The sequence below is a fragment of the Urocitellus parryii genome, chromosome 15 (genome assembly GCF_045843805.1).
Source record: "Urocitellus parryii isolate mUroPar1 chromosome 15, mUroPar1.hap1, whole genome shotgun sequence".
Taxonomy (NCBI): Eukaryota; Metazoa; Chordata; class Mammalia; order Rodentia; family Sciuridae; genus Urocitellus; species Urocitellus parryii.
In genome coordinates, this window is record NC_135545.1 from 11335562 (window position 1) to 11406895 (window position 71334).

The 71334-nt window shown below is 49.8% G+C and overlaps 1 protein-coding gene across 14 annotated transcripts; it reads right to left on the reverse strand.

Moving 5' to 3' along the window:
- Positions 1-243: 243 nt before the first annotated feature.
- Pou2f2 (POU class 2 homeobox 2) lies at positions 244-33624 on the reverse strand. Of its 14 annotated transcripts, none has more exons than XM_026403789.1 (15): positions 33597-33624; positions 25623-25688; positions 25469-25503; positions 25272-25328; positions 21815-21931; positions 7481-7586; positions 7254-7345; positions 4757-4870; positions 4466-4607; positions 4225-4373; positions 3972-4148; positions 2460-2526; positions 1089-1290; positions 886-959; positions 244-578 (listed from the first exon to the last, which is right to left on the reverse strand). In XM_026403789.1, exons 1-15 carry the CDS (start codon positions 33622-33624, stop codon positions 244-246), a joined length of 1761 nt encoding a protein of 586 aa, XP_026259574.1. The 14 variants fall into 14 exon arrangements, with proteins under 14 accessions (XP_026259574.1, XP_077649216.1, XP_077649215.1 ...); XM_077793090.1 differs by having other exon boundaries at positions 4757-4918; XM_077793089.1 differs by having other exon boundaries at positions 21815-21997.
- Positions 33625-71334: the final 37710 nt, after the last annotated feature.

Genomic DNA, 71334 nt, shown 5'->3' on the forward strand with positions numbered 1-71334 from the left:
TTTTATTTGTTTTTCACCTCTGGTTCCTTTGGGGCAGCTGGTTTCTGTTGTGATTATTTTTGGTTTTCTTTTTTGTTGGTTAGTTTCTTCTTTTTTTGGTTGATTGGGTTTTTGGTCTTTCCTCCCTTGTCACTCCTGCTCCAAGGACCCGATGTACCCCCACCACTGGCCTCCTCGCCCTCTTCCCAGGCGGGGGACCAAGGTGGAGGGTCAGAGGAGTGGGAGGGGAAGCATGATGGGCCCTCACTCAGGCTTGGACCCTGCCTCGGGCCCCCCTGGGCCTCCAGGGGTCTGTGCTGCCGCCTCACTACAAGTGGAGGAGGAGGAGGACGAGGATGAAGAGGATGAGGAGGAGAGGCCAGGAGACTTGCTGGAGATGGAGGCTGCCACTGCCGCAGCCGCTGCTGAGACCAGGCCCACGCCTGGCGGGGCGCTGAGCAGGGGCAGCCCGGCGTGGTTCAAGAAGAGTGGCGAAGTTACCAGGCCAGGGCTCCCTGGGGCCGCGCCAGCCGCCCCCAGCACCAGGTTCCCGCTGCCATCAAGGCTGGTAAGGGGCAGGGTTCCACCAGAGGCCAGGGCTGGTGGGGAGAGAGAGAGGCTGGGCTGGAGGCACACCAGGCCAGGGGAGACCTTTGCCTCCCAGTGTCCTACCCCAGTGACCCCATCAGTGCAACCTGTCTGTCTCCCCATTTGTCCCACTGCCCCCATCAGCAACCCTCACACCTTCCCAAAGGCAAGATGGGGATGAAGAGGCGAGCGATGCAGTGAGCAGGGGCAGGATGGCATGGCTGGAGCAAAATGCAGGGGGAGGGGGCTCAAGGCCCTGAGGGACAGGATTAGAGGATGGGACTGGTGACAATGGGAGTGACATGAGGCAGCACGCACCTTGGATAGTGGCCAAAGGGTTGTTGCTCATGAGGGCTGGACTTAGCCCGGAGCTCAACCCCACCATTGTGCTTCTGCAAGAGCAAAGCAGAGGCGTTAGCAGGGGCAGGGAGCTGCGGGAACTGGGGTGCAGCTCCCCACCCTGAAAGCAGCAGCGACCCAGCTTCTCCCCACAGCCTCCCCGCCTGCACCTGCACACTTACCCCGTGCTGGGGTTCAGGCCTGACAAGCCGATAGCCGAGTGGCTGCCTTGAGGACTGGGGTTTGTGCTGTTGGTGGTGGCCGGGGGTGGGGGAGTGACAGAAGGGATGGAATTGAGGGGGGGCACGGGCCCGCCCCCGCCTCCACCCCCTCCAGCTGTCCGACTGGGGTGGAGCGTCCCCACAGCTGAGGATAAGGTAGTAACTGCCAGAGAGAGACAGAGAGATGGGGTCTTCAGCTTCCACTAAGTCCCCCATCAAGGAAGCCGGGATCAACCCCAGCTTGTCATTTCCTCCAGCTCACTCAGCATCTCCTCAGCAGAACAGACTAGACATCCCTGTTCCCTCTTCCCTGAGCCCAGAGTCATCTCCTTGTGCCTCTGCAATGGGAAAGTGGTTCCCAATAACCTTAGTAAGAGCAGCGGCCTCCTACTGAACCTGTGCCAGACAGATGCTGGATCTGCAAACCACACCTGAACCACTTTGACACTGACAAGAAATGGGGCACCCAGGAGACAAAACCCCATTTAGGGACTCCTTCTAGAGGCCACAAAGAGGGCATGAGTATGGGCATGCAGGGCAGGGAGGGACTGAGGGCCAGTATGCTCTGTCTGGGATTAAGTTTCCTGGCTCTGTCATGTCACAGCTGTGCCCTGAGATGAGCGCCTTCACCTCTCCAATGTTCAGTTCCTTCTTCTGGAAAATGGGGATATAATAGAACGTAACTCATAAAATGGGTGTGACAAATCAGTCTATAAGCTTTATAAGGAGCTTAGAATGGTGCCAGGCTCCCACTAACTATTTATAAACCTCTACTTATGATTTCTTAAACTGAGGAAACTAAGGGGGCAATATAGTGTTTGTTTATATTATTATTATTATTATTATTATTACTACTACTATACTACTACAGTTCTGAGGATTGAACTGAGGGCTTCTGTCATGCTAGGCAAGCACTCTACCACTGAGCCACTCCAGTTCCTGCATTCTGGTCTGTGTATATTTATACGCATATCTTAGCCGAGTGGCTGCCTTTCATAATATACATTACAAAAATTGAGGCTCAGAGAGGTAAAGTAACTTCTTGACTTCACATAGCTTATAAATGACAGAGGCCAGGGACAAAAGCTATGTGTGTCACTTTTTAGCCACCTCATGCTTTTCTCACAGGAAATCCTGGAGCAGATTAGAGCCCTGGTGCTCTGGTGGAGGAGGAGGAGGGTCTGCCTTCTATCCTCTGTCCTTCCTACTCCCCCTGACCCCCAACCTCCAGACTCAGCCTGAGGCCCATGGCCACACAGCCACAGGAGAACCTCAGGCTACAGCCTGTGCAGCATCCTCCCACTCCCCTCCCGGCCTTCTGCCCTCCCTGACCTGTTGTGCTCAGACTGCTGGAAGCTTGGGACAATGGTAAAGTCCCTGCGCCCCCTTGGGGTGTGACCTGGGGAGAGAGAAAAAAAGGTATGTTTAGGCCATTGTCTCCCAGAAACCCCCATGATGCTCCCTGTGCATATGACCCCCACTGTCCTCCCCAAGGGATGGGGGGAGAAGGGACTTTGTATACAATGCTACATTTGTATTATGTCACTTGCTTTCCATTATATCTTTCCTCACATTTACCCTAGGTGAGTCTGAGTCACAAGCAGGAAGGAATAATTCTCAACTGAGAGGTCTCCCTGCCTCCCACCTGGCACTCTCTAGTCCGGCTCATGTCCTCCAATGACATGTCCTTCCTATAGTGACTGAACTGAGGAGCAACTGTTCTTTGTGCTCCTGCTGACATTGGTTCTCCCAGAATGAAGATACTTGCCTTTTTAAAAAATTTTTTATGATACTGGGGACTGAATCCAGGGTTACTTTACCCTTTTACCTCCCCAGCCCTTTTAACTTTTTATTTTGAGGGAGGATCTCTCTAAGTTACTGAGGCTGGCTTTGAACTTGTGATCCTTCTGCCTCAGCCTCCCAAGTTGCTTAGATTACCAGCATGTGCTACTGCACCCAGCCACACCTGCCCTCAAAGATAAAATCTTTGTGTCAGTGTTGGGATGTCATATTACTTGATTTCCTGGGATCATCCCTACCTCCAATCTCACCTTTCTATTAGCCCCAGAAGCCTTGCTGAATTTGACCCTGTCCCTCCCCATCTTAATACTCCTTCTTAGCTCCTCACTACTCAAGATCAAATTCAAGTTCCTCGTCATGAACTTGGGGCTCCTGCCTCCAGCCATCCCCACTCGACATTGCAGCTCCACTCAAAACTGCCCAGGAGTTCCTGCAAATAAGCCTGGCACTCCAGCATCTAGGCCTGTGTACACACCACTCCCTTCACCTGCAAGGCCCTTCTCCTCACATGGCCGGCTTTGGCTTATCCTTTATGATTCAGCTCAAAGGGTCCCTCTTCCTTACACACCCCTGGGGCAGGGGGCTCCTCTCTGGAGTAGCACTCCTCTGGAGCCCTTTCCACAAATGGAAATAAAGGAATGGGAAAAGGATGTCCCAGTTGTGTATGATACTGAGTGGGCCTGTGCACAAGCTGTGGTCCTGAGGGTTCCCCCATGGGTATAATGATGTCCCTGCCAGGTAAAAACAAAAACAAAAACAAAAACAACAACAACAAAAGCACCTCTCCCTGTCTCTGTATGGATGTGAGCCTGGTCCATTCCCTGGTCATATATATCCATCCCCATGTTGCTATGTCCCTGTGAGAACTCTGTGTCAGTGTATATCTGTGCTTGGAAACCCTGTGTTCTCCGTATGACTTACTTTCTATGTGACTGTCCCCAGGGGCCTCTGTTCTAGGCCCTGTGGACAACCAGGTAGGTTTGTTTCACACAGGTGCCTACGGGGCTTGTGGCTCCCCTGCCCCCCACAGGGCCCTCAAGGTACCAGATGGGGGCTGTAGCTGGCTGGTTTCCCTGGGCTGGGCAGCATGGGCGCCGCGCTGCAGGGGTTGATGCGTTTCTCCTTCTGGCGTCGGTTGCAGAACCAGACGCGGATTACTTCCTTCTCCATGTGCAGCTGCTCGGCGATCAGCAGGATCTCCTCTGAGGTAGGCTTCTGGTTCTGTGGGCAGAGGGCTCGCTAGCACTGGTCTTCCCTCCTGCCACCCTCTGGGCCGCCAAGGAGGATGGGGCCTCACCGCTAGAAAACTCTTCTCTAAGGCGAAGCGGACATTTGTCTCGATGCTGGTCCTCTTCTTGCGTCTCCGGCCGGGCAGCCCATCAAAACCCATGCTGGGGCTGCTCAGCTGGTTAGGGCTGGGCAGGCTTGAGTCGACAGACATAGTCTCTGTGCCAGGAGGAGACATGGGCTTGAGAGGGCCCTCCCCCCACCACAGCCCGCATCAGGTCCCCAACCCTAGAGCTCCAGCCCAATCTCACCTGCGTCATTGAGCCACTTCTCCAGGAGAGGCTTAAGTTTGCACATGTTCTTAAAGCTCAGGTTGAGGGCCTCAAAGCGGGAAATGGTCGTCTGGCTGAAGTCGTTGCCGTAGAGCTTGCCCATGGCCAGGCCCACATCACCCTGAGCCATGGGGTGAATACGGAGCTGAGGTCAGGGAGAGGTCTTCCAGTACTAAGGTGCCCGTCAATTAGCGGTCTACTCCCCACACCCCCATCAACTGACCACACCCCCACGCTGCACACCTCCCACCCTGCAGGGTGTCCCCAGACCTGTGTGAAGCCCAGCTTGATGCGTCGTTGCTTGAAGGTGCGGGCGAACTGCTCCAGCTCCTCCAGATCACTGGGTTCCTCGGGGTGGGATGGTGGCTCCAAGCATTTGGGGGGCTGCGGGTGTGAGAGGTGCGGGTCGGGCAGCGTGGGGCGGGTCACAGCCTGGTGGGGTGGGCAGGTGGGGTGGGAAGCAGGACGGAGGGCGAGGATGGTGCTCAGCAGTGCCTGCGCGTCCCTGGTCCCTCCCTGCAGTCCAGACTCTTCCTGCACGCTCCCCACCAGTTGCCCCAGGAAGCACCTCAACATTCACTGTCAATCCCGTTAAAGGTTCCACTCTGCTGCCCCTCATGGGTCCTGTCATTGTCTGGAACTCTCTGCACTGCCCCTTAGAATCTGCAATCCCCCAGAAGGAGCAGCCAGCTTCTTTTGCCAAGTGCTTGTTCCCTGGAATGAGGAGGAGGGGAGTGGTACTTCCCTCCTCCTCTCCACCAAGGAATCAAAGGCTGGCTCTGGCTGTGCCACTGAATTGCTGGACAGCTCAGGCTAAGGCTTGTAACTTCCCTGCCCCCCCCTTTCTCCCTCTACAAGGGGGAAAACCATCATTGCTGCTCTGGCTGCTCACTAGGTTTTTGGAAGAATCAGGTTAAAAATAAGTGGGTTTCCAGAACCAAAGAATGTACAACACCAAGAGTGAACCCTGATGTTCAAGCTATGGACTTTGGTAATAATAATGTGTCCATGTAGGTTCACTGACTGTAACACATGCACCACTTGGGTTGAGGATGTTGATAAAGGGGAAGGCTTGCATGTGAAGGACAGCAGGTATATGGGATCTACCTTCCCTGTTCAGTTTTTCTGTGAGTCTAAAACTGCTCTAAAAAATTTAAGTCATAAAAAAATTGTAGATAGGCTGGGTGCAGTGGTGCACACCTGTATTCCCTGCAGCTTGTGAAGTTCAAAGCCAGTCTCAGAAAAACTAAGGTGCTAAGCAACTTAGTGAGACCCTGACTCTAAATAAAACCCAAAATAGGTCTGGGGATGTGGCTCAGTGTTTGAGTGTCCCTGAGTCCAGTCCAGGTACCCCCCCAAATTGTAGATTGCAAATAAAATATAAAAACAAAGACAGGGAGGACAATGAGAGAGATGGGCAAAGAAGCAAGAGTTCTATCTGGAATGCTTCATTGTTCTAAAAATAAAAAGTCTAAAGCAGATGGTAGGAATAGGGATGTCTGTCACCCCTGATGATCCCAAACCCTGAGACCAGCTGTGGTTTGGAAATCCTAAGTTTTTCAGAGTTTGGGAAGTTTATATATAGGGCATGTATTATAGATAAGGTGACACCTCCCAATCAGGCTAAAGGCATTACCTTGTAATCGGACACATTAGCAGTTCTGCAGCAGCAGGAATATTATACCAAGAGACATAGGAAGTCATACACTGCCCCATATCAGGCAGGGCAGCTTTTGCAGCCAAATGAGTCTGGTGCCAATGTTGCAAGAACACCTTGACTTTCAGAGCATTTGAATTTCAGCGCTGTAGCCAAGACCTGTATTGGTCTTTAAACTTTTCAGTCTTTCTGAACTAGTTCGTGTGTGTGTGTGTGTGTGTGTGTGTGTGTGTGTGTTGGGGGGCACTGGGAATTGAACCCAGAGGTTTGAGCAGGCTAAGCATACACTCTTTAACTGAGCTACACCCCCAACCTCTGTATATTTTCTGAAAGGGTTATACAAGAAAAAAAAAAAAGGAAAAAAACTGAACTAATTAAAAGGTGTGAAAGAGTCTCATTAAACTCTAGAACCCAGGCAGCAAACTGAAGGAAAGGGGTCCAGGCAAGAGGACCCTGAGGTGCCCTGGAGAGCTGATACCCTTTCTAAGGGGGGGGGCGACTCACTCACTGCCACCAGGTAATCACATGAATATACAACAGTTTTTCAAGATATTCTGATTTGTGAAGAGAAGCTGGACATTGGTGCTTTCTGGGAATTAAGCTGATGATGGTAAAATAAAACATCTGTGGGCCCCTCTCTCAGGACAGACTCTAAGTCTGGGAAATGAACATGAGTTAGCGCCTAACAGATGCCTTGCTCACAAGCACCCTCCAGTTTCATGCTGGAAAAAAACCAAGGCATTTCTAACAGAAAGCCTTGCAACCTCCTGAAAGTTTGTGTTTGTTAAGATGTACATTTTGAGGGCATGGGGATCATCAGATCTAAATCTTTCTTCAGATTCTCAAAGGAGTCTGTGTGCCTGAAAAGGTTAAGAAGCACTAGTCTAGTTTGACTCCCTTCATTCTCTAGAGGAAGGCACTGATCCAGACAGGAAGCATGCTTTGGGGTCACACAGAAAATCTGCGGCAGATTCCCCTGCTTCTGTCTTGGTTCCTGTGGCTTTGGGGTGGGCAATGAAAATGAGACTCCCCCACACACACCACCTCTGTTCACCCAGCCAAGGGCCCTGCTACTAGCCTGGCCTGGGCACACTCAGAGGACCCTCTCACCTGTGTGGGAAGCCCGGCCCGGGGTTGGGAGGTCAGAAGAGCTCCCTGGGTTTGCTGAGGTAGCTGGAATAGATTTGGCGTCGGTAGCAGGCCTGGAGAGAAATGGGGGATACACAGGGTGAGGGAGGGATGGGGGAGGCGAGGGAATACTGTTGAGGCATCAGGGAAGTGGATTTTTGTTTGTTTGTTTGTTTTGTGAGGGAGCAGGGACAGGAGAGGAAACTTACCTGGCTGACTCTGCTGGGTCTGTGGCAGCAGGAACTGAGCAGGTGGCTGGAGGTGGTGGCCTGGCACAAGCACCAGCTGCTGGAGCTGGAGGAGCTGCTGTATATCCTGGCAGAAAGGTGATGGACAGAAAGACCATCAGCCTGAGTCCTGGCCAGATTCCTCCCTCTCTGTATCACCTCAGTCCCCAAGGGACTAAAACAGGAACAGTGCAATCTGGCACTGGGCAGCAAGGGAGTCCATCAGTCTCTGAACAGCACCCTGAGCTGAGGGCACCCAGAAGCTTCTTTTGCCATGGGGTACCAGAGAGTCCCATATGAGCAGTCTTAGGAGAGCTCGCTCTTTATTTATTTATTCTCCTTCCTAATGAAATATTTGCCTTGCCATACATTCCTGCAGAACAAATAGGTTTGTTTAAAAATGTAAACCAAATGGGCTGGAGTTGTGGCTCAGTGGTAGAGCTCTCGCCGAGCACATAAGGCCCCTGTTCGATCCTACGAAGGCATTGTATCCAACTACAACTAAAAAATAAATATTCTTTAAAAATGTAAATCAAATTAAGTCTTTCTTCTTTTATAAAACACTCCTAAGACAAGTGAATAGATACCCCAATTTGGTTTTAAAATACTTCAGCAAATAGAGGCTTTGTAAATTGGCAAAACCACTTTGGGCAACTCTTTTGCACTATTATGAATTGATAAAAAGATATACTGGAATCTTAATCTCCAGAACCTCAGAGCATAAACTTATTGGAAACAAGGTCTTTGCAGATGATCAAGTTAAAACAAAGTCATTAGAGTGGACTCTAGTCCATTATGACTGATGTCCTGATAAAAGGGCAAATTTGGAAACAGAGGAAAGATGATGTGAAGAAACACAGGGGAAAGATGACCTTCTACAAGCCAAGGACAGACTTCCAGAACAGATGTTTTCTTCACAGCCCTCAAAGGGATCAACATGCCAACACTTTGGTTTTAGACTTCTAGCCCCCCAAACTGGGAGAAAGTAGTTTCTCTTGTCTAAGTCACACAATTTGTGGTTGTTAGAGCAGCCCTAGTAAATTAATCCAGTATCTACTGAAACTGAACCTAACCTGCCTTATGATCCAGCAATTCCTCCCCTGGGTATGAAGCACCATAAATGTGTATGAATGTTCTCCACAAGACGGGCTACAATGTCCATGTAGGCCATTGGAAACAGCCAGAACCTGAAGACAGCCCCAGTGCCTCACAGCAGGGTGGATAAATAATTCAATGGATGCTACAGCAATGAAGATGAGCGTCCAGAGTCTACCTGACATCACACACAATAGCACCAACTTCCTGAGCCTCCTAAGTGAAAGAAGCTAGTTGCAGAAAAGAACACCTGTTGATTCTCCTCGTTTCATTTCCTGTCAGGAGCTTGGGAAGCTTCTGGATGCCAGTTCATGGGCACGCCCACTTTGTAGGTATTCATTGAGCTGTATGTCTATGTACACTTTTCTGTATGTGTTATACCTCAGTGAAGTTTTTCTTTTAAGGGTGTCAGGCAGGGGAAGAAACAGAGGAATAAAATCCAGCCCACCCCACCACCAAAAAAGTGAGGTGTATGGATGAAATTCTACTTGCCAGTAGGACTGACAAAATGTTGGTGTCTGTTAAGCTGGGCGGTGGGCATATGAGGTTCACTGCATCAGCCTCTCTACTTCTATGCTTGGACATTTCCAAAGGAAAAGCAACACCCCCATACACACTGCAATCAAAACTCTTCACCTGGGTAGAAGGCCTTTATATAGGCCTGAGCAGTTCTCCCTCACCTCAACCCCTCCTTCTGTCCTCTCCAGCCACTCAGCCCTATTCTGAGCCAAATTTTTTCCTGTCTCAGGACCATTGCACATTCAGTTCCCTCTATGGGCATGTTCTAATTCTCATACAAACTCTCCTCAGAGATGCCCACAACCCCACCTCCCTTTCTCAATCCCCATTTCACCTCCTTCACAAGCCTCATCAGACTTCAGGGGTGGCTCTTTCTGTCTCCTCATTCATAGTGTGCCGCCCTCACTAGGAGGTCAGTTGCATGAGAGCATGATCTTGACTCTTTCCATCACAACACTGTATCCTTAGCACTAGAATAGCACCCAGCACCCAGTAGGTGTTCCACATATTCATGTTATGGACAAAAACTCATACTTCATCATTTACTTTCCAAATTTTATGTATATATAGCTGAAAGCTATAACATTATTTATGATATTTTTCTCTTCTGGGAAATTTGGGGTGTTGGCATATGCCCCTCAATTCCTTTCAATGCTAAAGACCAATTTAATGTCCCAGGAAATGAACCATTTGAGAAAAATATAAGCAACTCGACAGAAAAGGTTGATTTCTCTAATGAAGAGCAATTACAAATCCACAAGAAAAATACTAATGATCCAGTACTCTAGATCTAGAGCGCCTACCAAAGGAAGTACAGTGAATTCACATCACAAGTAACAAATAGAACTACACTGAGGTGCTCTTTTCATCTCTCAGATCAGCAAAGATGAAAACAGTGCACAAGACACCACAGTGGAAATGTGGGAAAACACTCTTCCCGTGACTGGTGGGGGGGAACTTGGCAATGTCTATAAAAATTGCAAATTACATATCCTCTGACACTGCCATTCCACTGCTAGAACTTTGTCTTTTTTTTTTTTTGAATCTTAATATTTATTTATTTTTTCTTAGTTCTCGGCGGACACAATTTTTGTATGTGGTGCTGAGGATCGAACCCGGGTCGCACGCACGCCAGCGCGCTACTGCTTGAGCCACATCCCCAGCCCCTAGAACTTTGTCTTAAAGACACATTCACGCTTGTGCAAAATGACCTCCATAGAAGGATATTCCCAGCAGCATGCAGTGTTCTAGCAAGAGTAGAAATCAGTTGGTCATGAAGCAATAGAGGGTGGGTGGGTGAATTAGGGTGGAGCTTCACAGTGGACACTATGCAGTCATCAAAAGAAGACTCTTTGTGTCTTGATATAGAAGTCTCCAGAATGTCCTGTCAAGTGGAAATCTCAAGAGGCAAAACAATGGATATGATGTGCGATTATTTGTGTAAAAAGTGTAAATATAGGTATTGATTTGGGTATGCATAGATAATATTTGGAAAACTATACCAGAAACAGGTCATGCTGTAAATCCTTCTGCATTTCTTAGATTTGGAAGATTTACCTTGTCCAAACAAATATTCAGGTGTCCTGCCCCCGCCCACCCAAATAGTGGCGACCAACATCCATGCTTTTCCAACCTTTCATCTTACAACAATTCAAGGCTGTTCCCTATCTCCCTGAAAGGAGAAGCCTCTGCTTTCTCCATTGCCAGCAGAGGAGGAGGTATGCTGATGCTTCCTCCCTCTAGCTGCCAGTCCCCTCAATGTCCAGTGTAAGGGTTTTGAAGTCTTCCACTATATCCTGTGAGACCAAGTCCACTCTGCCTTCCTTCTCCTAACTACTGCAGCCCAATAACATGCCCATGGCCGTCTCCCTTCAGATGTAGATGAACTTCAAAGCAAAAAAAAAATTAAGCTTTACAGCCCTCCATTTACAATAGACCCTTCCAAAGCCCTTGACCTAATATTTCATAATATTGTCTTCTTTTTATTTCAAAGCCCTCCAAACTGTATACTCTTCAGGCCTCAGAAAAGGAGACCCACCCTGCTCTGTGCTGCCCTCTCACAAGACAACAAGTTTGTTGATGTACTTTCTTCCTCTGCTAGACTGAAACTCTAGCAGGAAGAGGCATGTCTTATTTAACTTCTTGTATCCATAACCCTTAAAAGAGCCTCAGAAACCCCCATTATATGCCCACTGGATTGAACCCAATGGAAAAACACTAGAAAGTCTTATTTGATTTTTTTCTGATTTGCTGTGACTCTTAGTATGTTGATTAAAATACTTGGTAACTTGTACCTCTCCCTAGCATGATTCTCAATGAAAACTCCCCTTTCCTGCCAGAAGCCTAAAAGAGGTATCTGTGATTTGCATCCTGAATCAGCAGGAGAGAGGATGGGGAAAGTGAATCCTGGGTTGTAGAGGATCTCATGGTGAGAAATATAGATTTAAAAAATTATCCACACCCATCCAGTTAACCAGACCAAGACTCAGGGGTCATCTGTGGTTCCTACTTTCCCTTTCTCTCTGCTATCCATCCAATCCAGCTCACTTTCTACCAGCTCCCTCTACTTCTTTTTCTCCCCACTGTCACCATCCTGGATGAAGCCACCATACCATTTGCCCCTGACCATCCATTCTTCCAAAGCAGCCAGAGAGAGATCTAATGAAATGTAATTCTGCACATTCATATGTCCTCATTTTTTTAACAGTACTGGGGATTGAACCATCTAGTGCTTTGAATGCTTTACCATTAAGCTACATCCCCAGCCCTTTTTATTTTACTTTATTTGAGATACTGGGGATTAAACTCAGGGGCACTCAACCACTGAGCCACATTTCCAGCCCTATTTTGTATTTTATTTAGAGACAGGGTCTCACTGAGTTGCTTAGCACCTCGCTTTTGCTGAGGCTGGCTTTGAACTTTTGATCTTCCTGCCTCAGCCTCCTAAGCCACTGGGATTACAGATGTGTGCCACTGCATCTGGCTCCTTTTTATTTTTTGAGACAGGGTTTCGTTAACTTACTGAAGGTCTCAATAAATGGCTAAGGCTGGCCTTGAACTTGTGATCCTCTTGCTTCAGCCTCCTGAGTCATTGAGATTACAGGATGTGCCACAATGCCTGGCTTATGCCATGAATTCTTTGACATCTGAAACAAGCTATCACTCCATTCTCAGAATTAAAAACACACAAAATAAAACATGGGATTTCAATTAAATCGATCATATTGAAATATAGTTAAGTATATTTTAAATTGTAATAAGTAATCTGTAGGTTTCTTTACAAGCACATCAAAAAAGAGGATCCTGCAATAGGTCTGATAACTTCTATAATTTCAAAGCAATGATGTGAAAAAAAATATATATATATATACACACACAATACATAAATACACTTTTTTGTGTATGTGTATACTGGGAATTGCACCCAGGGTGCTCTACCACTGAGCTTCATCCCAGCCCTTTTTATTTTTTATTTTGAGACATGATCTTGCTAAGTTGCCAAGGCCAGCCTTTAACTTGTGATCCTCCTGTCATTGCCTCTCAAGTATGTGAGATTACAGGTGTGTGTCCCTGCACCTGGAGAAAACAATATACTGAGAGATATGCAATATCTCTAGAGGGGGATAAGAAAATCTCTGTACATCCTATTGGTAACAGTTCAAGTACTGCTAATACTACTGTGGCCTCTCGTCTGCACTCACAAAAGAAGGAAACACTATGTGTTTTTGGTTAGCAAATGGTAAAAATTGAGGCATATATACTTTTTTCCCATCCAAGTTCATGGACTCTCTGAATGCCATCCACTGACCCTTCCTGGGATGGTCTGTGGACTCCTGGTCCCTGTTCTAAAATATAAACAGAACCACAAACCTTCCTTTATTTTCATCACATTTATAACAGAACCTAATCCCTGCTGCAGCCCTACCTGCCCCAGGCCCCCGTTGACCCCTCCTTTCTCACTTCAAGGCTTCTCAAACCCTGACCTAACTAACGACAGCGACCTCTTTCCTATCACTGAACCCAAGGAGTCCTCACCTCAGGGTCTTTGCTATTCCTCTAGATCTGCACATCTGGCCCTTCCTCATTCAAGGATATATCAAATGCCCCTCTCTGAGAGGCTTTCCCTGCTCTGATAAAGGGTCTTCCTTTTCTTCTGACACTACATCACATTCTCGCCAACATTGCAGTTATCTGCTTCCTATGTATCTCCCCAACTAAAGTGGGCATCAGCTCCATGTGCACAAGCTTGTCTACCTTATCCCCACTTAGAAAGGTGCCTGGGCATGGCATGTCCACCAAATATTTGCTGACTAAAGGACTAAAAGAAAAGATTCTGGGTGAACAGTGAGCAGGGTAAGGACTGGGATTAGCCAGTAGGGGGCCCCATTTCTCCACAATCTAGATTCCACGAGGCTTGCTAAAGCCACTAGGGGGCGTGTTACGTCTGAGACAAATGGTGGAAAAGTTAAGCAGAGAAGCTGTGGTAGGGAGGGCCCTTGGCCAGCATAGTTCCTGATCAACTCCTCTGTCCCCAACTTCTGAGGAAAATTAGCCCAGAGGTTTAGCCCACCCAGCACACCCTACTACAACTGAGAAGGAATGGACCAATTCTTGCTCATCACTATATTCTGATCACCCTCCATTCCTATTGCAAACATGAAACAGGCAATCAACATATTTTCAATAAATGAATGAGAGAAAACCTCAGTACAGATCAGCTATGCTTTGCTGAAGCTAGGATTTTAGCCACAGGCTGAGGACAAAAAGGTGGTTTATATGCTACATGAGTGAATGGGTGGGTGGAGGGATAATTTCTCACTTTCTCATTTGAGCTTGGGAGGGAGAAAGCCATGACAGTGAACTTGAGGAGATGTGGGTCCCAGAGCCAACCAGCTGAAACACAGCCCAGGTGCTGTGCCTCACTCCAGTGCACAGGGCAGACAGCCCACTCCTGTGGCTCTCATCCACCATGACTGGAATAGTGTTGGCCCACATGCCTAATATGGCAAACTATGACCAGTCTAGACACCTCATGCTAAGACACGGGCAACCTTCAGTAAAGTCCAGACTGGAGAACAGGAAGGGGTGGGGTCTGGGAAGCAAGTAAATTATGATTGATGATATTCTAAATGAGGACAGGTGGGAGAACACTGGCCGACAGTTACAAAGTTTCAGTTAGGAGGAATAAATTATGGTATTCTATGGCTCAGCACAGGGTCTATAGATAATGACAGTGTTATTGTACATCCTAAAATCCATAAAAGAGAGGATTTTTTTTTTTAGTTGTAGATCCCAAATACCCTTATTTATTTATTTATTGTTATGTGGTGCTGAGGATTGAACCCTGGTCCTCACATGTGCTAGGCAAGTGATTTACCACGGAGTTACAACACCAGCCCAAGAGAAGATATTTTTAATACAGGGCTGGAGATCAGATCCACAGCCTTAAGTGTGCTAGGCAAGTGCTGGGCTACACACCCAACCCAAACAGCAGATTTTAAATGTTCTTACCACCCAGAAATGGTGCTATTTGGACTGATGAATATGGCAAGTACTCTGATTTGATCATTTCACAATGTATACATGAATCAAAACATCACATTGTATTTCATAAACATTAACAATCATTACTTGTCAATTAAAACTAAAGTTTAGGGTTGGCAGCACAGCTCAGTGGTGGAGCACTTGTCTAGCATACATGAGGTTCCATCCCAGCACAAAAGATAAGTAAAATAAAACAAAATAAATGAGGACAGGCTTCCTGATACTCTGAGAGGCGTGGTAGGATAGCATGAAGGAGTTCCTACACTGGTGGGAGGTTAGGGACGCCCTCCTAAGCGTCCCTTCCAGTTTAGAAATTCAGGGGTTTGAGTCTTGGTCCTCATGACATCTTCTTGGCACATGACCCAGGGAAGCAAAGTTATCTTTGGGGCCTAAACTTCCTTTACTGTCTGGAATGGTGATGCAAATATCCCCAAAAGACTGAGGCTTTGGAATCATTATTACTAGGTCACTTCTCTCTCAGGGCCTCAGTTTTCTTATATACAGAAAGGGGAGAAGAGTGTCTTGTTCTTCACTGGGTTGCTCTGAGGCCTGAGTAATATCATCCAGAGAGCGCTCTGGGAATCGCAACATTCTCCTCAAATATGAACATTGGTGGCCACTACCATCTCATGGCACCCCACTCCACTGTGAGTCCTCAAGGACGCAAACCCTACCTAGCTATTGAATCCATCGCTTCCTGAAAACTGACAATTTCCAGTGCCCACCCAGGCCCTCTGCTGAGCTTTGGTCTCTATCTGTCTGCTTACCTGCTGCTTCCACTTGGGTGACTAAGAGACTCTTCAGACAAACCCCAACACGTCCAGAAGAAACTGCTGACTCCCTACCCAAGTCTTCCAGAATACCCTTTTCCTTCCCTGTCTTCCCCAACTCAGGAACCACCCCATCACCATCCAGTTGCTAGAGCCAAATTCCTAGGCATCATTCCTGACTCTTCCAATCCATAAAAAGCATCGCCTACACCCACCGGGCGCCTGCAAGGACTTCCTACTGGCTCTGTAGTTCTACTTCACCCCTGGCAATCTGTCCTCCCCACAGCCCAAAGCTTTGTAAGATGCCAATCAGGTGGTGTCACCCCCCTGTTAAAAAAAAACAAAAGTCCACAAAGCCTCCCATCATGCCTCAGAGTACTTTTCTAACTTCTTGCACTGGCCCACAAAACCCTGCAAACTCTGGTCCTGTGTTCCTCTCCTCACCTCCTCCACATCCCCCTTGCCCACCCTGCTCCAGCCACGCCTCCTCCTTCTGTGCTTTAAACAAAACAAGCTGTTTCCCAGCTCAGCACCTTTGCGCTTGCTGTTCCCTCTTCCTGAAATGCTCTTCCCCCAGCATTTTTCATGGTTGACTCATTCAGTCCTCTACTCTCAAAGGCCATCTTCTCAGAGAAACCTTTCCTAACCACCCATCAAAAGTGGCTCCTCCCTTTCCGACACAGCCTTGTTTCATTTTCTGCCTTACACTTACTCTGAAACTATCTTGTTGCTGGATTGTTATTTGTTTACTGTCTGTATATGGTCTTCAAGAACAGCCACCTCTGCCCTGTTCTCAGCTGCCCCTCAGGGTGTAAATGGGCCCCTAGCATTCAAAATGTGACCAATAAGTGCCCGCTGAATGAATAAATGACCAGGACTCTTCTTCCAGGTACTCTACCAGGTACTCTAAAGCGGAGGGGGGCATGTAGCCGGGTGTGGTGACACACACCTGAAATCTGAAAGCCCATGACTTGGGAGGCTGGGGCAGTTTAAAGAGGTCCTAAGCAACTTAGCAAGACCCTGTCTCACACACACACACACACACACACACACACACACGGCTGGGAATGTACCTCAGTGGGGATGTCCAGAGTCCAGAGTGAGCTCATCTCTGCACTACATTTCCTAGAGGTTGGTCTCTCCACATGGAACCCAGAAAATCCTGACTGCTGGGTCAGAACACCATGAAACAGAGAACCATTCAACAGGGAGATAAACTTGCATGCACCTTACATGCTGCCTTACACTAAAATTCCAGGATAGACACACAATTGCAGACAATAGTGGGAGAGACTGGCCCAATTCTGGAACCCCAAGGTTCTTAGATGCACTGACCATACACCTCCAGGTCTGGTACCACTATCCCTCTTCAACAACATCTCTTTCCTGTGGGAACTTGTCTCCCCGATGCTCAAGTCATGAGGGCCAGATGGGGCTGATCCTGCCTTCTCCAGGGATTGGGTGACCACTCAAACCTGACCAGTGGATGTGTCGGATCCTTCAGGGCAGGAAGTCTGGAAGTCTGGAAGTGCTGGTGCCACTTTGATTGCCCCAGAATGAAACAAGAAGACAGATCTCTGGAGCTAGGCATGATATTCCAGGGCAGGTGTTTTCAATGATCTGAGTCAAATATTTCCATTTCTTCTTCAGCTACCTTGAGTTGAGCCTTGGCCTATTTGGAGCCCCCTCCCAGCTTATTCTTCGCTGTCACCCTCCCCAGGTCCCTAAGCCTGTCCTACATTCTCACGACTGGCTCTTCCCACTGTGTGGAAGCCCTTCCTCCAACTCATCAACACACTCCTCCCCTCAGTTCAGATACTGCCTCCTCTTGAAAGCCTGCCAGATTCCCTTGGACACATGCACATTCCTTCTCCCACATTCCCACCACATCCTGTGGGTGTCCCTGGGAAACCTTTATTCACTAGGCATTACCAGCCTAAAAGATTTGGGTAACCTTTACTTCCTGTGGTTCTACTAGGAAAATAGGGATTCTACGCCTGCTTCCCTGACACTCACACTTTCCAAATACAGAATAATATTTTAACAGTTAATGATTAATGTAAGTTTTCAATCAGTGCCAACTCCTATCCCAGACATTCTGAAACACTCCCCTGGAGAGATCAAAAAACTGCAGCAAAACGTCCTTCATTGATTCCATAAGCATTCATGTTGCCCCAGATTGAATACCCCTCACTGAACGTTGGTCAAATTATAAAACAATATTATAATCAACCTTTCATCTGTAAGCCAGGAAATTGCAGGGAAGGATCCTGCCAAACTGTCTAACTGGCACTATGGAAGGAGGATTGCGCCTTCATACTTTATATAATTCTGGAGTGACAGAGTTTATAAATGCTTCCCCCTCATCCCCAGTGCTGGGTTTGAACCCAGGGCTTCACACATGCTGGGCAAGTGCTCTACCACTGAGCTACACCCTAGTTCTATGGGTGCTTTTGACTCTCTTTTCTGGGCTTCTTAATATCTGTAAATAAAACTTCTCAATGGTTGATGTGCCTGTTTCACTACATCTTTCCTGAGGAGCAAGGATGACTGGGACTCACTACTAAGTCTTCAGCTTCCTGCTAGGGCCTGACTCTCAGAAGGCCAGGAAATATCTGTGAAATGACTGAAAGAATGGAGCTGAGCAGGCAAGAGAAGTGGAGGATGGGGAGATGGAGGCCCAGGAGCTGGCTGGGAGGGCTGGAGCAGTGGGCAGCTGGGGCAGGCGGAGCTGCCTCTGGGCCCTGCGAGGTGTCGAGCACCCGGACGGTACAGAATAAACTACTGATGGGAAATTGGGGCCACAAGGTAACTCAGCCTATGAGAAAGAATCCCTAGAAAACAAATTTGGTCCAGCTTTGCACAAGCTGAGGACACACACAGAAAGACCAGGGGTGAGGATGCTGGGGAGGTAGAAGTAAGAGGAAAGGGCTTGCAGGGAGAGATTCAAGGAGACCTTAGCAACCAGGGACTGGCTGGACAGCAGGTGGCAGAGGGTTGGCCTGCTGCTGGGCAGTCAGGGGGTTGGGAGTTCCTAGGGGTGCACGAACGCATGGAGTGTTGGCTGCTAATGGGGTGATGGCCTGGCTAGGCCTGCACCAGGTTGCCTGCCTTTCGCCCTCCTCCTTCCTCTAGCCTTTGTCTCTCTGACAGACATTTCCTTAGGCATATTCAGACAGCAGGAGGGAGGGAAATCCACACAGACCTCATGGAGACATGTACTAATGGATGAAGAGTAGCTGTCCAGGTAAAGAAAGGGAACAATTCTAGGTAGAAAGGAGAATGGGAGCAGGGGCTGCCCAGCCCAGTGAGGAGCCCCAAGGGCTTGGCATTGCTAAGTAAAGAGCCCTTGGCCATGTACTATGAGGCAAATGGAACACCTGCTGCTGGTGACCTGGGTGGGAGGGGCCGTGAAGGACATGTCCAAGGAAGACAGCTAAAGGCAGCAGTCAGAGGCCATGTGGTTAGAGCCCTAGGCTCCCAAGGCCCTGGGTTCAATTCCCAGCACCACTGGCTTCCTAACCAGTTCTGCCACTTCTGTTAACTGTGTGACCCGGGGAATGTCATTTTGCCACTGGGAGCTCAGGTGAAGTGAGGCTGCATGAGTTCAGAAGTCACTGCTGGCACAGTGCCTGGTACAAAGGCAGCACCCAGAAGACTAGACCACAGCTATTGTTCTATGGTGAGCCAGGTAGTGGAAGGCTACACAGCAAGAGTCATCGTAGAGCAGTGAGGCCCGGTGGCTCTGAGTTTCCCTGCAGAATCAGGCCCAGGAGCAGCCTATTCTAAAGAAGGCAGGTATCAGTTCAGTGTTCAGGCAAATTCCAGATGGGAGCATCAGTCAGTTAACAGAGGGATGAACTCCATCAAGGGAATAGACTTTGGTGCACACCTGTAATCCCAGCGCCTTGGGAGGCTGAGGCAGGAGGCAAGTTGGAGGCCAGCCTCAGCAACTTAGTGAGACTTTCAGCAACTTAGCGAGACCCTGTCTCAAAATAAAAAAATAAATGAATAAAAGGACTGGGGATTCAGTGTGGTGGGGTGCCCCTGGGTTCAAGCTCCAGTACCAATAAATAAATAAATAAATAAATATATGCATGAGCAAATAAATAAATAAATAAAAATAAAAAGGGAAAAAGCCTTTCAGGGTAGCCAACATCTGCCACCAGGGGGTCCTGAAAAGATGGTGGATGGAGTAAGAGAAACGCTTTGGACCTCTAGGCTAAGGAGGTGAAGCAGGTGTCTTTGTTGCAGGATTTCTCAGGATCTTCCCCCCCTTAATGAGCAGCACAAACTCAAGTGCTGGTGGAAACTACACAGACAGCACAAACGGGTGACGTGGGCAAATGTACTGGAGAGAACGTGTCAGTCTGAAGGGGAATCCGACTAGGCTCCTACTTTGCTCCTTTTGCAGCTGACTATCCTTATGGGAAATTTATTAACCACTGTCAAGTTAGACTGTGTACCCCCCAAAGATAGGGTGAAATCCTAATTTCTGGTACCCCAAATATAGCATTATTTGAAAACAAGGTCTTTGCAGGATTAATCAAGTTAAAATGAGGTCAGAGCCCAGTGCAGTGGTACATGCTTGTAATTCCAGTGACTTGGGAAGCTGAGGCAGGAGGATCATGAGTTCAAAGCCAGCCTCAGCAAATTAGCATGACCTTGACTCAAAATAATAAAATGAAAAAGGCTGGGGATGTGGCTCCGTGGTTAAGCACCCCTGGGTTCAATTCCTAGTAATAATAATATCATTATGGTAGACTCTAGTACAATGACTCTTGTCTTATAAGAAAGAAATTTAGGGCTGGGATATAGCTCAGTTGGTAGAATGCTTGCCTCTCATGCCCAAGGCCCTGGGTTCAATTCCCAGCACCACAAGAAGAAGAAAAAAGAAAGAAAGAAAGAGATTTAGATACAGAGGCAGACACAAAGAGCAGGCCATATGTCAACAGAGGCAGAGTTTGGAGCCATCCATTCTTGGAACACCAAGGATTGCTGGCACCACCAGAAGCTAAAAAAGACAAGGAGCGATTTTCCCCTAGAGACTGCAGAGGGAGCATGGCCCTGCTGATACCTTAACTTTGAACTTATGGTCTGAGATAATACATTTCTGCTGTTTTTAGGAGGGGTTATTGTGTTTTTGTTTTTTTGGTACCAGGGATTGAACCCAGGAGCATCCCCAGCCATTTTTATTTTTTGAGACAGGGTCTTGTAAAATTACTTAGGGCCTCGCTAAGTTGCCCAGGTTGTCCTCAAACTTGTGATCTTCCTGCCCAGCCTCCTGAGTCACTGGGATTATAGGCATGTGTCATCATACCTGGTTTCTATTGTTCGAAGACACCTACTTGATAGCATTTTTTTGTGGCAGCCCTAGGAAACTAATACAACCACTAATTCATGGTTCAGTATATACCCATAAACTCCAGAAGGGGGAGAGAGGAGCTAACATTTCCTAACTCACAGATCATGGACATCCTTTCTGAAAGAACATCTTGGAGGCACTAATTCTGATCTGCTTGTGCCCACACAGGTACCACTCATGGTGATGACTCTGGTTTCCTCACCTGTTCAGTTGAAACTAATGATATCTAGGAGGCTCTGGGCCCTAGGGAGATGCACAGAAAGCATTTAGCTCAGCATACCATCAGGTGAAAGGCTATTACGTGGGATACTCCCCCTTGTGAGCCTCATTTTACCCATCTGTAAGATAGGATAGCAACATCTCCCAAGGCTTCTTAGGATTACTGAAAACTGCCTAGCATATGGCTGGTGGTCAGAAGGCCCCACATGGACCAGTCAGCCCTCCCTGCACACTCACTGCTTCTGCTTGTCCTTTGCTAGAGGGAGTATGGTCCCTGGTGGCCACCCTTACCTGTGCTGTGAGCTGGATGGGTTGGGACAAGGTGAGCTGTGGGGTCCCAGGGGGCTGGCTGGCAGGCTGTGGTGGTGGCAGGTCGCCTCCCCCAGAGGAGGCTGGGGGCTGCGAAGTTGAGGAGGAGGCAGAAGAGGAGGAGGAGGAAGAAGTAGAGGAGGAGGCGGCGGCAGCGGCGGCGGCATTAGCAGCAGCAGCGGCGCTGGACTGCTGTACGGCGGCGGCCAGCAGCTGGGCCTGGGCTTGCTGCAGGAGGAGCTGCTGCTGAGCTGGCATCAGTGCTGTGAGCTACAGGTGGGTGGGCAGCAGGGCGAAGAGGGCAAGGGAGCAGAGAAGGCAGAGAGGGGTTAGAGCCTGAGCCAAGCAGGTGAGGACAAGTCTTCCGAGGGCAGAGGAGGGCAGGAGGCAGGCATGAGAGGCTATGGCCTTGTTGGGGCTCCTCCTCCACGAGTCCTGCAACAGATGGGAGGAGTTGGTCTGTGCCTTCATCCCGGTCCCTCCCCAGTTACTTACCCCAGCTAGCTGGCTGCCCGTCAGCATGAGTTGGGCCTGGGGTAGATGAGGCTGAGCCGGCTGGGGAGGCGGGGGCACTGCGGGAGCTGAGTCACCACTGGGATCTTCAGCCTTGATCTGGGGAGGAGAGAGGCAGGGTCCGGGACCCCAGAATGTTAAGTGGAGGCCAGAGAGAATGCCCACCTGTGGACCAAAGAGAGCGCATATTTGTGGCAATGACAGCCTCAGGCTGGCACAGAAGGAGCTGCTCTGGCCTCGCTCGACTTCCTTATCAATCCAGAAGGGCTAGCTCACCACCTGCATCCAAGCTCCCTATAGGAGAGGCCACCTTCAGAGAGCATCTTTCTCCTCCTGGGAGTCAGTGTCCCCGTTTGGGAAATGGTGCCACTGGGAATCTGTATGGTCAAATTAGTGGGTGTCCAGGGGTAGGAAGGGTAGGAGTCGATATCAGGATGAGATCCTCTTCATCTGCATCAGTTAGAAGAGCATCTCTTAGGGTTGGGCTTGTGGCTCAGTGGCGAAGCACTTGCCTAGCATGTGTAAGGCACTGGGTCCGATCCTCAGCACCACATAAAAATAAATAAATAAAATAAAGGTATTCTGTCCATCTACAACATATATATATATATATATATTTTAATATCTTTATTTTGTTTTTTGTTTATTTTTATGTGGTGCTGAGGATCTAACGCAGTGCCTCACATGTGAGAGGCAAGTGCTCTGCCCCTGAGCCACAACTCCAGGCTAAAGAAAAATATTTAAAAAGAGAAGTGTATCTCTTATTTGTCCAATGGAATAAGACTTGGTTGGAAAGCAGGATCTCAGGGTATTTTAACCTGGGCCACAAACTCAAAGGATTATGAAGACAAACAGCACAAGTGGGTGACACAGGCAGGTGTGGACAGGGTGAGCTGAAGAGTACATGCCCACCAGAAGAGGAGGCCTACCCAGCAACTATTCTGCTCCCATTGGCCAGTCCCATTTCAGAATCTGGAACAGAAACACCACAGGACAAGAAAAACACACCCAGGCTGGTTCTGTGCAGTGGATTAACCAAATATGGCCCAAGGTCTGCCAGGTTCCAGCCTCTGTACCAGAGGTCTATGAATCCCTCCAAACTCCTAACCATGAGATGAATGAATCTTGTACCATGCAGTTAGAACAGACCAGCAGAGAGTTGCCCTGGCCTTCTTCCTCTCCTCAACACAAAGACACATAACAGAGGCTGTTGGTTGAAGGGCTGCTGAGACACGAGAAGGCATGGCTTGATGGTCACACTCTCAAGTCAAGAGCAGACATTAGGGACCATCCTTCAGCCCACCATCCAAGCACTAATTTGCAAAAGGAGATCCAGAGAGGGAAAGCAACTTGTGCAAGGTGAAACAGGCAGATTGGCATGGTGGGAGGGTTGAGGGGGTGGTGATCTTCGGAATGAAGGAAAGACGAACAGAAAGACAAAGGCTCAGGAAAGGCCAAGTGACAGATATCATGTTCCAAATTATAGGACCCAAGTTCAGGAAGTTTTAGAGCTAAGAGAGATGCAGCATGAAACGACACTGAGTATAAGAAGTCAGGGAAATGGAAGATATTAAGGACCTCTGGAAGGCTGGTCTCTTTCTGCTTCTTGATCTGATTGCTACTCCTAGCATCATGGGTGTGCTCAGTTTGTGAAAATTCAGTCGTAAGCCGAGGATCTATGTATATTTTGATGGGCATCATATTTTAATAAGAAGCTTTTAAAAAATAATATTGAATGCTGTAATGAGAAAACCATTCCTTTTGTGTGTGTGTTTTTTCATTCTTTTTGGTTGTCTTAAGAAAGACTCCGATGTGAGGAGGTCTTAAACATCTCTCCAAGGCTGGCCGATTTCTCCTTTTAGCTAATGGAGAACAGGCCTCAGGCTTAGACCCTTCAGCACATAAAGAGACTGTGGGTAAATTTTAATAATCATTGTATTTATTTCCATGGCAAGTGACTCTAGTTTTCCATTCATGAAATTTCCATTTAAAAACCATTTATTCAAGCTGTTGAAAACACAAGGCAGTTCATGAGTTGATGATTGTTGAGGTTGATTGATGAGATCCTGGGGGGTGTTATTTTCATTATACCCTTCTGTCTGTTTTTGTATCTGCTTCACATTTTCCACAGCAAAGTGTTTTTAAACATTGAGACAATTAACAAAATTATTATGTAAATAATTTTACATGGTGGTATGTGGATATGTCTGAAACCATGACAGTAGCATGTGAATCACTGCCGATGGGAAAAGACAGGCCCAGAAGAGTCGGAAAGAGGTTGAGAGGCAAAGGCCAGGACTAGAGAAACAGAGTGAGGGGTGGACAGAACCCAGGCCTGGGAATGGGAGGAAAAACCCTTTCTTCCCTTGGCCTCACTGGCTTTCCTGCGAGAAAGAAAGCTGCTGAGGAGTGAAGGAGACTGCAAAGGTCTAATTGAGCTGATGAGGGAGTGGGAGCAATGGGCAGTCACCCCAGGGATGAGGCAAGGGCCAAGCCTGAGATCAGGAGGCAAGAGTGGAACCTGGTTTGAAGTGCTCAGTACAGAAGAGAAGACACCTGCTCACAAAGCACTTTGTCCTCCCACGGCAACGTGGGAATAGACCAGATGTGGAAGGGACTTCAGGGGTCATCCAATTCTACAGTCCCTAACCCCCCCCCCACACACACACACCATATTGAAGAAGAAGACACTTAGAAGTCCAAAGAGAGGAGTAACTTTCCCCTGGTCACAGAGCAAAGTTGCAGCTGGGTGGGAAACATGTCTTAGCCTCCTATCCTGTTCCTTGGCCACCTCTGCTCAGTGTCAGCAGTCTTGCCCATGTCCTCTCTGACCCCACCTATGGTGCTCTCCTCAGGTCTCTGGACCTGCCTTCTGTGCCCCAGAGCCACCCCGCTCCCCCCCCCACCCCCGCCCAGGCTAGAGAGAGGAGACTTGGGCTGAAGAAAGCCCCTAGAAGCCTAGCAGTGCTCAGTATGGGGCCCCATCTGGATCTGGAACTGGCTGCTTCTGGCTTCCCCATCATCTCTCCTCCTGAATTCCCAGAGCTGTAGAGTCACCGGGACTTCCAACTCCGGCAACCCCAACAGGTACGTGTGTGTGTGTGTGTGTGTGTGTGTGTGTGTGTGTGTGTGTGTGTGTTGGGGGACAGGGGTGGTGCAGGCCCCTTTGGTCAGGGAAGTCGGGATGGGGGTGGGGCCTTGGCTTCCTGTTGTTCATTGCCCTGGGGCTCTGGGGGGGATTTCCCTGGCCACCCCCACCCCCTAGGGAAGGGGAAGGAGCTCTGGTGAGTCACAGGCCTGGGGCGGGAACCCAGGGTGAGAAGGGGCGGGAGAAGCCTTGTCACTGGGTGTTCTCTCAGATATTGGGGCCTATGGCTGACTGTCAAAGACCCTCTCCTAAACACAGTCCCCTTTCCTGGATGTTCTAACAGGTGCTTACCTTGGTGCTGGGGCCAGTTGGAGACACAGAGAACGAGGAGGCCTTATTTTGGGGGTTCTGCAAAGAGAAAGATGGGTCAGGGGGTGGGAATAGTGCGATGAAGCGGCTTCAGGCTCCTGCCCCTTCTGTGGCTGCACAAAGGTCCCTCTACTCCCTCCTCCCTCTGCCCACCTCCCTCTAATCCACTCCCTCCTGACCTGATGGTTAGTGTCTGGTCCATTTCTTTCAGTGTCTGTGAAGAGAGGGAAAGGATGTGCTGTCTTCAGCCACCCCCACCACACCTGTCCCTTCTGTGGTCTTCCCATCTGCCACACTTCTCTGCCCACTGTGACCCTGCCCCTCCCCACCCACCTGTGTGCTCTGACGGGGAGTCCAGACCTTGCTTCTCGGCCTCCAGGGGCTTAGACATTCTTATTTCTGGGGACAGAGAAGGGATGAAAATGGGGTGAAGGAGAGGAAGCCTAGAGGGCTCCTGGGCCCTTCCAACCTTCGAGCCCCTTCCAAATCCCCTCCACCCACTGCCACCTTTGAAGTGTCACATTTTGAGAGGTATCCTCTGTTCTGAGCCTCTGCCCTCCTCTGGCAGGACAAGAGGGGGCCCTCAGGCCTTGAAGGAATCTTGACTTAAGCTTTCTCCCCTCTAAAAAGCAGCGCAGGGATGTCACCCACCGTGAAACACTGGGGCAGGGTGGGAGGTAGAAGGTGGTCACAAGAAGGTGTCAGCTGCCCGGGAAGAGGTTGCTGGTGTTCCAGGAGCAAGTGCGACCTTGGCCTCCTCCCCAGGAGGACCGCCCAGGCTCCCATTCTGCCCCACCAGGTTTCGGGTGAGACATGTTTTCCACTCTGAATGGGGCCTAGGAGATGTGATGGGGCTGCAGCACCCCCAAAGGAGAGAGTTGTCAGATCTCAGGGTGTGATTAAGCCACCCTTTGGCCCACCAATTTTCCTGACATACGTCACTCCCACTGGCCTTCTTGTGTGCAAAGCAGAAGCTTCAGGACCTCACTCTGCTGCTCTCTAACCTTAACGCCCTCTGCCCCTGTCCCTGCTATGTCCTCCAGTCTAACCCTAGACTCTACCCAGACTTCAGCTTGATTCCCAGCTGCATTCTCAAGTCCATCCTACAAATAGGAGGAGGTGACCAGAGAAAGGTGGCAAGCAGCAAGTTGGGCACCAGGGGAACAAATGAATGGAAAAATTGCGGGAACTCTCTGCACCGACACCAACCGTGGAAAGGTGAGTGCTCACCCACCAAGCAGGAAGCTAAATAGGAGTGAGCTTACATGAACAGTTGATGTTGATGTCACCCCATTTCATAGAGGAGGGAACTGAGGCTCCAAAAGTGGTCTCACCTCTGCAAGAGCATGGTAAGGCAAAGAAGTGCCCTGATTGGGCCCAGATCTTAATGTCTCCAGGGTTCCTGTGTCTAATCTGGATCACTCCAACCTAATGGGCCCCATCTCTGCACGAATCTTATCTCCAACAATTGCTAATTCAAGCTCATCCTGATACCAACTCCTACCCTTCCTACCCCTGGACCCCAACACAAATCTGGGGTTCAGCCTTACCCATTCCCAGTACCCTTATTCACCCTGATCCCAGCTTATGCCCAGATGATCCAAGTTCTTCATCTGACCTTAACTCTCAACTGTCCTCAGCCCTTACTCACGCCCCACAGCTCATTCCAAAACCCCCACCTAAACTATGACCCCACCCCAATCAAAGGAGCTGTCCAACTCGAGTGTGATCTGCACCCAAGATATTTAAAGAAGGCCTGCTACAGTGAGGACTGGGAAGAACTCAGCAATAGGCACTCAGGGGAGAGTCTGGGGATTTTGCAATTGTGGATTACTCTGTGTGAACTGCTGCTTGTGTTTCAGATTCTTTTAGAATCTTAATTCAAAAGCCACGTCATGAATTGCTGGTGGGAGTGTAAATTGATACAAGCACTATTCAGGAAAACTGAAGAGACAGTTCCCTTGCACCTGCCCCCCCCACGCCATGACCCAGCACATCCACTCCTGGGCATCCACCCAAGAGAAACGCACATCCTGCCACTAAAGGGCACAGGCACAAATGTTTCCGCATACTTTTCATAATGGCCCCATACTGGAAAGAACCCAAGAGCCCATCAATGGGTGAACAGATAAACACAATGTGGTACATCCATACAATGAAACAGTCACAGCAATGAAAAAGAACAAGCTCCTGCTTCATGCACACTCCTGACTCTCACGGGCCGAGTGAAAGTGGCCAAACAAAGGCAGACACACAAGTGCTAATTCTAATACATGGAGTTCAAAACTCAAGCAAGCTGATCTCGAATGATCGAGGCTAGACTAGTAAGTACCTCTGGGGAGTGTCGACCATGAGGAAGCCCGTAGGATCAATACACAGGACAAAATTCATCAAGCTTCACACTTAAAAGTTGAGTACTTTACTGTATATACATTATGTTTTAACAAAAAGAAAAAAAAAATAAAGGTTTAAAAAAGGCACATAGTCCTATAAAGGTGTAGGCTGGGAGGGTGGGGGAGGACAGTGCTCAGAATGCTATGGGGGCTCAAGTTCCATTTCTGGGCACTGGAGATGGAGCACTGAATGCCTAATGATCGTTAGAAATCCAGGAAGATGTAAAGAGAGATGGGTTGGGGCTGCTCCGACTCGGGCAGCAAAGGCCTGATCCTAGCTCCTACTCAGGAAAACCTTAGCGCTATTCCAGGCAACCACTAACCATCACAGGGCCAAGCCTAAGCCCCCCCACCCCCGGCCCCCTTCCTCCAGCAATCCTTCCTACACCCAGCTCTCCCTGGCTCTAAACCTTTTTCCTTAAGAAAAGTCCAGGCCCCTCGGCCAGACTTCAGGGTGCAGCCTACTACCCTCGACAGTTCATCCTTACCATTCATGCATCCTGCTCTTTGACACCCCACCCAGCATCTCCCTCTGTTTGGGGGCTCTGCTTGACGAGGAGTGCAGATCTTGCAGGTGCTATACCCCTGCCTGGCTGGCAAATGCCAGCTCTCCTGTCCACAGATGGAGCAGCCTCCAGCCCACCACCACAGAAACTCCTTTGCTGTGGAGTGAATCTGTCCTCCCAAATTCGTATGATGAATTCTAAATCCCAGTACCTCCAAATGTAACTGCATTTGGAGATCAAGTCTTTACAGACGTAAGTAAGGTAAGAATGAGGCTATTAGGGTGGGCCCCAATCCAATCTGACTGGTGTCCTTATAAAAAGAGAAAATTGGGACACAGACTCACAGAGAAAAGACACAGAGAAGACTGTCACCTACAAGCCAAGGAAGTAGGCCTCAAAGAAACCAACCTTACCAACACCTTGATCTCCGGCTTCTAATTTCCAGAATTTCAAGAAAATAAATTTCTGTTGTTTTAGTCATCTAGTCTACGGTACTTCGTTATGACAGCCCTAGCAAATTAATTCATCCTCTCACACCCCCTTCCTCAATCCCCCAGGGCTGTGGTGTCTTCTTCATCAGACCCGGGGACAGGCCTATCTGACTCATGGCTGGGTCTCCAGCCTCACCAGCCCAGAACCAGTGATGTGTTTGCAGAACACCCCTCCCCGCAACTTCTGCTGACTCCTACTTGTTCCTACCCTGCCCTGCTGTTTCCCTGCCATTTAACAAATATTCCCTAAGTCCTTGGTATGTGCTGGTCCCTCTGCCTGGAATGCTGTCCCCCACTCTGTCCACCTCCTACTTATCCTTCAGGACTGCCCTCTAGGAAGCCGGGGATCTTGCCCTGCTGCTTTTGCCCTGGCTTTCCTTGCCCCGGCATCTCCCGTCACTGGCTCAGAGGCTGTAGCCTTCCAGTCCCCCATGTGTCTTTCCCATCAGAGCAGGTCTGATCTTGGGGCCCTCCACTGCCCAGCAGAGGACATGCAGGTTGACAGCCAAAGATGGCCGGGTCCTGACCTCCCTCCTTCAGACCTTTCCCTCTGCTCTTTCCTACAGGGACCCTTTCCTGCTCTACTGCGCTCCTGCCCCTCTTCAAGGCCTGGCTCACGAATCCCCTCCTATATGAAGTCATCCCTCACCCCCAGGCTGTCAGTGTCTCTTTCATGTAGGTTCCCCCAGTGACTCTGTTCCCACCCCTTGACTGTGGGTTCCTTGAGGACCCAGGTTGGAATCACTGCTGTGCAGGACTCAGGCTGTGTCTTTGAAATGAGTGAAAGCCTGAGAGGATTCCCCATGCTGTCCAAGCAAGACCCTGTCTTTGCTGTCACCTGACGACACCTCAATCCTCTGCCCCCAGCTCCAAAGCAATTCTGCCTAAACTTTTAAGTTAAGATTCACTCCGCAGGGTTAGCAGCTAAAGGCAAAAGCAGTTTGAGGGAAAATGTCCTCCATTCAGTTTCCTTCATTCTCCCTAAATTTTCTAGACTACTCCCACGAGGCCCCAGTACTCACCACCCAGTCCTTGGCCGGGGCATAGCAAATTAAGTACTTCCCTTGGCCAAGGTGTCTCTCTCTCTTTTGTACTGGGGATTGAACCCAGGGAAACTGAGCCGCTAAGCCACATCCTCAGTCCTTTTTAATATTTTATTTAGAGACAGGGTCTCTCTGAGTTGGTTAGGGTCTTGCTAAGTTGCTGAGACTAGCTTTGAACACACGATCCTCTTGCCTCAGCCTCTCGAGCCGCTTGGGATTATAGGTGCCAAGCTATCTCTCGATCATCCTTTCTCCCTTATCAGAGTGCAATTCAAGGGAAGGGTAAAGTCATTCCTATCAAGGCTGAATAGGGGCTCCATTTTTACCATGCACCAAAAGCTAAATGATGCGTGGACAAGGACTCCAGGGCATCGTCCATCAGGGACCAGGGACCTAGAGAGGCCATGGAAGACTTTGCTTCAACCTCTGCCCAGGCAGGAATGCTTCATGCCCTGCCCTTGACTTTATGAAAATTCTGGTGCCGCTTTTTTTGTTTGAGTTTTTTTTTTTTTTTTTTTTTTTGGTTTGGGGGATTGAGCCCAGGGGGAGCTTAACCACTTAACTATATCCCCAGCCCCCTTTTTACGTTTTATTTAGAGACAGGGTCTCACTGAGTTGCTTAGCTTAGCACCTCGCTGTTGCTGAAGCTGGCTTTGAACTTGTGATCCTCCTGCCTCAGTCTCCTGTTCCCCTAGGATTACAAGCATGTGCCATTGTGCCCAGCCAACTGGTTTTAATGGAACAAGGTGTGACATGCCATCTGATTTAAACACACACACACACCATGTGCTCCCAATGATTCTGATATGCTCCAGTGCCCTGGCATCTCCAGAAGTCCCTCTCTAAGTTTCACTTGAATAGAAAAGTTGGTTGGTTACTTAGGATTATGACCCTCTCTGACTTTCCAAGGAGTGTGTAATTTTTTGGAGGAACTGGACACCAATAGCAATGCATGACTAGGCCCCTTAGAGCCACACCTTGAATCCCACCACTCTTAGGCCAGATCCACCCAGGGCTGCCCTGCCCTGAGTTCATCCACTGCCCTAGGCCTGGGACTCTGGGTCCCTTCCACCCTCCCCGACCCTCCCTCCCCGGACTTTCACTTCTCCTCTGCATTTCCCCCAGCCAGTTTTAGCAGACTTAGGCGAGCTTCTCGTTAAGCACTTACCGAAAATAAGGCTAAATATAGAGGGCCCAAGGACTGCCCCTCACCCTTCCTGGCCCCGCTTGGCCTGTCCCCTGGGTCCTCTGCCTCTACAGCCCGCCTTGATACTAGCTATGCCCTGGGAGCCCCTGTGGGCAGGGTTGATGCTGCCGGGAACCTCTGTGGGTCCAGCTGGCCCAGCCCCCGGCCTCCCCAGGAGCAGCACCTCCCACCCTCCCCCAACCCCACAGCTGTCCCTGGTGGCCTCAAGGGAGTGAGCATTTCTGAGCTGTCAAGAGGGAGGGATAGCCATGCAGGCAGCAGACACAACAAGAGAGGTGGCCTCCAGCTGTGCCAACAATAGGCAAGAACTCCACATCACACAACACAGCCACAGCCAAGCAGGGCCTGGCCAACACACACAAGACAGAGGTGTGCACAGATTCCAGACAGGAATGTTCACAGGTCTGCTGATAAAGACAGATGCCTAGTTGTGATGCCAGGGGAAGTTATGCAAAACATATACCCAGATGTTACACACTTATACACGGTCGTACCCAGAGTCACACACACACATGGATGTGCATGATGCCCAGAGCCTCACGGAGATAGATAGATATGCACACGCAAGTCACAGATGCACACATAGACATGCCCAAACATGCACACACTCACATATACAGAGTCACTTCATTTTGGACAAGATGACCAGAGCAGACCCCTGGGCCAGTTCACAGATGTGAAGTGAGAGTCCATGTAGGATGAGGAATCTGTCAAAGGCTGCACAATGTATTAATTCATGTCTGGGCAGGGAAAATCCAGGCCAGTCCACCCAGGTAGGGCTGTTTTGTGAAAAATTGCAAGTAAAGAGTCTAACTTGCTGCATATCACCTATGCAGTCCTCATTTGGTCCCTGACAGAGACGAGTCAGTGGTGGAATAGATACCGTGCATGTGAAGACACTATGAATCTTGTGTCCACAATACACAGGCACACAAACACACACACACATACACAGCTGACTATGCAGTCAATAAACACATGCCATCCTTTAAATAGTCTTCCTCCTTTACCAGGCACGGTGGCACACACCTGTAATTCCAGTAGCTTGGGAGGCCGAGGCAGGAGGATCACAAGTTCAAAGTCAGCCTCGGCAACTTCACAAGGCCCTAAGCAACTTAATGAGACCCTGTCTGAAGATTAAAATTTAAAAAGGAATGGGGATGTGGCTCAGTGGTTAAGCACTCTGGGTACAATTTCTGGTACCCCCTCAAAAAAAAAAAAAAGGAAGAAAAAAAAAGAAACATCTTTCTCCCGTCCCACCCCCTCCTTACCTCCTGGGCCCTGCTCACACCAATTCATACTTCATATCCCAGCTCAGACAGTCCCCTCCTCTAGAAAGCACTCTCTGACCCTGCACTAGCTGAACTGGATATTTTCTGGCCTCCTACTACCCCCATGCCTCCCCAATTCCTGCCTTGATCATTCTGTAGGATCACTGGTGACAGGTCTGTCTTCTCCACTGAACTTGGGGCTCCAGGAGGGCAGACATGAAGCTGCCTTTTTCACTTGTATTTCCAACACCCAGAACAGAACCACTCAATAAATATGTGTTGGTAAAGGATCACAGTGATTCCCACATACACTGGTGCACATAGGAGGACATACATCAAGCCAAGATTCACACCCACAGACACCCAGAAACGTGACATACCCACAGTCATGCCCATACAGCCACAAATGAAAGAATCATGAAGTACCAAGTACTTGCCACATTCCAGGCACTATGCTAAGCATATTACACATGTCATCTCATTTAACATTCCCATCAATACTGTCAAGTGATAATCCTCACTGTGCCGAGATATGTGCATTCTACTCAGTGAACTAACAAATATAAATCATATTATACAGTGCCTGGCACACAGAGTTCACTTAGGCAACTGACATCTGGTGGAGGAGGCATTTAATAAGTACACAAATATATAATGAAATTTCAGGCATCAATAAGTGCTATGAAGAAAAGAAAAGGCAGGTGAGGGGACTGAGAGAGGCTTATTGCTAATTTACACAGGGATATCAGACCTCTGAGGCGGTGACAGCTGAGGGGAAAGAAGTAAGTCAAGAGAGCATTGCCAAGGCCACCTTACAATGCCACACATAGCCCCCTACACCAGCTCATACACTTGCTAATGTGCTCATAAGAACCACCCTCAGAAGATTCAGAACTACTGCACACACATATACAGATACACCAGGACCTGTACACAGATGCATACATACGCTCAAAAGAATGGCAATACCCAAGTCCAGCAACTTAGCCTGCCAACCCCTTACCAGCCCCACCCAAGTATCACCCACATCGCCCACCCCACTGGTTTTCCATACACCGTCTCACTACTAACACCTGGCTCTGTCCCTTCCTCCCAGAGACCCCTTAGAACAGGGCAATAGACATGGGGACAAAGGTTGGAAGCTTCAATGCCTGCTGTGAAAAGGGAGGAAAAGGAGCCAGGGAGTGAGTGTGTGTGTGTGTGTGTGTGTGTGTGTGTGTGTGTGTGTGTGTGGCGGGGAGCCAGCCTGGGAAGAGGGGGAATAGCTGGAGTACAGAGCAGGACAAAAGAGAGAGCTAAGAAGGGATGGCAGGGGGGTCAGCGGAGTTGCCAGCACAACAAACCCAAATGTGCTCAACCTGTCCTTCCCCCCAGTGCATAGGCACCTGCCCCTTACCTGGAGCCCCCATGCTGGAGTGAACCATACTGCCCGCCCCACCAGGGCTGGGGGAACAACTGTGTCATCTCCCCGCCCTCTCTGGGGGCCAGCCCTCCTTGCCGGAAGTCACCCAGGGAGGAAACCACAGGGCTGGTCCGCCCCCTTCGGAAGGGAAAATACCCTGGCCCACAGACCTGCTCCAGCAGCCTAGCTGACCCCAAATCATGTGTGTGCGTGTTTGGGGGGTGGGAGTTAGTGAGATGGAAAGAAAGCAGGCTGGAAGAGTTGACTCCTGGGGCTGCAACCCCGGGAGATGCCTACAACAGTGACCTCAGCCCTCTCACTGACCCCCATGGGGAACAGGAGACATGGGTCTGGGAGAGAAGGTAGGCTGGTAGCAATAACAGCAATAACAAACCCTAGCTGGCAGTTTATTGGGGGCGGATCTTCCCAGTGCCTGGCCTCGCGCATCATACTTGACAGGAGTCTTCTGGAGCAGCGGGCATAGTTATTTGTCCCGTTTTACAGACGAAAAGACTGAGGATCAGAAAGGTGAAAAGCAGCTTTCTGAAGGGGCCCAAGGTCAAAAAGCGATGAAGCCAAAAAACAGGACACTGGGGATGACCAAACCCTGCACCTGTGCACAGGTAAGCCATCCAGGGTCACTAGTGGGAAGAAATAGTGCCTGTGGGGAGTGGCAGCACCGGCGGAGAGTCGGGTCTTAGTCTGGGCCGGTAAGAAGTCGGTCAGGAGGCAAATGCGGACGTCCAAGGCTGTGTGGTGGAGGAGCCCGCTCAGTGCTCTGGAGCCTGAGGGCTGGCCCTGCGCGCTGCGGAGCTCGCAGCCTAGTGCCTACCTCCGTGACCGCCAGAGGGCGGCAGCGCCCCGCCAATGGGCTGGAGGGCGGGGCTGGCTGCGGAGGAAGAGCCCCTCCCTCCCCTCCCCTCGCGGTCTCCCCACCCTGCCCCCGCCCCCGCGCGCACACCTGCGAGGGTCACACAAAGGCGCAGGACTCCCCGCGTACCGCGGAGCAGACAAAGGCGCGCCAAAGCCTCGGGCCTCTTCCTTATCTCGACGTACAGGGTCCGAGGATGCAAAATCGCAAGGCGCCTCCAAATACCTCTCCTGCGGCCCGGGACTCCCCGGGACACGCTGTGCCCCACGCTGTGGGGGCCCCCCAAACCACACGTCGGTAAACACACGTTTGGACTCACCCAGACCTACACATACACGAAAGTGTTTCTACACGTGGACCCTAGCACTTCAAACACACACACAGACTCCTATGAACATATCTCTGTGCACATGGCCCCAGTCCTCCCTCCTGACCATGGTCACTCCCTTATACAGACACCTTCTTCTACTCCTCAATGTGGACCCTTGGGCACAAGGTCACATCTACACATATGACCAGTCCAGGTCTGGCTACGTGTATCTACATTCACACACATGCACACCCACAAGGGATGTGATAGACAAGCACAACTACATGGGTGCCCTCCCCATCTGCACATGGCCAGTCACCTGGATACACCTGGGCAGGCAGCTGGGCATGACAGCGATGACCACAGTTCTCCCATCTGCACAGGGAGGACAGTTTCTAGGCTCCTACACTCCACAACATTCCATACCGTCAAGGCCATTGCACAGAGGACACCCACAGACCACACAGCGTCTGGCTGCAGGGTTCTACACATGAAGGTCTTTCAGATAGCAGTCTGGTGGCAGTGGGCTACTGGAGCCTTGTCTTAGAGCTGCATTTGCCCAGTGAGCTCTGATTTTCACTTAGGATTTATGTTTGGGGGGGTTGGAAATGGGGGTCATATGACATTAATGGGGCAAAATACACTGGACACCCCTATGCTCCACCCTGAACATATTCAGCTTCATCAAAGTGAGAAGCACACTTTTACACATGACTCCAGGCCAGCCCCTTAAGTGGAGCAAGGAGAGGACCACCCACTTCTAGGGCAGTGCTCCCAAGTCTGAAGGGGAGTCCAGGAGCTGGGAAGGCCTTACTTGCTCCCTCGGGGGATGAAATCACCACTCCTGTCCTGTTGGCTTTACTGTTATTGCCTCAGACCAGAGCTCAATCCCTGGGCCTGAATGAGGCGACCTGGGGTGGGCCTGCCCAAGAGAGAACAGAGGGGCAGAATTTGGGACACAGTAGGTAGGTAGGACTTGACAGCTGGGAATGGAGAGACCTAGGCAGGGGGAGATGGTGGCCTCCCTGACAGAGAAGGGGACTCAAGCCAAGCTGAACAAGGCAGGTAGGACACAGGCACTGGGGAGCAGTGGGGGCCACTCGAGGTGTAGGGAGCCTGCAGGGAGGCGGCACAGGGGAGGCCAGGCTGGGCTCAGGGCTGAGCGGTAATTAAAGGAGACGTAGGGGGCTCCCCAGGGCCAGCGGGGCTGGTAACTGACACGCGGGCCCCATTGCTCCGCTCATATTTCTCGCCGGATCGATACGTTTGACTCCCGACAAGACAATAATCGCTTGTACGCGGCTGGCGAGTCGATCAAATACATTATTAGAGCGAGGTCCCCCGGGGGCCCGCTGGAGAGTGGGGGGGCAGCAGCCAGCCCACCGGGGACAGCAGAGAGAGATTCTTCACCCCTTAGGGCCCCCCTGCCATGGCCTATTCCTCCTGGCCACCCCTGGGGACACTCTCTGTGGCTCAGTTCCCCAGTATCTCTCTGGACTCCTGTTATCTTTAGCAGTTTTTCTGCTCAGCCTTCAGCCTCATCCCTGCTCTATGTGGAGACCCAAAGGGCCTTTCCCCATAGATGCTGGCCTCATCTGTAGGGTTCTAGCATGTGGGAGTTCAGAGGGGCACCTCAGAACCCTTGCCTGGTGGGAGACAGGGAAACTAAGTCACAGGCCATATTCTGAGTCCATGACTGGACTTGGAAGTGAACCTGGGCCCCAGATTCATTAGCACCAATTTTTCTCTGCCTGGCCTCCCTTCTGCATCTAAGCACATTGGCCTTCAGCAGAGTCCAGGCCAGGGACAGCCTCCGAGGGATAGTGAGAGCTGGCTTAGAGACCTACATGGGCAGGAAAACAAGGATGGTAGGAATGGCAGACAAACCCACAAAGAGAAGTGTGGCCAACCCTGCTGCAGGCCAGGCGGTCCGTCAGGGGCCTCAGTGACCCTCAAACCATGCCCAGCCTCAGCTCTGGCCCACCGCAGGCAGTGCTTGCCCATCTCTTGCCCACTTTCCTATTTTCTGGGCTCAGAACTACTTCCTATTGACATGCTACCTCACCCCCTGGATCTGAGGTTCCCTCAGGACTATTTCTTCAACAGCCCCAAGTCAAAGTCAAGTCCCATATGAATCGACCAGCATCCAGGGACTCAAAATATTTCTTTACCTTTTCCTCCTCACTATCGTCATCAACACTAGCAGTAGCAGCAGCATCACTGTCTATTCTGTGCTATTTGAACCAATAAATTATTCCTAAACCTTCACAACAGTCTGAAGAGGTAAGGTTTGTTATCATCCCCCATTTTGTTGGTGGGGTTCAGAGAGTAGAGTCATCTGACCTAAGTCACATTGCGTGTGAGTGGTAGAGTATGAATTCAAATCTGGGTCCATTCTCCCCACAGCTTGTTCTCTCTCTGCTCTGCCATGGACCTCCTTTTAGACTTTGGAAGCCTCCCCATCATCCAGTGGACAACAGGAATAGCCACTCTGTCCACTCAGGAACACTGGAATCCTCCACAGCCCCCACCCAACTCTGACAGCTCTTAGAGCCAGTTTCTGGATGTTCAGCAAGGAACTAGACTCCTTCTGACCCCATCTGGTCCTGCCTCAAAGTAAGCCAACCCTTCTCCAGTTCCTTATTCCATACATTTCCTACATGTTTCTGGGTTCTGAGCCCTGTGCTGGGAGCAGAGGACCCAGAAATGAGCTAGACCTGACTGCACTCAAGGAGCTCATGGTGTGGGGGGGAAGACATGCAGATAAAATATCTGCTAGTCCATCCCTCAGTCAGTATCCAGGAAATGCTAAAGAACAGGTGAAGGACCCAGGCACAGTGGCACATGCCTGTAATCCTAGCGACTTGGGAGGCTGAGACAGGAGGATCATGATTTCAAAGCCAGCCTCAGCAAGTTAGCGAGGCCCTAAGAAACTCAGTGAGACCATGTCTCTAGATAAAACATAAAACAGGGCTGAGGATGTGGCTCCGTGGCTAAGCATCCCTGGGTTCAATCCTCAGTACCAAAAAAAAAAAAAAAAAAAATAGAATAGATAAAGGAGCTTAAATGGATGGTGGCACATTGCAAAAATCTGTCCCAAGGAGGTAACATTTACTTTGTAATTCAGCACAGTATTCAGGATGCAAAAGATGTGGAGAAAAGCATTCCAGGCAGTGTGAACAGAAGAGGTGGTGGCCCTAAAGCAGCAAGCAACATGAAAATTCCAGGAACTGAAAATCAGCCTGTTCAGCAGGTACACAGTGAATGAGGAAGAGGATATGGTGATGAGGTGAAGAGGTGCAGGGCCAGGCCACACAGGGCCAGGCCACACAGGGCCTTGCAGCCCCTGGCAAGAATTATGGAATTTGACTCAAGAACAGTGGGACACCATGAGAGAGTTTTAAGCAGGGAAATGACATGATTTTGTGAACATTTTAATGGATGATTATGGCTATGGTGGTGGGGGTACACCAAAGAACCAGAAGGTGAGGGGGTCAGCCATGAGGAAGCTGATACAGTGTCCACATGAGGGATGATGAGGACAGAACCAGGAAAGTGGCAGTGGGGGAGGAAAGAAGGAGGTGCCTCTGGAAGAAATTTTCTGTGCAGACAAAGCAGGATTTGGTAGCTAGATAAATCTGGGGTGTGGAAGAGAGGAAGGAGTCAAGAGTGAGCCCAGCTACTTGGAAGTAGTTCCTGCCATAGGAAGATGGGGGAGGAGGGAGAGCTTAAGCTCAGCTGAGAAAGATCAGGACCCAGAGAGACAAGAACCTTAAGGATGGATTTGATGTTGCAGATGGAGGGCTGCTGAGAGGGAGGTTCTGAGTGAGGAAGAGCCACCGGGGACTGGTATGGAGACAGGCTGGTGGGGTGAATCTGGAGGCAGGATGACCAGTGCTGAGACTGGACACTGGTCCAGGCAGCCAAGGAAGACTGAAACATGAGGTGAAGGTGAGGATACAAACTCAATCTACAGTCACTAGGGACCAGGAGATCAAAGGGCAGGGGGATGCTAGGCTATCTCTGACGGACATTGGGAAGGGGAACAAATTTGGGGGAAGATCAGAAAGAAGCACCTTGGAATCAGTAAGGTCTATGGATCAGACAACCAGTGATGCTTAATAAACCACACTGACACAAGGCACTGGTCATACCCACTACTACCCGAGCTTCCCAAATCCACCAGAATGTACAGTCACCTCAAGTAAGAAGAGAAGTTCTGTGCTGTGGCTCAAAAAACATAAAAATCAGAAGACCAGGTTGCTATTTTACAACTGGACATCTGATAACTTAGGGACAGCCTCCCTGTACACTCTGGGCCTCAGTTTCCCAACTCTAAGAGGAAGGTAGGCTAAAGGGATACTGTTAAGACTTCTTTCAGCTCTAAAATTCTGTGGCTTGAAAGAAGCAAGAAAGGTAAGAAATACTGATGATCAGCTCAAACAGAAAGAGAATGAATTGCAGGTCTACTCTATGGAAGACCTCACTGAGTTTATTTAGAATCCCTTGATTCCTCACTGCCACCTTAGAAGTAAGGACTCTTAATATCCCATTTTAAAGATGAGGAAATTGAGGCCCACAGTCACCTGAAGTCTTTCTGACCTCCAAGCCTGTGCTTAAATTGCTGTGTTGAGCTCATTGCTCTTACCCTAACACACGTCTCTCTCAGATTGTAGGTCCCCCAAGAACACAGTCCTTCATCTCCATTGCCACATACTCACTGGTCTCCAAAGGAGCAGATTCCTAGAGTCTCCTCACTGTACCCATGGACACCCCCTGCTGCACCCAGACTTTCCATTGCACGTGTGCACACACATGCACATGCACACATGCATCCTGCTCTGCTCCAGCTCTGACTTCCCCGCTTCCAGCATCTCAGTGACCACTATTGTCTCGCCTGTGCAGGGAGCTGTCCAAAGGCTGAAATGAATCTCCTTAGTCCAGACCCTTATTCTTGTCCACACAGGGCCTTCTGGGGACTCCTGGATGCCCCCAGGACAAATCAAATCCCCATACCATGGGCTCAAGAGCTTTGAAGGGCCTCTGTCCACACAAGCACCAAACTCCAGCTACACTGGAGGAACTGAGTTCATCTCCACCTTGGGGCCTTTGACCTGGTTGATGCTCTTGAATGCCACCCACCTCCTCCCAGTTTTCTCATCCTTTAGGATTCAGCTTGGAGCCAGGTGTGATGGCGTACATCTGTAATCCTAGTGGCTTGGGAGGCTGAGACAGGAGGATCACAAGTTCAAAGCCAGCCTCAGAAAAACTGAGGCTCTAAGCAAGGGCCCTGTCTCTAAATAAAATACAAAATAGGGCTGGGGATGTGGCTCAGTGGTTGAGTGCCCCTGAGTTCAATCCCTGGTACCTTCCTCCCTACCAAATAAGATTCATCTCAGAGGTCACTTCCTTAGAGGGCACTATGTTCATCACATTCTACTAAAATATTCATTTTTATTTTCTTCATGGGCTTTGGAATTTAATTACTATCTAGCTGTTTTAGTATTTTGCCATCTAAAATGTAAGCTCTCTGAAAGCAGGTGTTCTTTTCTGTTTTTTTCACCATGGTATCCTAATGTTATCAGTGCTGGGCTTGAACCCTGTTATTGATGAATGAGCAAATCCCTCCAGGCTTCCATGGCCCACAAACTGAAGTCTATGGCTGGATCTCCAAGCCCAAATGGATATGCCCCCTGTCAACCTCTTCAGCCATTTGCCCTCTGAGTTCACCTTCAAGCTTTGCTCAGCAACAAGGATTACGATGCGTGCCGTGTCCCTCCTGCCTGCTTTATCTTCCACACAGATTCTACCTCCTGCTCAAATCTCCCCTCTCTGGAAGCCTTCCCTGACTCCACCAGAAACCCAATCAATAGGAAGGACCCCAGTCTTCCTACAGGACCAGGCAGCACCCCTGGGCCTTAGCACTATTCGTACTGTCTTGAGTTGCTTCCCAGTGAGGCTGTCCCCTGCAGCCTGTGATATTCTTAAGGATAGGACTGGGTTCGATTCATTATTGTTGAGTTGGGACCCAGCATATATCCAGGGCTCCAAAATGTATTGAATGAGGACATTTTCCCCATAGACTAAGTATAAGTATACATATACATGAATATTATGACTAGTTTCAGGGTTAGACAGATTAAATGGATTCTCCCACTTATTTGCTTTATAACTAGGTCAAGGACTTCCCTCTCTGAGTTGCAGGTTCCTTATCTGTGAAATGGAGGCAGTAACACAGGATGACAAGAACTTCATTCATGTTAAGTATAAACTTGCCATCATGCCATAAGTACAAAAGAGTTCATTAAATCAAGGTCTGAGTGAAGGGAAGGGAGGGGATATGGGGGTGGAAAGGATAATAGAATGAATTGGATATTATGACCCTATGTGCATACATGATCACATGACCTGTGTGACTCTACATCATGTACAACCAGAAGAATGAGAAGTTAGACTCCATTTATGTATGATGTGTCAAAATGCATTCTACTGTCATGTATAACTAATTAGAACAAATAAAATTTTTTTAAATCAAAGTCTCAGATTGATAAAATCAGGAACAATCTTGATGCCACCAATAGAACAGTGGTTAAATAAATTGGTAGTATGTTCATATTCAGGAATCTTATGTGGTCATGAGTGAGAATGATATATATCTATGGATATGGACATGGAAAGTTCTCCAAGGCACTATTGAGAAAAAAAATCAAGTTGCAGAATGAAGTTTACACTTAGATATCATTTAGGTAAAACACTCTACATTTTCTGTGGGTGCACAGGCATTGAGAGGAAAAGGTCTGAAAGATAATTAATGACTACTACCTTTGGTGAGGGGACCAAGACTAGGGAAGCATAGAGGATTCAAAGGAAATTTTAACCTTTTCTGTAAATGATTTTGGTTTTGGCCATGAGATCATATTCATTTTTAAATTAAAATTAGAATACCAGGTAGAAAAGCAAAGCAATGATTATCCTAAACTTTTATCAGGCTGGAGGATCATGGTTGCCTCCAGCAGGGAGTGAGGGTGCTTGGGAAGGGATACAGGGAAGGAACTTATGGATGCTGGGGTGCCTTTGACACCTCAACTCTAGTGGTGATGATAGAGATGTTCGCTGGGTCAGCATTCATTCAACTGTCCATTTTTGTCTTGTCCAGTCACCATAAGCTTCCTGAAGGCAGGGGCAAATTTGTACACGTGATAGCATCATCTGACTCCTCTTCCCTCTTTCATTCCACTGCTCAGAAACAAATTTAAATAAGTTGGTGTCCAGCGTTCCATAGGGCGCGCCCGTAGCTGCAAACACTTGGTGGGACCAAGGCTGCTGTCCAGGGTACTAACAGCCAAGACCGGAAGGCCATGGGGGAGGCTGGCAAAGTAAGCCAGTTCTAAGACTTCTTACTGTAAGGGCCACTCTAGATTGTGCCCTGTGACTTGACGCCACCCCTTCTGTACTCCCCCTGGCTCTCTCCCATCCTCTGCACACTTCCTTCATGCTGGCTGGATCTCGCTTTCTGCAACCCCAAGCCCAAGCTCTCCTCCTTGCCTCAAGACCTTGCTTTTGCTCTTCCCCTGCCTCGTGCAATCTTTCCCCAGTCATTCCCCTGCCTCCCCTCACTTACTGCGAGGTTCCAGTTAAACATGACCTCCACAGAGAAGTCCTTTTGATCACTCTAACTCTTCTTCTCTCATCACTCCATTCTTTACCATATTGCATTTTCTTCTAACACTCTCCTTTAATGCCCAAGTTTCCATGTGTTATGTATTATGAACTTGCTAATTATCTTTCTTCCACAACCTGAGTGCTTTTGCTTGGAGGATGGGGAGCATGTCTTTCCTGTTATTTTTTGGTGGGGAGGGTATCAGGGATTGAACTCAGGGGTACTCAACCACTGAGTCACATCCCCAGCCCTATTTTATATTTTGTTTAGAGGTAGGAACTCACTGAGTTGCTTAACATCTCACCATTGCTGAGCCTGACTTTGAACTTGCAATCCTCCTGCCTCAACCTCCCGAGCTGCTGGGATTATAGGCATGTACCACCATGTCTGGCTGTCCTATTATATTTTGTCTTCCTTTTTAAAAGTACTTCAGGTGCAAAAAACTGGATTAATTATAAACCTTGGTCATGGTGTATTCCCATCACTGAGCTAGATAGAGCCCTTTTTCATTATTTATCTGTTTACTTAAGTGTTTTTTTAAAATATTTTTAGTTGTAGATGGACACAATACCTTTATTTGTTTATTTAGTTTTACATAGTGCTGGGGAACCAACCCAGGGCCTCACGCATGCTAGCAAGTGCTCTACCACTGAGCTACAACCCCAGCCCAACTTAAGTGTTTTTAATAAGGTGTTAACATGAACCCACCACTCAACATTCAAATTAGACCTGTGACAATAATCCCACTGAGTTGTGTCTTTCCTGTGTCTCCAGTGCCTGCAATGTAGTGGGTACTCAGTGTATATTTGCTGAAGAGAAAATGACCTCCATACCCTGCCAAATGGGACTATTGGGAGTGTGCACCTGGGTGGAGGTAGAGAAGAAATCAAAGGCCCGGCCTTCCACTAAGCTCCCCACTCTCCAGTGGGGACATGGATGCTTAGAAAGTTAGGTCATTTACCTAGGGTTATGGGGATGGAACTATGACCAGTACCAGGCAGCTGGACAGCAAAGTCCATGTTGCCAACATGGTTTTCTTCCTCAAACTTACGCTTTGCCCACCTCTTCCCTTTGACTCAAATGGTGGACTTAAACCTGGGCTTTGCTGTCCAAGATATCCACATGTCTCCCTTCCCTGTCTTGCATAGCCTCCTGCCAATAAGAGCCAGTCACTAGGAGCTTGTCTATTGGTTGCCAGCCTTGAGTCACAAGGACTCTGGGATGCAGACCAAATGGTATTCCCCACTCCACTTTACAGGCTCTTGGCACCTTCTGCAAGCCCACACAGTAAGTCTAGGTGTGAGAGGAGCCTACACCTTTCAGATCTACTTGTTTCTGACATCACCTTACTCATAGTTCACCTCCTTCATGGAATCTTCCAAGGGAATGCCTCTCACTCACTTCCAGGCTTGATCTCATTCTGATCACAAACTTCTGCTCAGTGCCGAGAACACCAGGAACTTTGCAGTTTATGTGGAGACCAACAAATAGATGCAATCCAGGCCCCTACCTCCCAGAGGTTCCTCCAGCCTCTAGAGAAAAAGTAGCAGATGCCCTGGTGAGAGGAAAAGCTCAGGTATGTGCAAGCCCAGACCTTAACTCTGCTCTCAATGTCTTTGAGCCTCAATATCATCACCAATTCCAAAAGTGCCCTCTGATTCTTTCACTCCCCTACTGCAATCCAGGCCACCAATCTCTGCCCTGAATGACTTTAGCAACCTTCTCCCTAAGGATCTTCCTACTTCCATGCTTGACCCTTATGAGTCTTGTCTACTCTTAACACCTAGAGAGAGTATGCTCAGTACCCAACAAGCACCTGGCTCATGGAGAGTACTCAACAGAATGCTGAATGCATTTGTTCCATGGGGGCACCTGAGGCTTCTGAACCTTAATTCCACTTCCTTAAACCAAGATAATAATTCATCTATTACAAGGAATAATGAGGATCCAAGCAGAGAATGAATATTCATAATGCTTTAGAAAAAATGCTCCAAAAATATAAAAGCTTAAAAGAGCCAGAACTAGGGGATGGGCACTATTTCAGAGAGGAGCAAGGAGGAGGGGCATGGCCTTTTATCAGGTAATCTTATTGTATTTTATATTTCCTGCTTCACTAATTCCTATGAGGTGGTGGTTATGACCCAGAAACAGGATCAGAGAGAAAACTACCATGGTGTCACAGTGAATCCATGGCAGAGTCAGGATTTGAACCCCTCACACTAAAGCATTCACATTTTCTAAGCACCTCCTTAGCTGGGGGCTCTCAAAAAACATTTCTGGGTTGAATCAATGAAAGTCAGCCAGAACCATTGGGTCTAAATGGCAGTCCTGACTCTGGCACTAACCACTTGGTGACCATGAGCAAGCCACTTGCCTTCTCTCAGCCTCAGAGGCCCCATCTTAAAAGCAGGATTAATGATAATGCCTGCACCTAGCGTGTCAGAGTCAGCAAGACTACCCAGGTCACAAAAAGCCGTCCATGAGCAGCTATTAGGATTGTTACTCTTCTACTTGAGGGAACAGTGTGAGCAAAAAATGATGAGAGGCCAGTGGAGAGAGGAACACTCAGAGAGGGCCATGCAACAGAGGGGACATCTAGAGCCAGATGAGAAAGGACTCCCAAATCTGCACCTAGCTGCCAAGGCAGGAAGTGGGAAGTATTGATGAGTCCTGAACTTCAAGGAATAGCTCCTGACCAAGTGTATGATCCTCAGGAAGCCACAGAGGTAGTGAGGTCATTGCTGCAGAAGCATCCCCTATCTCCTGCCCATCGAATCATCTTCTGACCCAGAGCCCTCCCTTCATTCCGGGTTTCTTAACCCCACTAGAATCCCACACTCCTAAGCCATTCCTGCCAATCTTGTCGCCCAGCCCTGGTCCTCTAGCTCATGCCCTGGCCTTCCTCACCAACCAGCCTGAAGGAAGGCTCTCTTTTCTTAGGAAGGCTTTTTACCAGCTGGAAAGCTGTTATCTGAGGGTAGTTCAAACACTTACAACTTGCTGAGGTATAAGCAAGCATTTGACATGTAGCCAGGCATGAGTGTCTACACACAACCTTTTTAACCTAAAGGGCTTCATCCCTCGAGTCAGTGGGACCTGTGTGACACAGAGCTTCTTACTCCCTTCATAACCAGGGATCTGTAGACCAAGACAGCAAGACATGGACACTGACTTAGTGGAAAGATCTGTGGATGTGCAGTGGAGTGACCGGTTGGGTCACTGAGTCTTGGGTGAAGATGGCAGCTTAGAAAGGAGATCTAGGGTCACCTCAGAATTCTTTTCCTGTCAAGTGACCCCCATCTGTTGGCCTCTCGATTCACCCCAGAGATTCTGAATCCCTTGCTCTTTCCTCTGCTCTGTCCTTGCTCTTTCTGAGGCCACCCTTCTCTCTGTCTCTCCACCCCCTGGCCTATCCTATGGCATAAGCTCTTCACTCCATCATTTGCTCCAGACATATCCCTTGAACCCTGTCCATGTAACAGATACCGAACTAGGGATCAGTTCAGTGTCAGTCATATCAACAGACCCCTGTCACATACAAAATTCTTAACCCAGAAATCTGATAATGGAGGTGGGGCCTGGGATCTTGAATCTATCTTTCACACTACTCCTTAAAGCATGACCCCAGTCATGTCACTCCTAAGCCCAGACTGAGCAGAAAAACCTTGGCATACCAGAGCTTGCTTTCTCTCTTCTTTCTTTCTTTCTTTCTTTTGTGTGTGTGTGTGTGTGTGTGTGTGTGTGTGTGTGTGTGTGTGGAGAGAGAGAGAGAGAGAGAGAGAGAGAGAGAGAGAGATACTGAGGATTGAACCCAAGGGTGCTTAACCGCTGAACTCTTTTTTAATTATTTTTTTAGTTGTCAATGGAACTTTATTTTATTTATTTATATGTGGTGCTAAGGACTGAACCCAGGAACTCACACATGCTAGGTAAGTGCTCTACCACTGAGCCGCAACCCCAGCCCAACCACTGAGCTGTTTATTTTTTATTTTGAGACAGAGTCCCACTAAGATGCTGAAGGCTACCTCTAACTTGCAATCCTCCTGCCTCAGCTTCCCATGGGACTGGGATCATAGGTGTGCACCATCATGCCCAGCAGGCCTTCCTATTTCTACAGATTCATCTTCCCAAGCCACCAAGAGATAGTGACAGCCCAGTCCTGCATCGTTGAGATATCATGGGGGCCCCTAGTATGACAATGGGATGACCACATTCACCAGAGTGGGGAATCCTGCTAGAGAAGCCCCAGTCCTTTTGCAGAAACTAAAAGAACCCTGGGCTTTCAAGGCACAGGAGATGCCACAAACACCATCTGAACTGCTTATTTTTCAGGGGAAAACCAGGCTCAGGACAAGCAAGTGACTTGAGCAAAGCCACACAGGAAGTGTGAGGCAGACAGAGGGCCCAGCCCCCAGGACTCCAGCTCCTCATCTGCAGGTGTAGACAAGCTCTCACTCCAGCAGTCACTGATACTATGAGCGAGAGAGAGCAGAGGGGCAGAGACCCTTTCTCTCTGCTCCCGCTGATGTTTCAGGGGCTCTGTTTATTTTTACAGTAGTGGGAGGGGGGCTGAACCAGGAGAGATGTAGGAAGAGACGAGATATGGAGGGGGGCAAGGGTAGAGGGAAAGAGAAGAGAAAACAGAGCAGAGAAAAGAGGAGTGAAGGGAGGGAATAACCCGGGCCTTGAAAGGTAGAACAGAGAAGTATGTGGAGGTTTTTAAATCCCTGGAGGGAGAGGCAGCAATAAAGGAAAGAATCAGAGTCAAACAGAGAGACGGAAACATACAGAGAAAGCGAGGAAGAGACAGAGAAAGCAGAAAGAGAGAAAGAGAAAAAGAGAAAAGAAAGAAGGGAAGGGAGAAAAGCAAGCTGTGGTGGGGCCACTGGGCCTTCTGCAAATTACTTCCCCAACACCCTCTTCTCGGCCCCTCACACCAGCAGTCCTCCGGGTGTGTGGTGTGTCCCTCCCTGGTCCTGGGCAGAGATGAGACTGATCTATGGAGAGGTGTCCAACTGCCGCCCCTGTCTTTCTGCCTTCACTCAGCTGCCTCCCAGAAAAAGAGGCAGCCTTCAGAATAGAAGGGGTACAGGGGGTCCCAAGGGCTGCAACAGGGCCAAGGCTGGGTCTGCCTCCCCCTCACCGTGGTGTGCTGGGGACACCCCATCTGTTCTTGTTGGTGGCCCCTGTTGGCTGCGGCTGCAGGGCAAGCTACTGCTCCCCTGATTTTAGCCAACACCTCCCTCAACCTGTGGCCATCTCCCGCTGCCCACTCCAACACCCTCCTGTTCTTCCTCCTCCTGCCCATCCCTGTGCCCCACAAGACCATTCATCCAGAGCCCACCTTTCTGCTCCCCTATGGGCCTGGGGTTAGGGAGGGGAACACAGCAGCCTAGGTGGGGGTGGAGAGCTGGTGGGTTATTGAGGATGTGCAGGGACTGCAGCTGACATGGATGAGGAGGAAGAGGAGGGGGTCTTGGTGATGGACGATGCTGATTCTTTGGTGGGGCGATGGCAGGCCAGGGGGTGGAGGAGGGCTGGGGGAGGGGTGGTGAGGAAGCAGGTTGGGGGGAAGCAGGACCAGGCTCACATTTGGCATTCAGGGCAGCTGACAATAAAAATGCTTTATTGCCAAGAAACTGGATCGATCGGGGCTGGAGGGGGCCGGCAGGGGGGACGCGGAGGGCTCAGCGCAGAGGCCGGCGGCCCGGCCTCCGCAGCGACCAGGGCCCGAGCCGCCCTCCCCCCTGCGCCCCCCTCCCCGCCTCCTGCCCTTTCTCTCTCCTGCAGCCACCGCTTAGTTCTTATTATATTTTTTCTTATATATTTTTCCCCCAGCTTCTCCTGCTCCTGTTTTTTTTCTCCTTTCTTTTAATTTTTTTAAAAACTCACTGCACTCCCAGTGCTGCAGGCCAGGTGGGGGTGGGGTGGGGGCGTCTGTCAGAGCCAGGCCCTACCCACAGGGCTTCCAGTGCTGCTGGTTCCAGGATGAGCCCCACTTTGCCTCCATACCCCCAAGTTTGATCAGGTTCCCCCACACAGCCTGGCCCCTTCCATGGCTAGTTTCTCCTGTAACCCCTCCTAAGAGCCTCCCTTCACCCAGGGAGCACCCCCACACCCGTAGTGGGCGAAGAACCCTGGCCAGACCTTCCTCCCCTCCCCCCTACCTGGCCCCCTGCTCACTCCCTGAGCCATTTGGCTGATGGTCAGAACTGTCCGTCAAGGGGGCTCTGAGCCCCTGGGGACCCAGATGGGAGGAGGGAGGGGGAGAGGTCGGGGGTCAGGCCACGTCCCCTCAGCTCGTCTCTTTCCCCTCCCCCTTCCTAACAAAGGGAGCAGCGGCCTGATGCTGGGGTGGGGGGTGCCTGGTACTCAGGGAAGCAGGAGAGGAACTGTAGATGGCCATGGGCAGGAGGCGGGGTGGGGGCTGCTGGCCCCTCCTTGGCCCGCCCCCTCGGGTCAAGGCTAAGGTGATTCCTCAACCTCTCCAGGCTGGGCTTGGAGGGGAGGAGGATCTGGGCAGACAAAGAACTGGAGCCCCGGGGAGTTGGGGGCTGGGGGAAACACCTGGGACCCAAGCAGTTCTGACTGAGGGAGGGGCTGAGACCAGGCACCCTCCTGGCCCTGGTCTCACCCTCCTGATGGCCTTGTCTCCCATCTGCAGCAATCTCTATGAATCCCAGAGCCATGACAGAATCTTCCAGCTGGAGCAGGGCTGCATGCGGGAAGGAGGGAAACTGAGGCCCAGCAAGGGGAGACAGAGCAACGGATAGGATCCAGTATAGAGGCACAGCCCCAGGGTTCTCAGTGCTGTCCCTGTTTCCCCTACCACCCCTTCCTACCCAGGGAGACCTATTCCTTCCCTGCCCTTCCCCTCCCAGGTCAGGGATGACTTAGATGGATGGGGCAGGTGGTAGAAGTTTCTGTGGAGAAAAGAAAGGCTGAGTCTCTTCCAGCTTAGGCCAGCAGGGAGGGAAAAGAACCAGAAGAAATCCTCAGTGTGATCTGGGCTGGCACTGGCCTGGCACAGTTATGGTGAGAAGCAGATGCAAGGAACAAAACCATGCAGACAGGAGCCCCTGAGTGCAAGGAAGAGGGCCTTCAGAGAGGTCTCTTTTTGCTCATGCTCACATAGCAAAGGAAGAGGATCTACAGTCCTGTCTACCCCCAAATCAACAGGACACTGTCTGGGGGCCTCACACCTGCCCTTCCTGACTATGGAGGGCAAAGGGGTACTAAGGTGGCAAACAGCTCTGAGCAGGGGTAAAGAGCTGCCAGAGAGACAGAAAGAGATGAGCAGATCTTCTCTCCTACCAAGGCTGAGATGACTCTCAGAGAGAGGGCCGCAGCCAAGGGGAGGAGGGAGATGGCAGGGCAGACCTCTTTTGGGGAAGTGGGCCAGGCTCAAACATGCCCCCAGAGCCTGTCCAGGAGGCCCCAGATGGGCCAAGGACTATAGGGGTCCCGGCTGCCCTCCCCCAAACCTCCCCTCCCTTCTCTCCCTCTCTTTCTCGGCTGGCTATCGACCGGGGCTGTGACATGGTAGATCAATACGGCAGGGATATAAAGCCGGCTGGCTGCCTGCCTGCCTCTGCCTCTCTCTCTCTCTCTCTCTCTCTCTCTCTCTCTCTCTCTCTCTCTCTCCTTTGCTTGCCTTGCTTCCCTTCCCGGAGCCAGCCGCACCCAGGCCCCCCACCCCCATGCACCCCTTACCCCAGCTTCTGAGGGGCCAGGGCCCCCACCACCACTCCCCTACAGCGGGAGAGCTTAGGGAGGCTGAGAGCTTGGACAGCCAGGAAAGGGGGTGAGTATGGGAGTGGGCAGGGAAGCAGACGGGAATGGTGGTCACACTCGCAGGTAAGGGGACTGGGATAAATTGAGAGACAGTCCCCCAAGAGAGAGCAGGCATCCCCTCAGTTGGGAGCGGCTCAAGGAGATGGGGCCCTTTGAAGGTTCGTGAAGGATAAAGCTCTGGGAGGTGGGCAGGGGCTCCTAGGGGCACTGGGAGACACTGTCCTGAGTCCACGGGGAAGGGAGGGCCTGGGGTGCTGGAATAAGCTAGGGTGAATGGATGTGAAAAATGGGCACCTCAGGCAAGCCTGCCACCCACCCACAGGGCCAAGGCTGCCCCATGCTGTGGATCTCTGTGGGTGGAAGCTGCCTTATCCTCACCCCAGGGCCTGGCCTGGGCGTGTGTAGGAATGGGGGGGCTTGTGAGGTGTCAAACAGGAGGTTCCAGAGGGAGGGTTGTGGTGTCCAAGTTGCTATCCGTACAGGGTATGTGCGGGTCCGTAAGCTCTGCCGGGCACTCAGGGTCTGTGTGTCCTTAGTGTCTTGGCTCCCGAGTCATGTCTGTTGACCACGAGTCTGTGGGTGTGTCCCAGGGACCTCCGGGGTTGTATGTATATTTCCATGGGTGTCTACCTGACCCTGAGTGTCCTCGAATATGTCTCTTGGGGAAGTGTGAATGTATCCCAAGAACATTTCAGGGGATACTCTCTGTCCCCAGGAAATGTGAAGGCTGTATGCTCCTGTGTGCTCTCTGCGTGTGGTGGCATGTACATGCCCCAGCGGAGCATGTCTGAGCACGGGTATTTCCGTGATCGATTCTCCCTGTGTCCTGGTGCCTGTGTTGTGGGTGGCTGAATGTGCACTTCAGGGCTCTGTGTGGTTGTCTCTGTGTGCGTGAGAAGCTCTTTCTCTTTATGAGTGTAGGAGTTTCCATGTGGTTTCTCTGTGTCTACGTGCTCCAGGTATCCTTGTGTGTTGATGGCTGAATGCATTTCCATGAGTGGAATGGAGGCTCTGGGTGTGTCCCTATGTGTGTCATGGTGACTGGTGCACATGATGGTGTATGTGGTGTGGAGAGGCTACACCCCTGAGTCTCTGATTGGGGAAGGGGCAAGGTGGCAGAGTCTGCCACTGAGACTAGCTTGGCCTTTTCATCAATTCATCATCTCCAAATACCAGTGTGAGGGCCTGCCTGCCTTCTTTCCCTTTCTTGCCAGAGGCCCCAGACCCCTGCCAGGGTGGGCACTGGCCCCCTCCTTTCTCCCACCTTGGGCAGGCAGTACCTCTGCTCTTCAACACCCGCTGCTTTGGTGGATGCCACCTCAGCTCCACCAAGCGACCTCCGTCCCTCCCAACCCCCCCAGCGCCACCCGCTCCCCCCGTCCTCCCCCCACCACAAGTCCAGTCCAACCCAGACAAAAGCAATTACTCCTGAGGTAGGATGTGAGTGTGGGTGTTAGAAACAGAAAAGGGGGGAGGGAAAGCAAGAGAGAGACACACACAGGCAGGGATGGACAGCCAGAGACCCAGAGAGACAAGGATGGAGCAGAGATGGACAGAGAGACAGGGACACAGAGAGAGACGCAGAGGGAGAAGCAGAGTCAGAAGATGAAAGAGACCAGAAGGGACACAGTCACAGAAAAGAGGAGGCAAAGGCGGAGGGAGGAAGGGGAGGAAGGGCAGGTGGAAAGAACATGCTAGAGACACACAGAAAAAGAGACCAGAGGGATGCAGAGAGACAGGGAGACGGGACACACAGAGTGAAACCAGAGAGGAGGAGCCGCAGAGGACACAGATCAAGAGAGAATGGGAGCCAGAGACGGAGAACTAGAGGACGGAGGTGCAGGGCCAGGTGGGGAGAACTCCACACACGCACACACACGCACACAAATCAGCTGTCTCCCCAGCCTCCAGGTCAGATGTCGGGGATGCCCGAGCTCTCTGGCAGTCCGCTGGGCCCCTCAGAGCCAGAAGCAAGGTGGAAAAGATGAGCAGATGGTCCCATGGGCTGGGCTCACAGCCACAGGGCAGTTGGGAGCAGGGATCCCCCACCCCGCACCTCACCCTCACCCTCCACACACAGGGACACAGGCACTGGGAGCCTTGGATCAGTTTCCACAGTCTGGCAGTCACAGTGGGCCCGAGGAGGGCACAGGAACCCGGGCATGGGGCACTTCCTTCCTGCCCACAGCCCATTTTCCGGGGCTGCCCTCAGCCTCGTCCTTCCATTCCATTCATTCTCAAGCCCCCAACCCAGTGGCCTTCATCTCTCACCTCCGACATGCTCATGGTCCCGTGCCCTCCCTCCCCTCCCTCTCGGTTTCTTCTTCCTCACTGTCCCGACCCTTCTCTGCTTTCTGACATCTCCCATCTCGTTTCTCTGTCGGCGCTTCTCCTTGTCCCTTCTCTCTCTACATGTCTCTCTCCCAGGGTGTGCTCCGAGTTGAGTCTCTCACCCACACCCTCAGGCATATTTCTGGACCCCCTCTCTCGGCTCCCTCTGGCTCCCCGGGGAGCCCAGGCAATGGCAGTGTAGGAGTCCTGGAAGCAGTCCTGAGGTGACAGAGGCAGGGACACAGCTCTGTTCCTGCTTTTCCTTCAGGACCTTATTTTCTTCTCCCTGTCCTTGCCCCCTCCTCACCCCCAGCAGGCTCCACATCCCCTCGTGGCCCTCTCTGGAGACAGAAGTAAGAATACTCCCCACATGCGAGACTCAGAAACCCTGACACAGAGGAAAAGAGGTGACCAGTGAGGAATGGAGAGGCCAAATACAGATGAAGACTAAGAAAATGAGAAAGAAGAGGACAGGGTGGAACCACATGGCAGAGAAGAAGAAAAGGAAGGAAGACCAGGAGCAGAGACCTGCCGGGAATTGCGAGCCAGATAGTCTGGGTGGGCATGGGACACTCACCATGATTCCCAACAAACCTTGCTAAAAACTTCTAGGGTTGGACCCTAAGGCCTGCCCTCTGTCCGCCAGCTCTCACACAGACCCCTGAGGAGCACCTCCCTCTATCTGAAGTCAGAGCCCAGTGCCTGCCCCTGGGGTTCCATGCTTGCCAGAATGGTGATCACTCGGCCTTCAGTTGCTGTGGGACTGTCAGGCATTTCAGGGACCCGTTGTTTCAAACCTGCTAAGAGATGTGAGCCATTTTTACCTCATCCACATCTGTATATCCCATCCCACAGCCAACAGACACTTTGTCTATAGCTGTCTCTACCTACCCCACCCAGTGACAAAACTCAGCCACAGGGATCAAGCAATCTCCCCACACCCCACATTGGGAGACAGCCCTTGGCATCTGGACTATAAATCCAGTGAAGAACATCAATGCCCACAGCCCCTGCCCACAACCTGATTCACACAGCTGCCACCTATGGAGTATCCCGTGGGTCTCACCCAAAGTCACTAACACCAAGAAAGCTGCCCGCCCCGACTAAAGCTGTGTTCTAGCACCCCCCAAACCCCATCTGTAACAGTAAATGCCCTACTCCTAAAGCCAAAGCACCCCAGTTTCAATACAGAAGGAAACTGGGCCTGAGGATCTGGATACATCCCTGACCACCTATCATTTCTGGATCTTTTCTGCACCCACCACCACCCCTACACCTTCACCTGGAGAGAACATCTCTACCTTGTGGCTCAACACCCTCTTCATGCAGTTCTCTTCAAGTCACCTCACCAGGAACAGTGATGAAAGTCTTTCACTCACAGCTAAATGCCTGCTTCCAAGGCCTTTAGGACTCTGTGGTTAGTGTGGGTTCCCTGGGGCATACCACTGGTGAGTACATCTGAATCATCTCTGCAACCCTGGGACCAGTTTCACATAACTTTTTGTGTAAGGATGAAGGGACAAAAGGGAGGGAGAGACAAGGTGATAACACAGCCCTGCTCCTGCCCTGGCACTCTGAGGACATCAGGCCCAGATGACTGTAGCTGGCCATAGGGACTCTGAGGCCAGGCTAGGATCCACCATCCTCAATAGTGAATAACAGCCAGTCAGCTAGACACACCTTCCCACTTACCAGAGCTGTAACTTATTCCTTGGCTTTTCCTAACCCTCAGGAGCTTCTCCTTATCACTTTCTCCAAAATTCTTCTGGAAGCCCCCTAAGCAGGCCAGTCTCTTCCCTTCTTCCCTAACCCAGCACCTGGTAGCCCCTTGGTTGAGGTAATAGTGTTTATGCCTGACTCTTCATCAGCTGGGGGCCCCTCTGAGGCCTCAGAAGATCTGCCTTTTTTCTTCTCCTTCAGACAATAGTTCAAGGCCTAGTGCACAAGAAATTCCAGAAAATGTTGGCTGTAAGAATAAATGAATGGATAAGGGTTTATGTGTCTGTTTGCTCACTTATGTATTCAAATACTTACTGAGCATTTATGTTGTGCCAGGGATTGAGTGCCGATGTGTTAGACAAACAGAACTTCCCCTCACCATGAAGCTTATGGGGGAGACACTAAGCACATAATATATAATCAGCCCTGGTGACAGTGCTCAGCAGGGAAGAGGGGTATAATCTTGCTCAGGGATCAGGGAAGGCTCCTTAAAGTAGGGGAGCCTTAAATGGAGAACTGAAGGAGGCAGAGACTGAACCCAACCAACAGCAGAGAGAAGCCCTGGCACAGGTGGGAAGAGAACTGGAGGAAGGAGCCAGGAGAGTGAAGGAGGGGGAGCCACACCCTAGCAAGGCAGCAGAGGCATACCCGTGCCCAGGCTGGGTGGAGGGGGGTCCTGCACACCCTGGAGCTCAGTCCCCACAGAGCATTGGGAAGCCTCCAAGCAGTTTAGGGGAATTACTTACCTTCCAAGTGTGGCTATAAAGGAAAGACAGTGGAGACAGGGGCAATGTTTGTTGTAGTTGTGTGACAAAATTATATACATAAAAGTGTGTGACATCCTTCAAAGATGTCTCCCTGAGGGTTGAATTTGTACTTGAACCACTCAGATATCTGGCAACAGCCTCCAAGGCAAGTTTAAAAACTCTATCAGCAAAACACCTCTCTAGTGTGTTACTATCTCGAGTTTTACTGAAAAACCCACAAGTAGTTCCAGGTTTATTCAACACCTTCATTGCTAGGTTTAGCAGAGTTGGTGCTAAATCAGACGTAAGGTGTTCTCCCAAATCCAATTTACTCCCAAAGCACAAAGATCTGCAACCCTGTGGAGACTCCAAAATATATGGTAGGTTTCGGTGAGGTAGAAGAATGAAAACTTTAAGTTCAGGCAGATCTGAGTTCAAATTCTGACTCTACCACTGACATGTTGGGAGACATTAGGCAATAATCAGGGCTGAGGACTGTCACCAGGCCTTCCCCTTTTGTTCCTTAGTTTTCTTCCCCTATAATAGGTGGCTTACACCAACTTCACAGGATCACACTATAAATTCAAAGCAAAATATCCATAACAGGACCTGGCACATAGGTGGCCCCTAATAAATATGTTTCCTCACTGGAATGTAACTCTCTGTCACATGTTACCAACTCTGTCCATATGTCCATAAAACCATGATACTTAATGAACACCTATTTGAAGACAAAAAGTAAAATAATAGACCTACTGCAACCCCTACCAATGCTGTTAGCCCTCTGTTACTTTAGTCCAATTTTCAGGCAGGCCTCAAAGCCAACCTCTAGCCCCCAAATTAACTCTGCAACCTGGAAGATCCTAGACCTTCTTTTCAACCTCAAGGGTATCAGAGAGGACAGGAGTATTCCTGGGAAAGCTACAACTCTGGTTCCCTGAATAAGACACACCAGTGAAAGGACATGTTCTATACATAAGACACCCATACCTCACAGAAGAGGGATCTGTGAAAGAGCTTTGGGGTCTATGAATATCCCTAAGTGGTAACAGAACTGGGTAGGTATGTGTTTTCCAGGGAAGCCTAGAATGCTGCAAACCTAGACATCTATAGTATGTTTGGGACCACAGGGAGATTTTTGAAACTTTGCATTAGTTGCCAACATTTTTAAGTTGGGAGATTTTAGCTAGGTGAGGTGGCATTCATCTATCATACTAGTTATGCAGGAGGCTGAGGCAGGAGGATGGCAAGTTTGAAGACAGTCTGGGCAACTTGGCAAGATGCTACCTCAAAATAAAAAGGGCTAGGTGTGCAACTCAGTGATAGAGTGCTTATCTAACATGCAAGATGCCCTGGGTTCAATCCTCAGTACTGGGGAAAAGGATGGAGAAGAAGAACTAGGAGATTTCACATAAAAATGGGATTTCTGGCTTTTCTTGAAAAATTAGAAAATCTGGCAAGTCAGGGCTACCTTTGTGCATGAGCACAGTCAGTGGACCCACCCCTGCCCTGATGCTCATTCCTAGGACCATGAGAAGCCGAGTGGACCCACACTAGGGTTAATGCCCAGAGCTCTTGCTTCCCACAGATTTGAGTGGCTGGAAAACTTGGGTTTGGCCACCTCACTGGGACTTCACAAAGTATTATTTGCTCAGGGTAGTGCTTCCAGTTGTATCTTGAGCTCCTACTTCCTAAGGCTACATGATTTGCAGAGAACTTCTTTCATCTTCACAACACCTCTGTGTGGTTGATACTGTGATTTCTCATCCTTTGGCAGCTGGGGAAACTGAGCCATGCCCAGGATCACAGAGCCACCTGTCCATCCTTCCTCTATCTCATTTGTCCTCTGGACAGCACTTAAGGTGGGGTCTGTTATTATTTCCCATTTATAGGTGAAGAATGGAGGCATCAGTTTTTCCAAGTCCCTTGCAATTAGGCATACCTGACCCCAGAGCCATGATCTGAGCCACTGTTAACCTCATCTCTCTCCCACTGAGCCCTAACACTCATCCAAAGGAACACCCATGGTTACCAACACCAGAACTACTGATTTAGTCAGAAAGCTACAGTACATATGGAGAAAGAGAACAAACCAGTCAGACTCTAACCTCTGGGGTTTGGGGATAGCACAGGGAAGGAAAGCAACCCCCCAGGGGAGGCCAGTGACCAGGATTGGAAAGCAGAGGCTTCTGTGAGTGGTCAGGATCCCGGAATACAGCAATACACAAGACTTTGAGGCCATGGCTCTTACCTCTTAGGCAGACGCAGCAAAGCTAATACATTCAGGCCACCAACCCGGTCCAGTAGAGAACCTAGAGAGAGAAAGAGAGGGGGGCGGGGGAGAGAGAGAGAAAATGGAGTCAACATCCCAGGGAATTGGTCTCAGTCTCCTGTAGATGATGCACCCCTCCAGCAGATGAATTTTCTTCCTGTCTCTCTACCAGGAGTTGTAAGTTGGTGAACTGTGAAGGCAAGTACCTGGAACTCGGTTCCTGCTGTCCACTTGTTACCTTCAGTAGTCATATCTGGCTCCTGAATCTCAGTGTCCACATTCTCGTAATGGGCATATTGGTATCTTCCCTAGTTGCATATATATTTTTCCTATCAGACAGGAAGCTCCTTAAATGACAGGGACTGTCTTGCAGTTTAGCATGTGGCAGAAGGCCTGGTAAATTTGAGATACTCTCTAAGTACATAATGGATGACTGAATGAACGAATGAGTTAATTAATTAGAAAACTGTATATCTCAAAAGACTGCTGGGAGGATATAGTGAGAAAGAAATCTGAAGAGTTTCTTGTTATTAGGTGCCTATGTACTGTGGGGAGATGAAAATGAAAATCCTAATGATGATATTTCTGACTTGTGCATTTATCCATTCATTTTTTTCCTTTGGTTAGTTAACAAATATTGAGAGGGCACAGACAGGGCCTCTGCTCTGTCTGCTGGCAGGTTCATAAGCAAGTTGGGGATACAGAGTAATGCCAACACACTGGGGTAGACAGAGGGTGCTTCAGGAATCCTAGAGGATGTTAGGGAAGACTTATGGAGGAAGCAAACACCCAAGCCAAATCTCAAAGACAAATAAACTCTAGTCAGGCAAAGAGCCAGGTAGAAGGAAAGAGTATGTGAGTCCTTTGCCTTCCAGGGTTCATGACAGAGTAGGAAAGGATAAAACTTTGGAGATCACAGAAGCATCACCCTGTAGGGCCTCAAGAACCTAGTCTAAGCAGTTAGGTTTCACCAGAGATGGAGAGGGACAGGATGCAGTTTGTCTTTGGATAGGTCCTTCTTTATGCTGTGTAGAGATGGAGAAGACAGAGAGATAGACAGGAGGTGTGATGACCCACCCCCAAAGTGTTTTCACCATGCTTCTTAACCACCTGCAAGAAGGCAGAGTAAGAGACGGTATTGTCCCTATTTTACAGATGTGGCAGATGAGGCTGCAGGAGATGTGACTCACCTGGGACTGTGTACAGTTCAGCGAGGGAAAGAGCTGGCTGGAGAGTTCAGGAGGCAGGGAACCACCTCTCTTCTCAAAAAAGCTGCTTGAACCCACATAAGGACAACTCTTGCCTCTGCTTGCTGTGGGCATTCAGAGAAAGGGCCAGGCAAGGACTGTGGGATAGGGAGAGACTTCCCAGAACAGACAGGTACTGACACGTGGAAATGGCTCAGAGTAGCAGAGCTCTGTGGGCAGTGTCACAAAGCCAGGAAGCCCAGCTCTGCCTGACATCTGTGTGTCTCCGAGAGTATGCTTCCAAGAGGGGAGGGAGACAGGCCATGGCCTTCAGTGTTTGATAAATGACTTTTCTATCTCATGGCAGATCTGCAGGCACAGAAGGGGAGGCTGAGGCTCAGGATCAGCCAAGGACACACAGAATTCAGGGAGTTATAAAAGTTCAGGAGGAGACAAGAGAAAGAGAACAAGACGGACTTAGATGGAGGGAAGATGAGAGAAAAGAGATGGGGAGACACAGAGAGGAAGAGTGAATAGCCAAAGAGAAAAGTCCAAATTGGAGAGAAAAGGGGAGTAAACCCAATCAGGGGTCCCCAAATCTCCCTCATTTCCCTTTCTCTCCGCAGGCCTCTAAATGGGCCTCCATTCTCAAGGACAGAAGGGGATCAGGACCCCAGTCCCTGGGGCGAGGGAGGAGCTGGGGTTGCTCCCCCTCAGGGGCTGCTCCCCCCACCCCCGCCCCAGAGCTAATCAGTGGCTGTCATCTCCACGGTGAGGTCTTGGTTAAGGAGATTTAGGGCCAGGATCAATAGGAAATTTAAAAATCGATGCAGCGCGCAGGGCAAAATCGATGGCGTTTAATCGCCTTGCCGATTCCCAGTCAAAACAATTAGCCGCGCTGAGTGTTGAACACGGTGGCAACACGGCATTAACCGTCAATATTGGTGTAAGTGATGGCGGGGCGGGCAGGGAATCCCCAGGTCTCAGAGGGGCCCAGAGTCAGACACTGCTTATGGCTGGGGTCTTCCCCAGAGGCAGTGCCCCCACGTTGGGGCTTCTCTCCAGCAGGGCCCACTCATGTCTCTCTGCCCTGTCACCTTCGACATATTGCCCATAGGCTGCACAAACCTGGCCTGCCTTCCTCTAGCTCTCCTCGCCCCACCTCCCAGGCCCCCAAACCCCCATATCCCTGACAAAGGGGAGAGGACCCCTTTCCCAAATAGACAACATCTCCCAAGTAGAGAGTCCAGTGGTGCTGGAAGCTGTATTTATTCCGTCAGTACCTTGAGGCTAGGAATATTTAGAAGACTTCATCTTCCCACTTCACAGATGGGCACTCTGAGGAGGAACAGAGAGAGGCAGTTGGCCCAGTTACCAGGCTCAGGAAGAGGAGCACGGATCGGAACCCTGTGTGTCTGACTCCCAAGCCTTGTTCCTTATAGCTGCAGCACAGAAGAGGTGGAGTCCATGTTCACAGAAAAGCAGGCTAGGGTTCAGGCCTGGCCCCTCCCAGCCAGGATATATAATGGTTTGTTGTGTCCTAGGGTTGGTCTACCACCTGCCTGCCAGATGGTGAGCTACTTGAGGGCAAGAGGGGGCCTGGCTCCCCTGGGTGTCCCCAGCATTGCCTAGCACCGGATATGGCCCTATATCAACACCTGGGAGTGCCTAGGGATGATGGTGCCACTTGCCTCGGAGACTGCCCGCATACAACCCCACCAACGGACAGATGGACAGAGACCAGCACCCAAAACACATTGGTATGAATAACTCAGCAGGCAGCCTTAGCAAGAGCAGCCGGTGTCTCTGAGCACTGGCTACATGCCAGGTGTGGCTAGATGCTGTGCAGGTGAGGGCTCTCAGAATCCTCACAAGTCTGGGCGAATATCATTCCCATGATACTGCTGAGAACATGGAAGCTCTGAGAGGTAAAGGCACTTACCTAGGGTCACACAGCCAAGAGGGCAGGTCTGTTTGACTGGAATCTGAGAGGCACAGGACACAGGGCAAACAAGATCTAGGGGCTACAAGCAAGAGAGCTGGATGCAAAAAATGGGCAGGAACCTGGACAGAGGCCCAGACAGGGGACCAGGAGTAGCCGCACAGGACAGGAGGCCTCTCAGTTTGGGAGTTCTGTGTGAAGAGGGCAGAAGCTTCTATGGCCACATGCTTCCTGGCATGGAAGAGCAGGAGGGAGTGTGTGGGCAGGGGAGGAGGCCCACGAGATGAGCTGGGGATTGATCTGACAAGGTCCTAATCAAATGGTCAATATCGCTGACCTGACCACTTAACCTATTGATAAGCTGGCGAGATTGGAGCAGGCAGCAAGAGGGCTCAGGAGCGAGGCAGCAGAGGGGCGGGGAGCCTGATGGGGCGTGGCCCAGATCCTGGCTGTGCTTGGGTCTGGGGGCTAGAGGGTGGTCTCCTCCTCAAATGCCCCTGTCTTCCCTCTGACAGGTCATAGGCCTTCCATCTGGGGACTTCCTCTACCCAGGCTTCTCTCTCTTCTCAAGGACCTGCCGTCCCTCGCTGAGACTGGGAACGGTCCCCAGCACCCAATCCACTCCCAGCTGCCCCCTCTATGCCTTCACTTCTCACAGATGTGAGAGTCTGCCTGTCTAAGCCTCAAAATCCTCGTCTGTTAACTAGGAATAATTACAACAGGGAAAGTTGGGAAACAACCAGATGTCCTATGACTGGGGACCATCACAATAAATGGTCATACAGCAGCCACACAAAGGGGCACTGTGGAGTCGTGGTAAATATGCTTGAAATAAATTCATTGACAAGTGCTGTACATAATCCATTGTTAAAAAGGATAAAAAGGCAAGTTATACACAAGTATGTAGGATATAATCCCATTTTATGAAAACACACACACCCCTGCCAAAACAAACAACAAAAAGGTTCAGAACAGAAAGCTGAATTTGGATCATTGGCATGTGAATTTTAGTGAGTTTTTTGGATAAACTCAAAGGCAATCTTCCACTTGAGAAAAAGCTAGGTAGGAGAGAGATCAAGAAGTCACATTTTTCTTTTTACTTAAGTAGACTATTTTTTTTCTCTTTGAATATCTGTATTTTCTATTTTTCTACAATGAATGTGCATCACACCATTTGTCTGTAATTGCAAGAAGTGGAGCTAATGAATAACTGCATTGGCTGGACTGCAGCCAGAGCTCAGGGGACCCACAATGAATGATGCTTCTCTTCTCCCCTTTCCCAGCCAGGTTTGTCTTACATCCCTTCTTATAACCAAACCCAGCAGAGTTCATTGCCTTCAAGAATATGAATGAAAGTGAAGTCTGCTGAATGGAGAAGAGTTTGCTCCTGTGGTTTCACTCTCAATAAGTAGGCAGCCTAGGACCAAGCCAAATTCCAGCCCCTCCCCTCTTTAGGAAGCTGGTTAAGGGCTTACAGACAAGAGGAACAGCTGGAGGGAAAGCTGAGACCCAAAGAGAGGGAAGGGATTTTCCCAAAGTTATTCAGCTGGTATGGTAGAGCCTGGACCAGACGCTGAGGCTCCTCCCTCCTGGTTCCTGGCTTGGGCCATTCCATTGCTGGGAGGGAAAACTGCAAGAGCGAGTGAGCATACAGACTGCCAAGAGAGTGTGTACCTCTGCAGGGCAGAAGATCATGGGGGTTAAAAATGAGGTCCACTGCCCCCTTGCTTTGCAACCCTGGGCAAGTCTCTTCACTTCTCTGAGCCGTAGTTTGCTCAAACATGAAAATACTAATAATTCCTGGCTCTTAGTGAAAGTGTGAGGAGTCAACAGGACTATGCTTGTACGTAACTTAGCAGAGGATCTGATACAAAGAAGGGGGCAAGTGAGTGGCAGAAATAATACTATGATTATCAGCCACAAATGCTATATGTAAGATGTGAAGATGGGGGGAGGGGAGAAGGTAACTTAAGCAAATAAGTAAATACAACGGAGACATCTGTCTAAATATATTCCTTTGTTCATTTGTTCATTCATTCATTCATTCATTCAGTGAACATTTCCCGAGTCCAATTCTAGGCCAGACCCCATGCTGGGCTCTGCAATCCAGACATGAACAATGAAAGTTCCCACTGGGTTGATAAAGGGGAATTAGGGATGGCTGGGGCTGGTCCCTTGTCTCTGAGAGTTGCTGCCTCAATGGCTGCAAAACCGTCCCTTGGGGCTTCTGCTGAAAAGCACCATAGGCCCCCCACAGTGTGACTGGTATGCTACCTCAGGTATGTATGCGTGTGTGCACACATTGGAATAGTAAGCTCTGCACAAATGGGTTATAGTCACCTTTTATAATTCAGAGCACCGAGCACCAGGCCTGACACTCTGGGGACACTTCATGCTTGCTTTTTTCCTCCATTTTTTTAATGCACAAAAAAAAGTTCAAAGCACCTCACACAATGCCAAACACCTGGCAGGTGCTCAATAATAGAGCTATTATTAGTGTCATCATCACACGTGTAGCGGCTCCTCATTTCCACAAAAACCTTATTTTGCCGATGAGGAAACTCAAGGTATAAAAAGAGTAATGTGATTTCCCAACAGCCACACAGCCTAGACCCTAAATTGGGTGTGTCCTATTTCACAGTCTGTGGTCCTCCCTCCTTTGTGGCTGCAGCCAGGTGGCAGGGACCAGTGATGGGGATGTTGGGGGTGAAGAAGGGGAAGGGCAGCAGCCTGTAGGCAGTGAGCAGACATGATGGGGGGGGGGTAAGGATGAAGTGGAGTAAGGGGGGGAGATGGGAGCACAGCATGGGATGACAGTTTTGTGGTCTGGCTGCTTCGGGGCTCAGCTAGGAGGTAGGCTGGTTTACCAAGGGCCCCACACAGCACTGATAGGTGCAAATCCCCAGAAGGTGAGTTCCCTCAACCCTGTTTGGTACAACAGACATCCTCCTCCACCATTATATTGGGCAAATGGGATGACAGGGGATCTGGCTCTAGTTATTTGGCAGACATCACTGAGCACATACTCTGTGCATTGTGCTGGACACTGGGGTTCTGCCATGAACAAGACAAAGTTCCTGTTCTTGTGGCACTGATCTTCTAGCAGAGGAAAAGATACAGTAGACAAGAAAGTATACTGAAGAGCTAAGAAGGAAAATAAAGCAGGTACGTGTGGGTTATAAGATGATGTCATTTTAGACTGAGTGGTCAGGAAAGGCCTGTCAGGGAAGCTGAGTTTTGAGTAACAGCCCAAATGAAGTGTGGAGGTAAGAGCCTTTCTGGCAAAGATACAGCAAGTGCAAAGGTCCTGAGATAGAAACAAGATGTAAAGAACAGCAATAAGGCAAGTGACTTGAGCTTCTTGATCCAGGAGGAAAGGAGTAAAAGTCAAGTAGGCAGATGGGCACCAGCTCATGTAGGACCTTAGGTCAGAGGAGAAATTCTTCTAAGCGTGAGGAAAGAGTAATGGGCTCTTGCTGGGTGAAGTGGCTCACACCTGCAATCCCAGTGGCTCAGGAGGCTGAGGGAGGAGGACTGCAAATTCAAAGCCAGCCTCAGCAACTTAGCAAGACCCCATCTCAAAATAAAAAAAATAAAAGGGGCTGGGATGTGGCTTAGTGGTAAAGCACCCCTGGGTTCAACTCCTGATACAAAAAAAAAAAAGGTAAAAGAAAACTGTCTCCCTCACTGTGGCAGAAAAGGATTGGTCTCACCCTCAAAATCCAGGCTCCACTCTCATCCTTCCCCTACAGGGCCTTCTGACTCACTCATTCGCCTCGAACAAGCCCTTAGAGTTCCTGACAGGGCTTTGTTGCAGTCAACCTCCCCAGAATGGAGACTCCTCTGGAACAGGGAAGATCCTGGCTCATTTGTGTGCTCTGGCACCAGCTTGGGCCTGGCCACAGAAAGACTCAGCAATCTGTAGAGTTCAGTAATTGTCAAGGGCGACTGAAACCCCTGACCCAAGCCCCCAGAAAATCTCCACTTAGGGACAAGACATAGCTTGTTTAACTCTTGCCAGTGGCCAAAATATGGGGCCAGAGCAAGGCAGACAGTCCATCTACCTCTCGGCCAGGCCTTCTCCACAGTTCCCAGAATGGACAGGTAGAGCAGGAGGCCTCAGGACAGGTGATCTACTCACCAGGGTCCTTTTCTCCAGGGTCTCCCCAACCTATCCTTCCTCCATACCAGACTCCTGCTCACACACCCTGTGTAGTCCCACCTCAAAACCCTTCCATAGCTGGGTGCAGTGGCGAATGCCTGTAATCTCAGTGGCTGGGGAGGCTCAGACAGGAGATGCATGAGTTCAAAGCCAGCCTCAGCAATAGGGAGGCACTAAGCAACTCCGTGAGACCCTGTCTCTAAATATAATACAAAATAGGGCTGGGGATGTGGCTCAGCGGTCAAGTGACCCTGACTTCAATCCCCAGTACCTCCCCGCTCCCCCCAAAACACCCTTCCATGTCTATGGGTACATCTAGAATAGATTCCAAGCTTCATGCCCCTTGCCAGGTGTGTCAAGCCTCCTCACTCCTTCTATCCGGTGACCCTGGCCTTCATGTAGCTGTTGGGACATTCCATACTTGTTCAGACCTTCACACCTGTGCACAGGAAAAGTCCTCTGCCTCCCTCTTGCCCTGCCTCCTACTCACCTTTTAAGCTCTGCCTTGGCAAAATTCCCTGGGTGCCGTCTCCCTCTGTGCTGTCCTCCTGCACTTTGCACACCTGCCCTCAGAGCCCAGAACCTGGGCCCAAGCTGGAGAGACCCTATTTCCCACCTAGGGACATGCCTGAAAGGAGCTTTCTAGAGGGACAGATATGGCACATGGGGTGGGGGCAGAGACATCTGAGTCCTGCATTATTTGTGCCTGTGTGGCCTGGTGAGTTTCAGGAGGGTGATGGGTGCACATTTAGAATCCACCTATGTGTCTGACGCTTAGCTTAAAGGCCACTTCCTCTGAGGTGTTACACCTGACCACCAATCTAAACCAGGCTACCCCATGACCCAACAAATCCTTGTTCCTCTCCTTTCAAAATGCTATCACTGTTTACAGTTAACCATACAAAAAGATCTGATCTGTGCTGGTCCTGTTGGCTCAGACATCTTGGAGAGTGAGGCACAGGCCTGTCTTGAAAACCAGTTTCCATAGCCTTTAAGAGAGGGACTGCCTCATGTAGAAGCCCTGGACCTAGGTGATAAGGAAATTAATTCCAAAAACATTTTCAAACTTGAGCATCTACCCATTTTCATTTCACTCTAAAGGGATGAGGCTAGACTAGAGGCTAGAATGTTTGTGTGCTATAACTCAGAATATGCTGCTTTTGGTCACCATGTGTGGCTTCCCCATATATCTCTGAATGTGGCCAGTGTGCACTTACGGGCATGAGGGCTATGATGATGCCACATCTTAGTATCTGTATTTGTATATTTTTGTTGAAAAAAAATTCTCTACATGAGGAGCACCCTGGTGTTTTAATATTTGTCTTGCCCTGTGATGTCCCAGTACCTACGTGCCTATATAGATCTGGGTTTCCATACATGTGTATATGTGTTTATCCTTATTTCCAAATCTGCTGTGTCCATTTCAGCATTTCTGTAGATACACCTGCAAATGTCTGTCCCTTCAAGCTTTAGTATATATGCATTTTCTAAAGGAATCTCTGATGAAGGGCATAGGCCTCAGGACCCATGAGTGTACATACATGTCTTTCAGGTGTTCTAGAATCTGTGTAGCTCTGTTTCAGGAATACTGAATATATTTGCATGCATATTATTTCAGTATTTGCCTATGCATATGTTCACGACTTATGTGGCAGGTATGCGTATGGGTGTGCACGTGTCGGGGGTGATATGGGCACATGCGTCTTTCTTCTCCTGACTGCTGCTGCCTTCCCAGTCTGAACTAGTACCTCTTCTCTCTCTCTCTCTCTTTCTCTCTCTCTCTCTCTCTCTCTCTCTCTCTCTCTCTCTCTCTCTCTCTCCCACACATGCTCATATGCGCCATGAGGATGGGGAGGGGGCCTGGGGTGTCAGCAAGCTATGTGTCACAAGGTTAATTTCTCCACAGCCAGCCAGGCTGGGCCCTGAGGGGAGTGGTGGGGGAGGAGCTGGTCCCCACAGCCCCTCTGATAAATATGTATTTGGGGCTGCTGTGCTCAAAGGTCATGGGGGGAGAAAGAGGAGGAGGGGTGGTCTGCACTGTGCTGGGCTTCTGGGTCCCAGCCAAGCCCAGCATGGGTTGTGTGACACCCTCCAGAAGGAAGAGGAGATGCCCCCTCATCCTGGTCTGGTCCACTCCACCCACAACCATGCTCTGAGAGAGATATTCAAAGTCTGGAGCAAGCAAGCACACAAGCCCATGCCCCCAATATCCAGACAGAGGCTTGAACAAATGCACAAAGACAGACTCGTGGGCTACCAGATGCATGGACAGCTGAGTCCAGAGCCAGACCCATCCCTTCTCCTTCATCCCAATCTTCATTCCAATATATACATGCATACATACATATATATGTAAGTATATATGCATGTATGTGTGTACATATATACACACATATACACACACATATGGATAAGCACACAAGAATGCATAGCATCTCACAATGAAAAATGTCCCTGCACGTAATACACACACACACACAAACACACACGCACGCACAGAAACAGATGCACTTTGTGGGTAGGCTACATAAGGATGCATACCAAGAGTACTTAGACACAAAGTTCTACAGAGAGGTGCACACTGACAACTACAGATAAATGTACAAACACACATGTGCCCAAACACACACACACACATACAAAGACCCCAAGATACCTCCACCGGGAAGATGCATGATGGAGCCAGCCTGAGAAACTAACCCTGCTGCAACATAGCCTGCTCTGGCCCTTTCCCCAGTGAGGCAAGAATGGTCGCCTGATCTCTGGTCCATAGCCCCCCAGCCAGCTTCAGCCAAATGCGCCATCATTTGTCCAGCTCTGAGTCACATCAATTGTCGAGCCTCCCCTCCTCACTGACCAGCCATCTCAGCCATCGGCGGCCTCGGCCATTAGCCGGCTCTTGCCTTTGGCCTGCATTTGTTGAATTTCCCTTACCTGGCAGAACTGTCTGGACCAACGGAGCCCTTTTAGGGTCTGCCTGACCCTTTCCTCAAGGGAGTCTGTTGTACCCTGTTGTGTGACCCTCAGCTCATGCCTCAGGGCGACCCCCCTCCTCAGCACACTGTTCAGACTGTCATTCTTCAATGACCGCTAGCCACAGTGGTTCTGGTGGATTTCCAGGCTGTGTGTCTGAGTGTGTGTGTGTGTGTGTGTGTGTGTGTGTGTAAGTCTGCTTGTAGGTATGTGTGTATGGGTAGTAGGATGGCTACAGCAGTGCTTTAAGTCAAAGGGAGTGTGTGTGTGTGTGTGTGTGTGTGTGTGTGTGTGAGAGAGAGAGAGAGAGAGAGAGAGAGAGACAAAAAATAAGGGGTTAGGATGTCAGCAGCTGTGCTTAGAGTCAGAGTGCCCGAGTGTACAGTTGTGCATACAAGGAGATAGAATAGCACGGGCTGTGCTTCACGTGTGTATGCGTGTGTGTACGTGTGTGTGTGCTTTAATGCAGGAGTGGTTTGGTGCATAGGTCTGGGCTTGGTGTGGGGGCCATGAGGAGCTGTCTGTCTTGGGCATGGGGGACAGTACAGCAGGCATCTGTTTCTCAAGCAGTTGTGAGAAGTGGAGTGTGTCTCTCAGACTCCGTTGCCTGTGTTTGTGAAAGTGACAGATGCTGCCTCCCTGGCCTCACTGCGGCGGATTAAGTCTGTGAATGCCACATGAGTCTGCACCCTGGGTGGGGGAGGGTCCCCAGCCTGCTCTTATACTGGTGTCGGGGGGCACGGCCCTATACATTATAGGATCCCCGGGTGAGGACTAAAGTACACCCTGTATTAGTTTCTATGAGGGAGACTCTGAAAGATACTAGGATAATGATCCTTGTTTGTGTGCGTACATGAGCACACTCATGTTCACACACTGGTCCATGTTGTCCAAGAAACATTGTCGTGAGCTTCACACAAGCACGCACGCGCGCGCGTGTGTATGTGTGTGTGTGTGTGTGTGTGTGTGTGTGTGTGTGTGAGACAGAGAGAGAGAGAGAGAGAGAGAAGAGGTGGGGAGAGAAAGATTGTATGCATGAGAGCTCCCTGCTGCTGGCCAAATGAAGTACAAACTTCTCAGAAAAGCATCTGAGCCTCCATAAACGGGGCCTTGCAATATAGGGACAACCTCTTCTCAGGGACATGTCCCCAATCTGGGCTGTTTCTCCCTCACTTCTCTTGGTCATGTTAATGTACTTGCACCACTCCCCTTCCTCAACTCCTGAGCATCCCTAAAGACCCATCTCCCTGTCTATACCCTTGCCTTCCTCTTTCTTCAGATTCTTAATGAACTAGATCCTTTGTGCTCACAGTCCAGGCACCCAGAATCTTGTCTAAGGCAGAAACCGGTTCCACTCTAGAGTCCAGGCCCAAGTCAGTCAGTGGTTAGTGATTAACAATGGTTTTTAGGTAAGAAGCCATCATGTACCATCACCCGATTACCTCAGGGAATTTACCGCACTATATTAATTCAGTGATTCAAGCCACCCAATAAATACCCTTGACTGCAAGGACTTTGTACGTGGGGCTACCACCTCCAGCCTCCTGAATATGTCAGAGCTAGGAAGCTGCCTGCCTGAGGATCTAAAGTTGGGGAGATAGATGAGTGAGGGAAGGTACACCTGCCTCCCGAGGCCACCACATGCATCTGAGAAGATGGCACATGGCTTACTTGGAGGAGTTGAGGGAAGGGAGGAAGCGAGGCAAGGGTCAGAGCCAGTGAAAGGAAGCCAGTACAAGGAAATGGTGTTGGAACAGGACAGGCCTCTAAGGACGGAGCTCGGCATAGGGAGTCAAAAAACCTTGGTTCTAGTTCCAGCTTGGGTGCTAATGGGCTGAATAATGTGGCTCTCAGAACCTTCATCTGTAAGAGGAGCACCACCAGGGCTGCTGTAAGAGCTGAGGAATGTAAGGAGCACCATCAACACGATTATTATTAGATCAGGAGGTGTTGGGCCCGAGGGAAAAATGAATGACGCATTTGGAAAGAAGAATAGACCTGAGGAGACCCCACACCCATTCTCTCTTCTAACAGTTCTCCATACTCTGGTTTCTCAACCATTTCCATCCTGAAATATCCTGGAAATTAACCAGCACATGTCATAGAAAGAAATTGCTCTCTTGTCCCCATCTATGTCCAAGCAGCCCCTATAGCATGGCCATGTGTCCCTAACCCCAACAAGGGTCATATCCCCACACATCACATTATGATCATGTTGCATCAGGGATATGAAAAGCTCTACCTAGTGGAGTGCTAAGGTTGGGGTCTTCTTTGGTTGTCACATTGGTGGGGGAAGAGGTTCTGGCCTAAGGGCCCTGCATGCAATGAGAGAGTATATACCAACCACATGGCAGGTGGCCCAGAATAGCCACTGGGGAAAAAAAAAAAAAAACCTGGCCAGCATGCTGTCTAGGATAGGATGCACAGGCTAACAACCTCTATTACACACAGAGCATGGAGCAAGTGTACGCACAAGCACATATACACACACACTGTGGCTCAGTTCTTTCCTACTACAGCCCTACAATAGACATCTCCCATTTTCCCTATAAAGACTGGCAGACCAAAGTGACAGCTACCATAGCCCCCAAAGCTGGCACCGTAACCTGTCAGAAGACTGGCCAGAGCCTCAGGAAAATGGGGGTCTGGACTTCCCCACCAGGCGGCTGGGCCTCTGTCCAGCATTACCTATAAATCAGGAAGTAGATGTGGAATCACATTAGCAGCAACTGGAGACGCTGCCTCTGGCCCTGAATGGCTTCTCTCCTAGCAAGGCAGGCACCTGCTGACATGGGACACTTTGTGACTATGGAAGGGATAAGGACGGTTTTGGTGTTCTGGCAGACAGCAGAGAGGAAAGATCTTTTCTTGTTCTCTCCTGAACCCTTTGAGCTTGCCATACAGGCATACTTTCAAACCACCCGCACGCCTGAGACCTTGGTGCACTCACACATCCCTTGACACTCCACCCAGACCCTGCTTCACAGACCTACTCACTCTCCTACCTGGGACACACATAGACCCCTAACAACAACATCGACAATAATAATAGCTCCATGCAGGAGTGGCACTTTCGCATATGCGACTTTCTTTAATGTGTACTCTCATGTGCACACACTACATTCAGACTTAGTACGCACATACAGAGCCGCTACTCCAAATATGCTGCACACAAGAGTATCACATGTCTACCGCTGATGCCAGCACATAAGCCTGTGCACGCGTGGATGCTTCCACACGCGGAGCCAGAGATGGCCTCCAAAGTGTACACACAAGTGGCACATAAACATCAAGACAAGGGAGAGCCAGTACAAATACATGCACAGACTCTCTCTTGCATGTGTGTCACCCATAGTGGGGGCCCCAAGTACCGATTCCCCCACTAAAAACACATCACAATTCTACACCTTTTGCTCCTCACTCTGCCAAGGCTCCTGGACACAGTCCTTCCTGAACACCTCTTGCTACGCACACAGGCCTTGTACACATGGCATGCTGCCGCCATAGTCTGACTCTGTACACACCAGTCCCCCACTGCGCACTGACTGTACACTGTCCCCCTCATACCCTGGGGGGTGGGGGAGACAAATTCTCCTGACAGGATGGCAAGAGACCAAAAGCTATTGACTTAAGTGGCTAATTGGGTCTTTCTCTAAATCCAGGGCGTATTCCCCAGTTCCACAGGCCCCAGGTGGAAGAAGAAAGTGGGGAGTGGTCAGCAGGACAGAGCCTTTCTTTTGGATCTTTTACCTGAGACTCAGAAGC

What these genes read in the sequence shown, in the direction of transcription:
- Pou2f2 (XM_077793085.1), bottom strand. Translation starts at nt 25,680, where the DNA reads ATGTCTAAGCCCCTGGAGGCCGAGAAGCAAGGTCTGGACTCCCCGTCA. An exon ending in CCAGCTACAGCCCCCATCTG is followed by an intron (nt 2,527 to 3,971) that starts GTACCTTGAGGG and finishes CTCTCTCCCCAG; the next exon opens with GTCACACCCCAAGGGGGCGC. An exon ending in CAGCAGTCTGAGCACAACAG is followed by an intron (nt 1,291 to 2,459) that starts GTCAGGGAGGGC and finishes TCTCTCTGGCAG; the next exon opens with TTACTACCTTATCCTCAGCT.